Source organism: Epargyreus clarus, unplaced genomic scaffold, assembly GCF_041222505.1.
Source record: "Epargyreus clarus isolate Ecla_fem2 unplaced genomic scaffold, WU_Ecla_fem_2.2 ptg000023l, whole genome shotgun sequence".
NCBI classification, from domain to species: Eukaryota; Metazoa; Arthropoda; class Insecta; order Lepidoptera; family Hesperiidae; genus Epargyreus; species Epargyreus clarus.
In genome coordinates, this window is record NW_027332230.1 from 13315342 (window position 1) to 13387430 (window position 72089).

Below are 72089 nucleotides of genomic sequence, written 5' to 3' on the forward strand. Positions count from 1 at the left end.
ATAGAACAGGTGTGGACAACCTTTTTGAAGTTTCGGATCAAAAAGGTCAAATTAAGTCGCGGTCCGTAGTACATAAGAAAAAGGCGTAGCTTAGGGTTCAGATTCTCTCTATAAATAGGCCAACGAAAAAGGCCTTTGCCCGCCCTTAAAATGTGTCGTACCGGGTGATAGTACAATTTTGCCGCTCTGGAAATAGGTCGAAGAAATACATTCTCTTGTTCTTCTTCCCTTGTTCTCAAAGTCTTTTTGTCTTTCATATATAAAAATTTGCCGCCCCCTGAAACGTGCTGCTGACTGGATCCTAAGCCGAGACAGGATGTATCAGGGTCCGGGGTAGGCGGTTGTCTATATACAGTTAAGAAGTATCAAAGTACCTCTTCATAGTAGTAATAGTAGATCTGCTTTATTCAGGGTTTGACTGACGTGATAAGATCTGAAGACAGTAACTTTATTTATATCGTGCGTTTAAAGTCTAGAGGATTATGTCCGCTAGTATCTGAGGGTTGAACAAATGATTCAATGATTCATTCATTTCATCAATTAAATAGAAAATGGAAAGTAGTTACAAGTGCTATTGAATCGATTTATATCTACTTACTATCAGGCATTCAATTCGAAATGAACCCGGAAAAATCGATTTCTATAACGAAGTTTAATCAATCCGTCCGTCGGCTTCCACATAAAAACTTTGCATGTACAAATATTCAAATCAAGTGGGACATACTGAAGTGCGCTTTTGAATTTCATTCGGTTTTCAGTACGCCCCCGTTAGTTTTAGTTCGTAAGGGCGTGTGTACACCGCGTTCGCCACCTTTTATATCGGTCGATTGGTGAATCGCTGATCCACTTCATACGTTTTCATACCTCGATAGTATCGCTTAACAAGGAATAACCGAGCGACCTGAATGGTCCACAATTCAATACCGCATTTTTATTTACGATATTACGCTCGCAATGGCACTGCGTCGAATGCGTGCTCTTTTTTACGTTTCAATGGCGAGAGCATACTTGTGTGTTATTTGTAACATTTTTTATTATATTCACTTGCATCTGATATTCGGAAATATTTTAGCGTTGTCACCAATAGATTCGTTTAATTGTATTTTACAGTATTTTTATTTTCACGTTAGTAATTAAATAACACATTTATTAGTTATGCTAACATTATTGTAACTGGTAATACAAAAGAAACTTCTTAACAAAATGGGTAAAATATCTTAAGAAAATAATAGAATTTGCTTTTGTTCTGTGACGGCGTGTATGAAATGACAGTGACTATAAATTAAGCAACGAAATACATGTCATATAACTAAAGAATCACAATGGTTAACTTTCTTTAACGACCACATCAATTTTGTTGTCATAAACAAAATACACGCGACAATGGGACCATTTAAAAATAAAAACAATAAAATTTTAATAGAGATACATGCGACTGAAACAAACACCATTTTGCAGGTTGATTTATTCGTATACAACCTGAGATTCACCTCTATGCTTCGAATTGAGAAATAACTTATTTGTCAGGCGGTTTTATTTACACTGCCATTTTTCATTTGGCCTTTTCGAATGTATGCGCAAAGTTATGGCCGCGTTCCGAACAAATGGAATAGTGCGTTTTTGAAATATAACCAACTGACACTTATATTCAGGACTGTCAGGGCTGTCACTGTTTTCTATATTACTAACAGGTAGGTATTTGTTAAAAAAACTAGATTCTACTATCACATGACTTGAATGGATTGATTCTTTCTGAAGGTACGAGTAGTATGAAGTCGCGAAATATACTTCTTACGAATTTGTCTATCGGAGTAGTTTAAATTAGTGTTCTATTATTTTTAATTTTAAACTTAAATAATTGTATGTTATGTTATTGCTGAGTAAACAAATAAATACATAAAATCATTTGATAAGAGTGATTTCCCAGGGAATGCTACAGTGTTATCTCAGTAATAGAGACCTGAGGATTGATGGATTGGACATAGGCGAACCTCACCACGTATTGGGTCGTGTATTCGTATTCTAGTATCCTGGTGAGAGGCAATTCGTTACAATATCCACATGACAGTCCGTCAGCTGATACCAATCCCACATTGTCATTCTGCGCTGCTAGCAATAAATCGTACAGAAGGACATTTTGGCTAGAGCGCAGATGTATCGGATGTCAATAGGCGGCGTGCACGCATACGACAATACTGTAGGAATGGTGATGCGTCCCGAAAAAGATCGATTCTTGAATCGATTTGAATCGAAATGCAATAAATCGATGTATAAAAAAGTCGAAGCTCAAAGAATGGACGCCCCAAAAAAAATCTTCGATCTTGTCAGGTATAAAGCGAAGGCGAAGATAACGAAAGAAAAAGGTCATCATCAGGACCAAATAAGCACTGAAATACGAGTATGTATCCGTCAGCAAAAAAAGTCTATAACACATTCAACAAACTTTGAGAAGATCGACTTTCGTTTCTCTAGGATGAAAGAACGATCCACTGGATCGATCCATTGCTGGAGATCGATAAAAATAATAGATTTTCTTGCCCTAATGGATCGATTCTTCGATTAATCGATCCAGATCGCCGTCCCTACAATAGCGTTTATTACGTGCCAGATGTGGTCGCAACCTTACACCGTTACAATTCAGTAGCGACCGGCGCGAGTTTTATGGTGGGGGTTTCTTTGAATAATGGAGCAGACGGCGCGTGAAGAGACGGGACGGCGCGAGTGAGGGGCAGAAGCGGACGATTTGGGTATGAAAAATTCACATTGTTTATTACGGACTCCTTCCGTGGGCGTCGAGGTCGGCTCAAGTTCAGGGTAATGAAGTAGCTTGTTTTCGGGTGAATTGAATTTTCGACTGTTAATGAGGATGGTGTTGAAATGTTCCAATTATACGGATTGGATTTCTGGGTTTCAAATTAAATTTGAATTCACGTTTTAGGTGAAATGTCGAAGTATAGAATTATCAAATTGCTTTTTTTCTTTTTTCAAAAAGTTATCATCACTGAACCTGATCGCTGAAAAAATATAGGTACTGGTTAAGTTGTCATTGATATATATTATTATTAGGATACGGGTCTTTCTCCCCGTAATTCCGGGACCAGAATAGGGCTACGGTATCGTCTGCCTGTTATAAGAGGCGACTAAAAGGGGGCTTCCGGAGTTTCGGCTAGCGACCACAGGAAGGTCGTCGATATGAGTGGTCACATACCGTCGTGCGCAGTACATCTTGAATAATTGTCCATATCCCATAATTCAGTTTTTCCATCAATCAGGGAAGATTCTGATAATTGCTAAGTTATTAGATATTTATTAGTTGCACGTAATCTAATGTAATTGTGTTATTAATGTATACTGATTTTTAAATTGCCTCCTGCATATAAACTATTCAAGGTTCTAACTTAAACCACAACCGAACTATCTGTATACAATTGAATGCAAAATATCAGATTTTCAAATTTGTTCTTAAACTAACCATCAGCAGATGTGGTAGTACTTTAAATTTGTAATTTTAAATCAAGAACAGATAGACGGAAGGTTTTTTTTCATTTTCGAATGGGTTCGACTTGCTGACAAGGATTATTTACCTACTGACATATTTTTTTGTATCTTACAGAAGCTACTTCTGTTTTATAGAAAAGGCGTAAAGTTCCTGTGTTCTAGTATAAGATATAGATTTACTATTAAAATAAGGTGTCTTATTGTGCTTATACTATTTAATTAGCAAAAAAGTAAGCAGTCCACCTGATAGGCAGGGACCATTGCCGCCTATCGATGTCTTTAATTAAATCCAAATTAGATTCTAGTAGTAATTAGTAGGTACGAGTACTAAGAGGGTTCGACAACAGATGTTACTATTCCTGAGGACCAAGTTCGAATGCCTTCCTTAGCACTACCTTCAATCTAAAACACAGCAGCGCTTAACACTTAACATCCATGGGGAAATGACTTTCAAAAAGTGTAGTATTTAAACGAGTGACTGCAAATAAAAGTTTTGAATGACAAAAATAATGAATTTTGGTTATAGTATTACTAAGTTAGCGACTGGCTGCGAGTGACGAGAAATGAACAGAACAGCAACTTACAAACATTAATGTGAGTTACCTAAAATACGAAATGAGAAGCTTCATTATACATATTTGAGCGACCTAATATTTGTCTAAGTGTAAACATTATGTCCTGCGTTTTATTTAATATTTAGCAAATGTTTTTTTTTAATACTGAGCAGCATTTTATTTTAAATGAAGTGTTTCGAATGCAAAAACCCCTTTGAAAAATACTATAATAAGTAGAATATTGTATGCTCATGTCATTGATCATGAATAAAGGTAAGGTCTGAATTCGTACAGATTGGGCCCGGCCCACCCGCTCGCAGGGCGCTGCCGCGCCCTGCTCGCTTAGTTTTATATTGTCTTGTATGTTCCAACCTAACCTAACCAAGTCAATTAGAAAAACCTAATCTATCTTAATACTAAAGTTGCCTCTCTATATTTCCAGTGGCTCACTTAGTAATGTAGTCGCACAAGTTATTAAAACAGTATGTCATTATCTGTCGCTAAGTTTTTTTTTATTCGATCGTTTTATAATTTCCCTTTAAAAATGGCGATAATAATAGTTATTTTTGAAGAAGAACCATTTTTTTAAATCTTTTATAACAGTATTGTATTTTTTGTAGTTTTATATGTAGACAGAGACACCTAATTCACAAAGAGTTTGCACTTTACTCAGAGGTAATAAGTTTTTCGCTGTTCACAGTACATATACATACCTATTCATTGCATTTTCTCAGTACAAAGCATGTGACTGTCTTATACGTAATATTGTCTACTGTGACTTACTCCATGAGTGCGGACCACATACTCGTATTTAAAGGACATGCAATATTCATGGCCTGTTCTTGGTCTGAACACTGATCTCGTTACTGTCCATCTTTATAACGGTTACTGATTTGTTCGGAGATAAAACTGCCGTATTCAGCTTTCTGGATATGTGATATGCGTCTTTTATGCATTCCAAGATTTAACAGGAATCAATTACTGATTTGACATCAAATACGTAGTTTAAGGTTTAAGATAAATTAGTATTTTTGTAGAACTCATTTTAATTTGTGGTTTATATTATCTTACCTTTTTTTACACGGGGAATACCTCCATGGTTGCCGTTCAGTTGTGGGGGCAAGAAAGAGAATAAGTCGTAAATGTATATAGTCCTATCTGCTTAAACCTTACGATGTTTCTCTGAACGCCCTCGGTTGGGTCCATGGCGTTCCGTGTCGTCTCTGGCATCCGCACAGCAGCATTTGCCCTCATAAGAATCCAGCTGTTTTGAAGCTGAAGTTATTCCATCTTTGAGCTATGCACTGCGATACCTACGGTACGGATTACCTATTACAACCTAGGTACTGCAAAATTTAGAACAATACTAGCTGACCCGGCAAACGTTGTGTTGACATATAAATAAAAAAAATGTTAAGAGGTATGTAAAATAGATAGTAGCTGATTCTCAGACCTACTGAATATGCATATAAAATTTGGTGAAAATCGGAAAAGCCGTTTCGGAGTACAGTAACTAACATTGTGACACGAGAATTTTATATTTAAGAAGATTTAAACAATCAACTTACAAAAAAATCGAGTGCACTTTTTAGTTTTTAGCTGAACTACAATAACGTCTACAATAACTACTGAACGTCAATATTAATCTTGTTTTGAGTTTACTCGAAGGTTTACTCATTGAGTTTTACATTTTCCTTTCAAAGAAATGCTATTAGTGGTAAAAGCGAACGTTAGACCAGAGGCGGTTTTCTAATGGAGTATTTTTCCTGTAAAATAAGCATTATAGGTACACAGACTGGATACTATGCAGGCAAGAATTGTCAACATGCAAAGGGCCTAGTGGTAAGAATTGTGCCTCTCATTCTGTAAGTCCAAAGTTCGAATTTCAGGTATGCACTTATATTTCGAAGTTAATATGCATATTGGAAATTAATTATCACCTGCACTTGCATACTTGTTTGCAACATCTATTTTATAAAAAAGATTGCTGAATGAGATCTACGAACTGGCCTTGTGCATACTTTATCACTCCTCTAGTGCAATCTTAAAATGTGGCAAATCTTTCAACAGTATTACCGTCAATAAGTTCTATAGACATTGATAAATTCTATGCTATCTAAAGTCTGGAAGAGACCGCTCTTGGTGATAAAAACACCTATTGTTTTCTTACTTACTCCTGGTCCTTTTTACTCTGTTTTTCCGTGTTTCTGATATTTTGAGATCTTAACAGTAATTGTGAAATTTGAATGTGTACTTAATAGATTTGTGGTTCCACTCCGGCGGCATCACAACAGTGTTAAGCGCTGATGTGTTCTGGAGTTGATTTCAGATGTCCATGGGCGGCAGTAGCCACTTACCATCAGGTCGTCTGCATGCTCGTCTATTACTTCTATATCATATAAAAAAATGTGTTAACAATATTTTATGCAAAACATATGATGAGTTCTTTCCTTGTTTCTTTTCCATAAATAAAACATCATACAACGCATTAGTACTCGTACATTATTTGTACGTAGAATGTAGTATAATTCTAAAATAATTGCCTTTGTATAAAATATTTACATTTGGATTTAGAATTATGGTTAACTTCATTTCAGTTTAATTAGATAATTCTCTGCTATATTTTAGGTTATGTCAAACTTTGTCCTACATTTGCGCTGAAACACTAGGTATTACGAATACCGCTTTATCATTGCCGTCTCTAGAGTCAAGTTTATCTCAGTTACAGTGGCCACAATATTCCACAGGATCGAGTTAATTACGGCAACTTCAGAGAGAATCAGAAATGCAATTAGTTTGTGCGTGCGCTTTCTTGGGTAGCGGTTATGTGCATAAGTGTGGGATTTTGGAAATAATATTTTTATGATACTTACTATTAGCACGATATTTTGAAATGTGGCTTTTATGTTTCAATTTTTTGCTGAATTGCCTGAATCACACTGGTTGTACCACGATTCGCTCCTGTATCTAGCATGAAGCATTTATTCTTTTTGTTTCCAAAGTAGCGCGCATCTGTAATCGACTTCACAGCTAAGCATAGATGTCCATGGGAGGCAGTGACAATTTACCATCAGATTTTCTGCATGCTCGTTTGTTATATTTTTATTTGTACGTTTTATTTTAGTTGGAACAAATGCACGTTGTAATCTGAGAATTATATTAAGGTCGCATAAGACTGTTACTAGCGATATAACTTGAACGAAATAAATCTTTTAAAATATTATTATTGTGGACACTAGCATCTGAAAATCTATTAGGCAAAAATACAAATATATTAATAACTTTTTTTTTCATACTACATTCAATTATGTTTCCGCTTGCTTATGCAATAAGGACGCTATATCTCTTGCCTGTGTAGTAATGATATATTGTGATATAACTTGAATTTTTAAACATCGTACCCAAAATCTTCGTCGTAAACTACTTACGACTTATAAAAAGTTCTCAGAAACTGGTGGCTTGAATACATTTTCGTGAGATCTATAATCCTAAGCGCAATTTTGAAAGTCTTCTTACTTGTTACTTGTTTGTAGAAGTTCTTTTTCACTTTCCAGCTCGTAGAGTACCTTTTGTTGAAATGTATTGTTGAAATATGTATTGTTACAAACATAATATATTATAGTAAGATAGCTCAAACTTTTCGGTATTCGAACTCAGAATATAGTCGCATTAAAAATTTTATAAAATGACTAGCTTCAGTAGTTAGGCAAAACCTTAATTGAATACGTTTTGAACGTGAGTATCTTTTCGCTTTTATACATATAGATTGAATTACTTCAAAAATATCGATTATTATATCATTTGCTAATAAGTAGTACTAAGTGTGGGTTGTTTTCAGGTTTACGGTATTTATCTACAATGTTAGCCAAGTATAATTTAAAGTACATAATTACTCGTAGGTATATGTTCTAGTTATATGGGCGTGGCAAGGGAGACATACTTCTCCGAGTCTATCCTAGTCGATTGGTCTTTTCCTTGGATCTCATCTGTGGTTGATACATATGTACCATGTTAGTAGTGGGCACTAATAACTATCAGATTGCTACTTCTAAGGCCTAAATGTGAAAGAAAGTGGTTCAATCTTAGATAAACTTCAAGCGTAGGTACTTCTATCTTCATAAAAATAAGTACTTAGTTCGCTAAGCACTATTTTGAAATTTAAGGAACCTTAACACGTAGTCTAACTTGTTGACCGTAAAATAGAGCGTTTGCTGTGAAATTCTGTATACATTCGCTGTAAAATAGGTACGAAGCCGCTCTGCACTAGAATTAGTAAATTGCACATATGTAACATCGTCTCAGCTGACATTGTTTTCTATTTGAATGGACTTCCTAATTGGAATAACGTTTACTGTTATGGCAATGTCACTTTTGATAATCCTTACTAATATTATAAATCCGAAAGTAACTCTGTCTGTCTGTCTGTCTGTCTGGTTGTCTTTTCTTCACGCCTAAACCACTGAACCGATTTTAATGAAATTTTGTACAAAGATAGTCTGAGACCCGAGAACGGACATAGGATAGTTTTTATATCGGAAATCCCACGGGAACTAGGGATGGCGATCTAAGATCGATTAATCGGAGAATCTATCTTTTGGACCAAAAAGTCGATTATTTTAATCGATATCCTTACTAATCCTTACTAATATTATAAATGCGAAAGTAACTCTGTCTGTCTGTCTGTCTGTCTGTATGTCTCTTCTTCACGCCTAAACCACTGAACCGATTTTCATGAAATTCTGCACAAAGGTAGTCTGAGAACCTAGAATGGACATAGGATAGTTTTTATCCCAGAAATCCCACAGGAACTAGGGATAGCGATCTTAGATCTATTAATCAGAGAAGCGATCTTTTTGACCAAAAAAGTCGATTTCTTTAATCGGTCTCCGGCAATGGATTCTACCTACGTTTGTGGGTCTTTTGGCATACTCTAAATAACCATGAGTTTAATGAGTTCTTGCAATCGGAGACGGTTGCAACATTATATTTGTTTATATAGATTTATTGGGATTATAATATGGGTGGCGATTCTTACCGAAAAGATCGATGTTTGAATCGATTCGAATCGAAGTGCAATAAATCGATTCACAAAAAATCGAGGCCCTAAGAATCGTTCTATCTTCGATATTTTCGATTTGAATGGAATTTTGTACAAAGATAGTCTGAGACCCGAGAAAGGACATAGGATAGTTTTTATCTCGGAAATCCCACCAGAACGGACTCCAGTAATGGATCGATTCAGTGAATCGATCTTTCAACCCAGAAGATCGAAATTCGATTTTCGATTTTACCTACAGTTACTTTACTTATCCATTAGTTGATCATCTATCTATTTATATAAAAATGAATATTTGTCTATATAAATTTTATAGAATCGGAAACTATGCATTTGATCAAGTGATGATCTTTTGCAGAGTTGTTGTCCAAGAGCCCACGAAGGTTTGGGAGTTGGTAAGACTAAATTTCGACAGATGGCACCACTGTCATTCCAATGAAAGTACGAATTTTCTGTTTTATGTATGTCATATTATATCTTTAAAATGCGGGCGAAGCCGCGGGCACCACTAGTTGTGCATATTTTTAAACAAATAATGATTAAAGTGAAATTGACACAAGCAGGTATAACAAAGCATAAAATATCCCACATGTTTGAGTCTTATCTATGAGTTTTTTAAGTGGGAAATGCCCATATTTCAGTCATATGAAATTAGTATATAAAACAGCTCTGCTACACTACTGTTCTGAATAAAAGTGTTTTTAATGTAGCACTTAAGCTACTACGGTAACTACTTAAATTCACCTTATTTTTTTTTATATAATATAGGAGTAGCAGACGAGCATGCAGTCCACCTTTGAGTGGTGGTAAGACATCTGTAATCAACACCAGATAGGATTAGATATTCCTACCTGAGGTCGGCCACATATGCGCCGCTACCCCTGAGGACTAAGCTGAAACGCCTCGGAAAAGTATGTCTCCCTTACCATACCCTTCAAAACGGAACACAGCAGCGCCTAACACTGCTGTTATTAGGCAGAAATAAGTGTGGCGATGGTGCCGCCGGAGTCGAACCACAAAGGGTTCTACCACCTTCCATAATATTTCGATTAGTGTACTGTACCTGTAAGAGTTTTAAATCGCTTATTATAATTATGTACTCAAATTATTATTCACGTCTTTCTACTTTATAATATGATACGGTATCCATGTTTAAAATAACAATGTTTAATATTCGTGCAATGCGATAAATCTAATAAAATTAATTTGTATTTTGTGCATCAGCAACATTAATACCGTGAAAGCTGTTTAAGCTAATTAAAAGATTGTAAAATACGTTCATTACACTAACGCCTAAATGTTATAACAGTAATTAGCGAGGAAAGCCCATAATGGAATTTCAATAATCATGTTGCACAACTCAAATATTGCGAATATATCAGAAACATTTTAAGTTAAATATTTAAGTACGTCTGCCTTGACTGTTTATCTTTTTTTCGTATTATATAAACGTAGCAAACGAGTATGCAGTTCACCTAATGGTAAATGGCTACTGCCCATGGACATGAGTAATCAACCCCCAGATAAGATTAACCACAGATATGTTGCTACCTCTGAAGTTGGAATGCCTTGGAAAAGTACCCTAACCACACTTTCCTTACTAAAATACAGTAGCGTTAACATTGTTATTTGGCAGAAGTAGATGTCAGCCAGTTCTTAGAAGTAGCGATGTATCTATCTGTGAGCGAACTCAGGTAGGACTCCAACGTTATCTGTGGTTGATTACAGTTGATTCCATAAATAAACCATTTTCAATTAAAATTATTTCTATAATATCGTTCGGAGATGGATGGCAGAGAACGCTAAACAGGTAAGCTTACAAATGGCCGTTATAGGGCGCAGAATTAATCAGATCGATTTCTCTTCAGACGAAAGGACCGTTAGGGCTATTTTTTGCAACCCTAACGTAATCCTCCCGAATCAGATCGGGCTGAGCGCGTTGACCCAAATTGAGCCGATCGGTACTTTCACGCTACATGTGACGTTTTATATTTTGTATCGAACACTATGTTAAATGGAATATTAATAAAAGCAAAACCAGCGGCTCTAATCGATTGGATTTGGATAGTGACCGCTTTTAGGTTTTTTTCTGGATTATTTCTGTTGTCTGCCTGAAGTGGTTTTCGTTACATATAGTATAGTTGTGATTGGTCACTTATTACAGAAATAAGGTAATAAAAGAACCTACATTAAAGTCTGATACTTTGAGAAATCTGTAGAAATTGTAATGCAGCTTAAGGGCCTTTGATTGTATTTATGAGATAAAATAATACACAATTAGTCTAACGGCTTAAACAATTTTAAGATATACCTACGTTACGTAAAGATGATTATAGGAGTATTTTGGAACTAACTAGCCGACTAATTACACATGGATATAACTTATTATAAGCATGTTCAATACATAAAGCGAGAGTTCCTAGTTCAAAGCAAAACTACCCAAATAACCTTTCAAGTTTACGAACGAGTAAGACTTCATAGGTTTCGATCCATACTTGGCAGGCGGCCGGCAGAAATAGCAATTTTATTGTGTTGCGCTCAACCGCTCCTAACCTCTAACTACTTCCCTCTGTTATTTCCTGTGCTCCAATTTATCGGCCTACACAATCGTTTGTATCAATTTGCTGAAGCTGATAGCAAATCAATGAATTCTCTGTTGGGATATTATAATCGCTTGTTATTAGTCTCTAGAGGAAACTCAACTCCATTTAGCGTACCCTTTTCGTTTGGTTTCCAGGTAACATGTCATTTAGTATTCTATCCAGAACTAGACTAACTAATAGGGAACTAAAATAACAGAAACGTCGAAACTCATCGGACTGAAATTTATCTGCGATTAATAATTGATTTTGTGCTGAAAATGGTTTCAGTTAATTTATCGCTATTGGGCATAGATCTATCGCCGCAATTTGGAAATCTGGAGCAAACTTCATAACATTTTAACGTTGTGTAATGTTAGTATAAATTAATTATTTATGAAATGTTTTACGAAAAATAAAATATAATGTTACTGGCGTATAATCATGGTCCCACAACAAAATCGTGAGTAATATGGATTGTTTCGTACATACGACATACATACGTCTTTACACCTAGATTAAAGTGTAAAAAATGTATATATTATGAAACTCACTTATTATTTTATAATTAACATTTTCACTTGTTAAATTGAATGACGATCCATCAATCCTACTTAAAGCACTTGTTCATAAGGATGGCGCTCAGTATTTTATACTCACACAAAAAAGTGCGATAATAAATTGACATGAATGCAGGTATTCACTATGGAATTAATTATTTTTGAGAGCATTCAACCCCAATCATCATGAGCTCACATTTGTCACGACAAAGCCGGTCCATTTCGGCCGATGTATCTGAAACACTCAGCGACACACACGTTTTTCTGTCCACTCTTTGATATTATTTTAATGTAATTACAACTGTTGTTCTCGTTATTTTGTTGTGTGTAAAAAGTCATTGAATTGTGTGGTCCCAATTCATATACAGTTGTAATTTAAATTAGTTTAATTTAATTTGTCAGTTAACATTACTTCCTCGAATTTGATCCTTCTAAGAAACACTATTCCATAGTGGAAGAATACAGGATGTGTTTGTTTAATGAAGTCATCCGACTCACGGCTAAAGAAATTCGTTTTTTAAAAATGTAATAATGCATTTTAAGTTTTTTTTATCAAAATCGACCTCGTGACTCCTTTCAGAATTTTTCGCTGTTTCTTGTACTTTCGAAAGTGTCCATGAAATCCAAATTGAAAATTTTTCCCTGTATATAGAATGTTTTATGTTTGCGCCATCTTTCGCGAAAGCTAAGTTGGATCATTGAAACATACGAGAATATGAATCGAACTTTTCGCTCAGCTCAAACTTGGTTCGAACGAGTTGATTTCATCGCGACATAAAAACTTTGATTCCTCGATGCTAATGCGAGAAAGAAGTCGGAAATGTGTCTCCAAGGCGATGTTCTCGATTACGTACTAAGTGGAATCGATTCGGAAAGAGTGGCCAGTGTTGACTCAAACTCGTAAACGGTTCAGCGTTAAGTGGTTGACGACTCGTTTTAACTGCCACTAACCTCGGACTGGCCAACTTTACCGATAAGGTTCGTTTTTGCTTTATTTAAACAGATGGTGTTAAGCGTATGGAAGTTTTAGATTGCGGGTTTAGTTTTCTTTCAAGTTTTGACTGTGGGGTCGAATATTTTTGAGTTTACCGCTTACGTTAATGGAAATTGTAAGATACCAATATCTTTGAAATTCTCTCAACAAGCAACTCAATACTTCTATTTTGAACAAGCTGTTGCAGCCCAGCCATCAAATGACAGGTATATTTAGGTTTAAGCTTTCAATTTAGTCTTCAGTGATAACAAGATATTTACCCTCAACGATTAGCTTATTTTACGTCAATAACAAAAAAGGACTATATATTATTACTCAACTGTGTTATTATTACATAATAAGAAGTACATTTTATATATAGCTCATTATTTACAGATCAATAAAATTATGCTGAGTTCCTTACAATACCAGCTCCACTTTTTGTTATTATTTTCCTTCATTTCTTAGTTCATTGTGCATGCTTCTAGCATTGTTACATTATGAACTGAAACAAGAAGTGCTGCAGAATAATCCTGAATCAGTCCACAGGGATGCGAGGGGCTGTGAACTAGAATGCATTGCAAACAGATCCCGAGGGATGGAACAGCAATTGTGATAACTCAGACGGAAGACGTTATTGTGTAATATCCATAATGCAATGACGATTCAAGCAGATTGCCAGTCAGCGGCCGATTACCATTCAATCAATTATTGATAATAATGTGAATTAGAAGACTGATCTCAGGCTTATAAATGTCAAGTTACAATTCAGTATTCCGTAGTTGTAATTTGCTAAACAAATTGCCATTCAAGGGGCGATTAGCATTAGATCAGTTGATGATGTCATTTAATTGTCTTATATTTTTTTTTACGAAAGGTTACGTTTTGCATGCATCTCATGTTGAGATGCAGCCTAGAATGTAGCCTTCCTACCTTCCTGCCTTGACAAAACCTATTCACTCTCGTCTTGAACAATTTTAGATTGTAATTATCGGGAAGCAACGAAGGTCGTGTAAGTTCTCTGTGACGGTTCTTAAATATCAAAGACTAAATTTTACCCGCGCCATTTCTCGCCGCGAGAGGTATCTATCTGTCGGAGTTGGTACTTTTTCAGGATAAAATGTACCCATGATTTTGTAAACCCCTGACAACGTGTGCATAATAATCATTAAGGCGCAAAAGTGTAGAAAATAGGGGCATACGGGACCTCTTTATATATAATCTAAATTTATGATTATGCAGATGAAAAAAAATCGTGATCATATGTCTCACTTCGATGATCAAGATTTAACTAAGTGAGGAACAGTGAGGTTTTTGCGTATCAATAACTGTTAAATGGATATCAAAAGGGTTATTTATAAGTAAAATCACATTCATAGTGCCAAAGTTGAAACAGCGTCAGGCGTTCCCGAGAGGCATCAGCAATGAAGAGTTACCGCCGCTGGTGCTCGCACTTCCTTATAACGATATATCGTGCTGTCCCCAACTTTCAACGTTACGTTACACAAGAATTGTCAGGTCATGTTGTTTTATTTTACACTCAGGCCAAAAAATATAGACTTAGTATCTCGAAAATAATGTGGGAGTATACGAAAATTGTGAAGTTTGTAAAAATTACGATCACATAATTAGGTATAATACAATAATTGATACTGATTGCGTTAAGTACCTATAAAGAAACATCTCAAAAACGTTGTATTGCAAGTTACCAAAGTTTTATAAGAATAAGAATTTTAATAAGAATTTTAATTTGCCATAAATAATTTTAGAATCAGTAATAAAAATTTACAGATCTTAAACCAATACAATGTTCTGACTGGCGTTATATCGTTTTCAGTTTTATCAACAATTGGTAAAATTAGGTATATAACTTCACTTTACACATTAAATTGACGTCCAAGGTTTTTTTCTTGAAGCTTAGTTGCATGCTGAACGCTGATTATTCAGATCGCACAGTAAATTGATCATATTGTGCACTGATTGACCCAGACGAGTATGCCCAATAATGAGACCGTATCATTTGGTTGCTGTGCGGACTACACTAAATGGGACATATTGCGCGCTGATTGGCCGAGTGATGTAAGTAATGAGGTCATCACTCGTGAATATAGTTTCAACTAGGATTTATGCTACATTACTGCTTCATAGATCTCTTAATAGAAGTCAATTAATTAAATTTTATTTCTAAAGTGTATCAGTTCTTGCGTTTCAGGAGAAGGATGTGAATGCCCGGCTTATCTAAAGAGGAGTATACAGGAGTACAGCTATAATCAGCTTCTGGTAGAAACCCTGTTATATAAACTGTTGACCACAATAGACTTAAAAGCTTTAAAACACGTTATTGAGTCAGTATGACATGGAATGTGTATTTAATCAACTTTTAAGTGGGTAGAACTAAAAGTCCCATCACAGCTGTTATTTTTTTCAGTACCGTTTCGCGATCAGTCTTGGTCGAACGTCAGACGAGTTAACGCATACGTGATCTGTCTGATACTCGCTTCTTTTTCCATACATACTAGTCGTGTTACCGCGTATACCTTAGTGATGCGCCAAGAATTTATTTATCAAGAAGACAAGGTCGTGTTTTTTTAGTGAAACGTGAAAGTGTTGTGCACATGACTCCAGACACGATTCTCGTCTGCACACCAACGTGGAAGGCAGGGTTGGTGTTTTTTCTACTTATACCTTAAGGTAAGAATAGTATCATATAACCTACATTTTACATGTTGTACAGCCCACTAAAATGAAAATAAAAAGCTATGTTCGAACGGAATTCTAAATATAAAGATATAAATAAACTAACAAAAACATAATACAATTTCGTATACCAAAATAAAAGCAACTCTCTAGTAAGTACTAAAATAGTAACAAAACATCGCTTTGAGACCATGAGAGCGTGTTATATATTGGCCTTAATCACCATAGTTAGAAATTCGCCTTAAACAAAATTACTAGAAAGACATCCGATCCTGCACCGCCGCCGTGCCGTGGGAACGCTGACTCCGCACCACCGCTCCGTTTCCATCGTACAGTCCCGAACGTGGGAATTCACTCTGGGCGCTAACATTACCCCAGCAAGTCACTTAGGATAGTTAGTTTTAATTTAGGTTAGATTTAATCCAAAACATGTAATATTCTGTTTTGATTAAATACATTTATATAAGTAATTCGGTCTTTCTGTATCCTGGCTGCTGCATCCCGACGCATTATATAACTAGCGGAAAAATAACAACAATACGATACGTTGTTGCTTAAAGGCACAAATTCCTAGTATGAACGTAAATAAACTTAAGTTAACTACAAGTTGGGGAAGTTAAACGTACAAGGGAGGCCACTAGGGGATGGAATAAAAACGTGACTGGAAAATGACGTGTAGTGAATTGTAAATGAAGTAGTCGTTAAGCCTGAATTAGCATACATTTTTAATCGAGGGAATGTGGTGTTTTAAGTTTCCGCTCATCAGTTTTGTGGTGTCGTAAACTGTTGACATCATCTAAACTGGATGGAAGATTTATGGGGAATTTATACGGAACTAAAACTTTAATATATTATTCCAAAATGCAATGGACTTAGGTTTCCATTTTTTTGGTTTTATTTAGCGCTTCTTTATATTTTTTGTTAAGACTCTTCTTAACGTTTGGTGGTCATCGTATATTTTCATTACTTATTTTCGTAGTTATGTTTTTTTGCTTCAGAGATAGTTATATATTTGGAATCTGTAATCTACCACAAACTGGAGAAGAGTACTTGAGGCAGATGCGTTGCTGCAAACGAGTACGTTTGTAAATTATCACATTTATCAACTCAAACTATACTCCTTTATATTGCTCTTATTAATGTGGCTACTTCAGTCAAATAATGTTTACTTCTAACCGACTATGTTGGTACTGTTTATTATTATTCATCAATCGCTTTTTCTATTCTATCTATAAATATATCTATTTTAAAGAGAACATCTCAAAATTTTCTTCTAAGATGATTCTAAGTCTTAACGTATCATTTGTACAGTTTTTAATAAATTTCATCAAAAGTAATTTAGAAGGACCATAAGTTACTCGGATTCTCATTAAAAGTATGTCACGAATGATTTTTAAGTGAAATTTTCACTAGTTTCCAAACTCTTTAATAATTTAATAGCCCGAGGTTCAGTCCCGAATCACAGGATATTAAACTTCCGACCGAGTTTCATTATTGAACTACCGCTACAGCGTCTTCAGTATAAACTAAAACTTAAACTTCACTTGGACAGTTTATAATAGTTCTGCTCAAAGTGGATTAATGTAGGGCGTTTGTTATACTGTTTACTGTTTATTGAATATTGATGTATTGTTTATTGAATGTATACTGTTTACTGTTCGTTGACGACCCGCGTGGCGGAGCGGTCACCATGCCGGTCTGACGCGCGAAGGGTCCCGGGTTCGATCCCCGGCCAGACAGATATCAAGATGATGAATTTAGATTTCTGTTTCTGGGTCTGGGTGTTTGTGTATTTGTCTATGTGTGTGTTCATTGCACCCACGACACAGGGAATCCTAGTGTGGGACTGTGAGTGTAGAAAGCGTTATTTATTTATTTATTTTATTGAATCATTTCATTAATTATTGTTATATCATTTTAGTTTACTGTAATTTCATAGTCATAATTTCGTAAACTGAATTACTTGCTATGTACCAAATATTACACGCGATATTAGTGTCGTTTCTTTTCTATATTAAATATTTTTGTGTAATTTAAATAATAACAGTAACCGAAAGATAAAAAAAAATGTCATAAAGCCACCGCCGATATTTTTTGTAGCTTTTTTTTAAGTTCGATCCATGATCCGTATAACATCTTATCTAAAATTTTGACTCAAATGTGGTCGTCTATTGATTTGCCTAAATTTTCAGAAGGTTTTAACATTTTTTTCCACATTCCTTATTTTTTAATAAATCGATTATCACATTTTAACGTCTAAAATAAATAATTTCATTGCCCGTGTGTTACCAACTTAATATTTTTTAAAATTCAATAGTTATTTTAATAACCATCTTCTACTGAAGTTTGTAGAAACTTAATTAAGTTCTTAGGTTTGTTTTTCACCTTGCACAGTTCATTAATGAATTTTAATGGAGATTTCCAAATACGCCATTTATTTTTTTTCTTGCTTGTATTATATATTTAAAATAACATTGTGAGAATATTCTTTACTATAGTTAGTAACATTTTAATAAATACATACTTTGTTATTGTATGATCGTGTAATTGTAGGTAAATTATTCAGTTTAATGTAATTACAGACAATTATGGCAAAGATCATGTACAGTATTTTATTTTATATCTATGCCTCGGGTCCCAATTGTTTTAAATTTTTCTTATAGACAAACAATTGAATAATACTCCTCTTGTTCTTTTCTGCCATGTTTCCAACAAAATGACTGGTAAATCAGTACTCAAGAAACAATATTTATCATATTCATTCCTCATTTAAATGTCCATGTTTTTATGATACCTCAATGTTTATCTGAATAATAGTTTAGTTTACTGACTTACAACGTTTACCAAAGAAAGAAGGGACTGACTTTTTATATGTAAACAGTTTTAGGGGTCAAAAATAACATGAAAGAATGAAGGAGCCTAGACAAACAGAATGAATGTTGACGACCTAATTCTCTTAATCATGTGTGTTTAGGTCACGGTCAGCAGCAGAGGTGACATAGGATAGAACAAAAAGGTGTAAGGACATTAACTGAGTTATGTTCGGTTCAGTTTTTGTACCCGTAATCCTAGCAAACAAGTCACTCTTATAATTTATATGGAGGGTTGGTTTTTGGCAGAAGTTCCTAATTTAAGCTGGGTAGAGAGTATCTGTTTACTTGTATATTTGAGGTATACATTTATATTTTAGTACATTTCGAATTATGACTGGGAATGGCGTATACTCCAAGTTTCTTTATTTCTTATTTAGATGCTTATTTTGAAGCGATCTGAGAATATTGCATAATATTGTTTTTCTGACACAAAGTTTTGTTATTTAGGTCATCTTCTTCTTTAAAAAATATATTTTTTTTAATTTTAGCGGATTTCAGCAGAATATTCGTAAATAGTTTCTTTATTTTCCAAAACCTACCCACTGAGAGTGATTATGTTAAAAGATTTTTTTCTTATTGCCAATATAGTAAATTTCCTCATTTTCAATTTCTCAAAAATAATAAGCTAATTGTGAATACATTTTGGTAGATTATGCTGCATATCCTCAATTAACTAAATATTGTGATTATTTAGGAATAAAAATCATATGTTAATTAAACAGTAATCTACACAGAAGCCACGCGATCGCAGATCTCATATTACTGTTATTATGTAATCGAATAAGGTTGAACACGACATAGCGTGTGCCTATAACTCTGTATTAAAACGTTAAAGTCTGTTTGAAACAATGTTGGAACACAATTATTGCGTTTCTGACATAAGCACGGTTGTTAGCCGAGTCCGTAGTATTTTCAAAAGGGATTAAACTTTCTGCAATGAAATATGCCCGGTAAACGGTTCGCGTGTTACCATTGCTCAGTATTATTTAGCGGCTTGAAACTGTTACGTTATTAACTCAGCCAATTGCTTGTGGGAATAAACGTTTTTAATTTGGGAGCAATGACATTTTAAATGTAGAACATTTTTTGTTTGAATTGCGGCGGCACCTCTGACACCTCTTTCTGCCTTATAACCTCGTAAGGATGTTTCTTTTTGTGTTGAAGGCGTAGTAATGAAAGTACTCGTACATGGATATGATACATTCTAAGTTTTAGGGGCATCAACGCATCTGTGATCTATTATATATTATTACAACTTGGAGTTGGGTACAGATAGGAAAAATGAGCACTTATCATTTGAATATGTGATATCACCCACTTAACGTTACTTATTTTTATATTTTGTACCGAATCGTGAAGATAAAACTCCTTAAACTAATATAATTTATAATCAAAAGCAAAAGTTTAATGTATAACTTGCAATATTGCAAGTGTGTGAGAAGAGCAAGATTAGCGTGTCGTTAGTACATTACGTTTTGCGTGTTATAAAATCTGTGCAAATCCTTACTAATATTATAAATCCGAAAGTAACTCTGTCTGTCTGTCTGGTTGTCTCTTCTTCACGCCCAAACCACTGAACAGATTTTAATGAAATTTTGTACAAAGATAGTCTGAGATCCTAGAAAAGACATAGGATAGTTTTTATCCCGGAAATCCCGCGGGAACTAGGGATGGCGATCTAAGATCGATTAATCGGAGAATCGCTCTTTTGGACCCAAAACATCGATTATTTTAATCGATATTAGTAAGGATTGAATCGTAAACTTTGCATTTGATCAAGTGATGATCTTTAGCAAATTTGAAGGTATAGGAATAGGAATTTTCAGTTCTATATTTGTTAGTATAATATATTATTTTCTTTTAAACGCGGGTGAAGCCGCGGGTAAAAACTAGTATGTAATATATACAATATTCAGTTACGTAATTTAAGTTGAAATCAATTTAACCATTTAAAATTTGATGAATATTAAAAAATATGTATGTAATTATAATTTATTGTCTAGTTAATATTATATGGTTTTAACAAATTATACACACTTAATAAGGCATCTTTTAAGTTTTTCAGACATAGATTTAATTTACACTAAGATTATTTTGTGTGGAGCTTGATGATGAGTGTCCCCAATAGCCCTAGAACACTAGATACCAAATCTAAATATTACTGAATATGTACCAAATAAAATAGCATATAAAATATGACATTTAAGAATTAAGTTTTACAAAAACCTTCAAACCTTCAAACCAGGAAACAACAGCGTTACACTGCCGCTATAAGGCAGAATGAATGTAAAAAAAGAGAAGAAATAAATGTAGTACAAAGAAAGGATAACTTCAAGCTGTTTCACCTGTATAAAACATTTAATAAGTTTACAAATACCCGATTTCTATGAAATATCACAATACAGTAATAACACTAAAGTAATAGCCTACTGCAACTTCTTATCCTCGCTGTCTTCGTCGTAATTCTTGGGGGTTTCGCCGGGCCTCAATAAGCGTCCCACGATGTCGTACTTCTCTGAAAAATAAAGAAAAATCTCGATTACATTGTATAATTTTATTCCTTTTTTTATAATATAGGAGTAGCAGACGAGCATGCAGTCTACATGATGGTAAGTGGCTACTGCCGCCCATGGACATCTGTAATCAACCCCAGATAGGATTAGATATTCCAACCGGAGGTCGGCCACAGATCTGCCGCTACCCCTGAGAACTAAGCTGGAACGCCTCGGAAAAGTCTGTCTCCCTTATCACACCCTTCAAAACGGAACACAGCAGCGCCTAACACTACTGTTATGAAGCAGAAATAGGTGTGACGGTGGTGCCGCCGGAGTCGAACTACAAAGGGTTCTACCACCTCAATATTCTATTCTATTCTTCTATCTATTCTATCTATTCTTCGAGGACGGTGCCAATTGCTCGTAGAAACGCTCGTTATTTATATAATATCGTGTTTACAAAATATATCGACGTAAGGTCAAGCGGAGAAGGGAGATGTTACCAAAATAACCACTGAAACTCGGAATACAAAACATATAAATAAGGATATATAGGATATATCTGTTCCACTATTCTCTGGTGAATACTGGGCCTACATTTTTTAAACTTTTCCATGTCTAAATATCTCCTTCACAATGAAAACATTAATTTTATTCATTTGTCCTTTAGATTATAGACCGATTCAAACTTGAAGCGGAAGCGTTCGTAACGGAAAGTTTCTGTATAGTTGAGCATTTAAGCTAGATGTGCCTCCGTTAATATGGGTAGTAAATATCTCTTTATCCTACATGACAGATGGGTCAACCTCACCCATTTCCTACAGAGTTGAATACACTTTAAACCCTAGATTCCAAGATCTTATGCCAAGAGCCAAATCAGTAGTAACTTTATTTACTGCATCATGATATGATTATGTATAGCAACTGTTTAGTTGGGATACATAGTGGTCGACTTATCAATGTTTATTAAATAATTAGTTTAAGTTATATTACTTAAATAATTTATTTCTACAGAAATTACATTACGTGTCAAAATCAGATTTTTTATCCAATACTTATATAATACAGGCCCGATCTGTATCTGTCCAGTTATGTACGGTCGATATAAAATCGTCAATACTAATAATAATAATATATTTATAGAAGAATTTTCTTAAAAGGAACATATCATATACTTTTTGTCTGTCATGACACGTTTCTGTATGTCACGCTTTATGAACTCGTATGTAGTAAAAAATACGTTGTGTCCATCCGGGCTAACAGTTTTTGAGGGCGTATTGTGAAATGCTATCATTTTTGCCTTCATATTTTAAACATTATGTGTTATTAGAATACCTTTGAACTGATCCTCCCACTCTTTGGCCGATGCGACTTCGTCGGGTGTCAGGTCACTAACGTCGTCCCAATCTTTATCCCCTGCCGCCACTTCGCCGGTAGCCAGGCCCCTGGTAGCGTCTTTGCCTGCGAAAGCTGAATATGGACCGCCTGAAAAGAATTTAATTGTTTTATTAGTTCGTTTGTTGCGATGATTTATAATTAGACTGATCGTCCCTTGGCTTTTTGGTGAGACATATTTGCTTAGGCTACCTTGGGCTGCTATAGTCCGCGTAAAACTGCTAGTCCGCTCTGAATATAGAAATGAATCGCATCGTCATAGTGAATTGTATGATTACACCTGCTCGCAATAACTTCAGAGCGGACTAGCAGTTTGACGCGGACTATACCAGTTTCTTATGACGATGTCGTTTGTATGTTCAATTTGTTGTTTGAGCGACTGACTAGCACTATACGTTTAATGTGTTCAAAAGATCTATCAACGATGTATCGTCTACGCATCGTTGTATAGATGAATAAGTTAGTAAATAGCTGCGAAAACTACCATACCTAGACTGCAGTCATTGAAAACACATTGGACGTTGTACCGTATAATATACAAGGTTGACTAAAACATTATATTAATGGCGTCTGCAATGTCAGTTTAAAAGATATTATAAATATTGTTTTTTGTTAGTTACATGTTTTGTACTACTACCTGTTTCTTATTTTTATTTCTACGTTGTGTCTCTATAAATTTATAGATATTCAAAACACAAAATTAATAGAAAACAGTTCGTGAATAATTTAAACAAAGACTACCTTCGAAACGTTATACCCTAAAACATGTATACGGTCATAGGAAAGAAAAACATAAATCAATAGAACCTTATTCTGTACATAGGCAATTTTAAGTGAATTGATGTTAACAGTTGATAATGCTGCAAAATTTAGTAACGGTCTTTAGTAATTAATCAATCGTAACTATATTTTTTCCACCAATATGATTTTAGTCTGATATTATCGTGGAATTTATAGGGTGTGTTGAATTATTTATTGCCGCTTTTCGACTCATTTGTATCTGTTACTGAAATCCAAACATTTCTATGATCAGTACCCGTTACATAATAAAACATAAAATACAGTTATATACTTTAAGATAAACACAGAAACAGCGACGTAAAGAACAATTCGGTGCGGTTATGGAATGAGATGTCGCTGTCTCGAGCAATATTTACACAGGTGTTCGTCTGCTGTTTAGACTGACGCTCAACTGCACTGCTTTGCACAACGTTAATTATTTTGACTACATTCCCAACTGGAAACTTAATTACGGGTATATTTTTCGGTAGAGGTAGATAACTTCTTTTAAGTTATTATAAGAAATTAGCAATTTGATGAAGTTTTGGTGTTGGTAAAGGTTATTACTTGAAATTCATTATTATATTATTAGATATATTTTTTTTAAATGTGATAGGTTTGAAATGTACGTTAAAATTGATTCATACATATTTCGGTATGTACTAAAAACACATAATTGTGACTCTAGTCAGATAAGTCTTCGAATTGATACAATTATGTTGTTTACATTTTTTATTACCGATATTTTCAACCTAGTTGCTCGAAGTTGGTCGGACAGTACGTTGGCAAGGATCGTGGAAATAGCAAAACAAAAAATCCATAAACCTAATCGTGACGAACCGTTACATAATAATAAAACGTAACACACAGTCATATACCTTAGATAAATATAAGATAAACACAGAAACAGCGACGTAAAGAACAATTCGGTGCGGTTATGGAATGAGATGTCGCTGTCTCGAGCAATATTTACACAGGTGTTCGTTTGCTGTTTAGACTGACGCTCAACTGCACTGCTTTGCACAACGTTAATTATTTTGACTACATTCCCAACTGGAAACTTAATTATAGTATAGTATCATCTATGAAGTTGTATAAGAAATTAGTAGTTTGAGGAAGTATAGTGTTGTTAAAATTAATTAGTTGCAGAGTATAACTAAATGTAAAACTTTTTAAAATGTTCAAACATCGACATTTGACAATTTTATATTTCACATTTTCAAATTTGGATATTTGGTAAAACTTACACAGATTGATGACCATGAGTGATATTTTTTTTAAACCATTTAAAACAATATGCTTGTTTTAAATGGTTTTTATAAATTATGTAAAAAGTTATGTAAAGATGGCTGACTCTATCATAGGTTACGGGTATCGGCTACTCCATAAATCAAATCACGGAGACTGGGTACCTATTGGTAAAAACATAACCCTTCCTTGGCAGTCGGGTAATAAAAATATAAAGGAAGAATATATTTTTTAATTTTTTGTACGCATTTCTATATAGATGCCCTGCACCTAGCGAAGAAGTCGCCGCCGTTAAGGTTTGACGACTCTATGGTTCCAGGTTAAGTATCCGGGCTAGCAATAATGAATTTAATTTCTATTTGGTTTCTAGGTGTCGTATATTTATCTTGGTGTGTGTTCATCACACATGCACACACGTGTTACACACACTGTTTGGCTACGAGTGTAGAGAACGTCACTGACTCACACGTGGATAGTACTGTTATGGTTTAGTTTTCCGTGCATCGCTGAAAATACTCAATATACGAGGAATTCATATAATGTGCGATTTAGCAAGGGATGCGCTTATGTTATACTTGATATAGTTAAACTTGTTTTACCCTAAAACATAGTAAGTGCATAAAAAGTAAGTCTGTTTAAACTTAAAATGTTGCACGAATGCCATTGACTTGTATTGACAGTAATCATCGATGATTAATATCAATTGGTAGCAATAAAATATCATTGATTGAAAGATATTGCCACCATTGGCAAACACTTCGGACTGATAAAAAAATACAACACAATTTAATGCAGTCGCTTACTGGCAGACATTATGTTTCAAACATATTGTTTGATGACCGAACTAATGTAAATACATAATACTCCTTTAACAGTGTCACTGCTGAGTAAATGTTTCTTCTTAGAAAAAAATTTGCATGCACTTCAAGAGCGATTTATTCTTTTAAAGAAAAGCCAATTATTTTCTTTTACTTAACTTTACTTTACAAAGTAACTATGAATTAATGTTACACTTTCTATAAGACTTCAAATTACTTAAGATATCTGTGACACCCGCCATTAGCGATTTAGGTTAGGTTAAGTTAGGAATCCGCGTCAATGGCCTATTATTCTATGAATCTTATATTGTATATAAATTAATCTGCAAAAGTAGAATTTCTCCGCAACTCTCAGGATTTACAGATCTACATTTTCACTTCGCGCTTGCGTAATTGTAGTCATTTCCCCTTCGCCCACCATATCCGTTGCAAGTTCGTTAAGAAGCGGCACAAAATGCACTTCTTTCTGCATTTCTCCTTTTATCTCCGTGAAGTCGGTGTTTTCGCGTAATTCATTAAAATCTTTATTTCTGTCCGGTGAAGTTATCCAAAACTTTGTTGGTCTTTCTCATTTTTCATTTTATTGTTTTTATGTGGGTCTTTAGGTCTTTAGGTGGTAATTTGATATTTTATAAATCCCCTTATTATTTTTCTATATTTTTAAGTAGATTTGGATCATATGATTGGGTTTAGTAAACGACACTATCTATTTTTGGAAGGGTAGTAATATTTATAAACTTATGACCTCTGTGGTAAACCACCACCACTCTACTTGTCTGATATACGAAGGGTTCCAGTATCAACTTTTAGTCATATATCTTAAGGTAATTTAAAATTTATTTTGTGCGTCTGGGTGTTTATACACTTGTATCAATGACACATAGATAAAGAAATAAGTAAAGCGAAGCCTATTGCGGGTCTATATATTTTTTCGTTACTTTTTTTCTACACCTATGAGTAGGTATCAAGGAATTGTCCCTGTAGTCCCGGGACTAGAATAGAGCTACGGTATCCCCTGCTTGTCGAAAGAGGCGACTAAAAGGGGGCTTCCGGGGTTGCGGGCGGCAAGATTGGGAGGTCGAGCCGTCCAGCAAGCAACTCCGGGAAGGACGGCGGTATGTGTGGTCGCATACCGTCGTAAACACCAGACGGTTTGGTGAGTCCTGAAGCTCACCTAGGAGGAGCCCGAAAAGCAACGCGTTCAGAGGACTCCGGTTGAGTTTAGTGCGGTAAGAATCCCACATAACCCTGTGTTGCTGTCACGGCACAGGGTACCTTTTGAAGGTTTCCCCCTCGTAAACCAAAAAAAGGAATTAGTAAATTTAAGAAGATACTTATAAAATTGAATAAAAATGAATAATTTTAAGCACCAACTTAACTACCTACTTATTATCTCCATGTAATCAACCAGGCGTAACATGCCTTAATTAATTATTCATGATTACATTACGTGTGAATCATTTGGGTTATGTTCATGAACTAGATTTTGTTTAAAAACAATGTTAGTCGCACGAAAGAGCTACTTTACCATTTTAGTAATATCAAACGTCATTTCCAAATTTAAAAGATATTTCGTATTTCATCATAATGCGTAGTACACTTTTCTGCGTCGCTAAAATATACTCAGTACGTACATGACAATTATTTGTATTGAAAAAACTTAAGAAAAATTGAAGAAAGATTTAATATATGCAAAATCATGCTACGATTCCTATTTGAGACTTATCAAGCGTAGTTAGAACCGAGTGTACTAGATTTTTTCTGCAAAAGCATGATATCGCTTTTTTTCAAATAGTACAAATTTATTTAGTTTGTTAATGCTGATAGGCATTAAATTACGTTTTTGCTGTAAGCATGATATGAGTTTCTTAATGATTATATTAATTGACATGACAAATAGTGAGAGCACCTACTGTAAATTTATTGATGAGAATTTCATCATCGTCGACGTATTACTATTCTACTGCTGGGTACCGGTACTGGGTACAGGTTCCTCTTAGAATGAGAAGGATAAGGTGACAAACAAGCTTTACTAGTATTTCCACCTGTACCCTTACCATGAGTTTTTATGTTTTGACAAATATTACTGTTTACGTATTTGCCCATACAATTTCCAATCAGCGCCCCTAGCGGATTGTATCAGAATTATAGTGTCAGTAACGTAACATTGAATGTTCAAAATGACAAAATGGCGCTTTATGTTTTGTCTCTCTTTTTTTACGAACATGTGAGGCAAACAGAAAGACTTGAGCACTTACTTATTGTTACATTTACTCAGTCTACGGAATCAAACGGAACAGAATATTGGGAGTAAACGTAACGTAAAATTGTGGGATATTTTGAAAACTTATGTTAAGGGTACTGATGTTATTTTCGCCGCTAATAGATATATAAATTATATAATATGGAATAGAGATTACATTAAATTGGTTATTTGTATTTTAAAATATTTGCATATATGTCGCTATTCGAGATATTGTATGTCTATTTTACTCACACCTTTTAAAAACAATGCCACACTACTGCTATTAGGCAGAAACAGGCGTGACCACAAAGAGTTCTACCATTCAGATGCAAAAAAATTATTTTTCTATGTGCACAGTATGTGTATTTTGTAAATCGTAAACCTTGTTGAGAAGATTTGTATTGTTAACTCTTGTTTTTGTTAGTGGAATAAATATGCACAAGGTGACTAATTTACCTCTAAAATGTATGAGTACCTGCTAATGATATATTATTATCATTGCACGTTACGATACGTTGTTTTGTTTCATTGTTTGGTTTTTATTTTTGTGTCAGAAATGCAAACAAGTTTGCAGTTTACTTTATACATATGAAGGGGTTACTGCCGCGTTAATTATCTCTAAAAGCAATAAAAGTTCTACTAGTATCGAAAAACTTAGAACACAATTATAGAAATAGATCTGTACTGTAACCTTAAACGAGAAAAAGTATAAAGATAGCAGTGCACATATTTTTATATAAAAACTGCATGTCCCTTGTGTTATATCTGCAATTATGCTATTATGTTTATATCTGCAAAACTAGAAAAGTAGTAAATGGCTTAAACTTTTACACGACAACATTTTGGCCGCTTACTTTCAATGTCCGTTTAAAATAACTCATACCGCGAATAAGGCTATATTACATCATATATTGCATGAAGGACATTATGAATACTTGTTTATAGTTGTCTTTGATGAATTGCCGTTTTCTTGAAATTAGTTGCATTCTAAAATGGTCGATTTAAGTATGACTTTTTATTAAAGATTGGTAGCGTGACTTGATGGAATATGATCATTGGTCACCATTGTTAATCGAAATAAAATACATATCTTATTGGCTACCAACGGTAAAATTTATAATAAGGACGCTCATCAATCCTGCACGCGTGTTCATTAGGCACGAGTGTCACTTGTATTCTATCGTTATATACGCACAAGCACACGCATCTCAAGAATACTTCAGCGAGTTAATTAACGTGTGCGCGTGGGACACGCATGCGGGCGTGACAAAGAAGTGCGACAGGAAACGCAAGCAAAAGAAAAGCATTCAAAAGAAGCTTGTATCGTGTCTTTGTCGAGAAAGGGGAATTATTATCCATTTAAGTAATATTGAACAAGTTTGGGAATTGAATATGTAACCGGTAGGCCCTAATTCTCACTATGTGGTTACCGTGTTTCAGGGGGTATGTTGTGCTGCCGGCCCTTGTTATTATCGTTAATTATCAGTTGTTAAAATTTGTCGTAAACACCTGTTAGTCATTCGTAACCTCAATCAATACTCATTGAGCAGTATGATGAAAGTGCGCCGGGGCCGGACGGAATCCCATGGCAGGCTTGGGTCTTAGCGCTGACAGTGCTGGAGGGGAGGCTGCGAAGACTGTTCACCGCCTGCTTCCAGTACGGAAGTTTTCCGTCAGAGTGGAGGCGGGCGAGGTTAGTACTATTGCACAAACGGGACAAGCCTCGAGACTCTCCATCAGCGTACAGACCCATTTGCCTGTTGGACGAGGCGGGCAAGCTATTCGAGCGGATCATCTCCGCCCGGATTAGCCAGCATCTTGTATGCCACGGCCCGGACCTGTCCGAAAACCAGTTCGGCTTCCGGCAGCAGCGCTCGACTGTCGACGCGATCCTCCGAGTCCGCACGCTCTCAGAGCAGGCCATCTCCCAGGGTAGAGTAGTCTTGGCGGTTAGCCTTGATATAGTCAACGCTTTTAACTCTCTACCCTGGAGTGCGATTATGGACGGGCTGTCTGTCCATCAGGTGCCTTCCTATTTGCGGAATGTCCTGAAGGCGTATCTGTCGGACAGACGCGTCAGCTTCCCAGGCCGCTATGGGAGCGTTCGCGGGAGGAGCGTCGTGCGCGGGGTACCGCAGGGTTCGGTACTGGGGCCATTGCTGTGGAATATCGCTTACGACGCGGTGCTGAGAACGGTGCTCCCGGATGGAGTGAGCATCGTCTGCTATGCCGACGACACCCTCGTCCTCACCGAAGGGGAGTGTTTCAGCAGGACGGCTCGGCTAGCAGAGCTCGGGGTGGCACGCGTCGTAGAGAACATCCACAGGTTGGGCCTCCAGATAGCGTCCCATAAAACCGAGGCGATGTGGTTCCACGGCCGCAGGCCGAGTATCGTACCAGCTGAGACCTCAGTGCGTGTCGGTGATACGGACGTCCGGATAGGCAGGTACATGAAGTACCTTGGCCTAACACTGGACGGCCGCTGGCGCTTCAACGAGCACTTTGACCGTCTCGTCCCCCGGATTCATAAGGTAGCGGGTGCTATGCACAGACTGCTGCCAAATCTCGGGGGACCAAGGGAAGAAGTCCGCCGCCTCTACGCGGGTGTGATACGCTCGATCGCCCTCTACGGGGCGCCGGTATGGTCGGACAGGTTGTCTGGCTGCCGGCGTCTTGCGCGGAAACTTAACTCCGCGCAACGTACGATCGCGATCAGAGTCGCCCGGGGATATCGTACCATATCGTACGAGGCGGCGACAGTCCTGGGGCGGTTTCCGCCCCTAGACATTCTGGCGGATATGGATGCTCGGGTCTTTAATAAGATCCGCTTCCTCCGTCAGAGGACTGAACCCTTCACGGAAGAAACGGTCGAAGTGCTTCGGAGGAGAGCCAGGTGGCGCGCTCTGAGGTGCTGGCGAGATCGGCTATTGGAACCGCGTAACATACGCCAACGGGTGGTCGATGCTATCGTACCGAACTTTCGGGCTTGGCTCATTGCCAAAGGTCGTGTCACCTTCAGGTTGACCCAGATACTCACCGGACATGGCTGTTTCGGTGAGTATCTGAACAGGATACAGAGGGAGGAGACTGCCCAGTGCCATCATTGCGGGCACCACGAGGATTCCGCACAGCACACGCTGCAGTACTGCCCAGCGTGGGAGTCTCAGCGGCGGATCCTCGTGTCAAAAGTGGGACCGGACCTGTCTCCAGCCGCCATTGTTGGAGCGATGGTTCAGCGCAGCGAAGCCTGGGAAGGCATGATCACCTTCTGCGACATAGTCATGTCCGCGAAGGAAGACGCCGAGCGAGCTAGGGAGCGCGCTGAACCCGCTCGGAGGAGGAGTCGCCGCGGGCGTAGATAACGTCCACCGGCGCGGTGTCCCTGTAGTTCCGGGACCAGAATAGGGCTACGGTATCCCCTGCCTGTCGTAAGAGGCGACTAAAAGGGGCTTCCGGGGTTGCGGGCGGCAAGAGTGGGAGCTCGAACTGCCCGGCTAGTGACCCCGGGAAGGACGGCGGTATGTGTGGCCGCATACCGTCGTGCCCACCAGACGGTGTGGCGAGCGTCAAGCTCACCTGAGCAGAGCCCGATGGGGCAACGCGCTAAGAGGACTCCGGTTGCGTTCCTTTGGAGATCCCGGAGTTCTCTACGCAGCGCCGAGGACGGCCACCGGGGGGGTTTTAGTGCGGTAAGAATCCCACATAACCCCGTGCCGCTCCCACGGCATAGGGTACCTTTTGAAGGTTTCCCCCTCGTAACCAAAAAAAAAAAAAAAAAAAAAAAAGTATGATGAAAAGTATTGCAGTTATTAATGTGACCGGCGCTACTCTTATTTAATTCATGAGGAATTAAGTGCAATACCATTTATTAAGGCGATATGACTTACATAAAACTGTCCGTTAAACAATTAGTTGTTTACTTATAAAGTGAAATCAAAAACGTCATAAATCGAAATGACCTAAGCGACGACCATGACAGTGCACCTTTAGTGCCATCGTGCGAGCGTATCGTACGATACGTGTGCCGGTAATTGATTCCGATAGCCTTGAACTAGTACGCGAGTAGGCATGCGACGTAAATAGTGTCCCTGCGGTTTATACCATCCTGGTATCGCGTTACTGTTTTTGATACACCGCGATGACATGTGACGTTCTAATTTAGTCGCTTTTTAGACAAAACATAATAATGATGATACTATTTAACAATCACGAAATATCAACATGGTGTAGCCACTAATGAAAAGTTTTTTTTAATTGAAATAGCAGACGAGATGCAGACCACGTCATGGTAAATGGTCATTGCCAATTATAGACATCAATGGTAAATAGGATCTTAGTGAACTGGGTTCGGCCCCTGATGCTTTATTATATTAAAGAGTATGTTTGAACTCGTTATATATCTTCCTTAATATACCCTTCAAACTAGAACACGGTAGCACTTAACACTGTTATTTATAAGGTAGAAACAGGCAATGATAACATAACTTGAGCTACAAAGTGTTGTACCAATTATAAAAGTAATGATGACATTAATTTTAAATATGTTGAAACAAATACTTTGTTAAAAGATAATTTTATTTACTGACGATTTGTCCAAAGGTCAACAAAGATAACTATTAATGAATGTTTTAACATACTTAGGTACTACACTTTTACAGTATAAATGCTTTCGGACGAGGGTTACCGCGCTTGAATAATTAAGAGTTCTGTCTCCTTCTAGATTCTTCTCTATACTATTTTTTTTATATATTATAGGAGTAGCAGACGAGCATGCAGTCCACCTGATGGTAAGTGGCTACTGCCGCCCATGGACATCTATAATCACCCCCAGATAGGATTAGATATTCCTACCTGAGGTCAGCCACAGATGCGCTACTACCCCTGAGGACTAAGCTGGAACGCCTCGGAAAAGTCTGTCTCCCTTACCACACCCTTCAAACCGGAACACAGCAGCGCCTAATACTGCTGTTATTAGGTAGAAATAGGTGTGGCGGTGGTGCCGCCGGAGTCGAACCACAAAGGGTTCTACCACCTTTGAATTTCGAATTCAAATAAAACGACTTCTTTTGCGAGAAACATATACGACATTGGTACTGAAAACTGCATAATATATGCAGTGTCAAATAGCATACACACACACACGCTACACGCTTTCTACACTCACAGCCCCACACTAGGATTCCCTGTATCGTGGGTGCCATGGACACACACAGAGAAAAATACACAAACACCCAGACCCAGAAACAGAAACCTAAATTCATCATTTAGATTTCTGTGTGGCCGGAGATCGAACCCGGGACCCTCTGCGCGTCAGACCGGTATGGTGACCGCTCCGCCACGCGGGTCGCGGGTATGTAGTGTATGTTTTTTTACGTGACTGCGGAGAGAACCACTGTTTTCTGAGAGTTTTGTAAGTACGTATGTCTCATTATTTGGCTCACTGATAAGTCAGCCAGCATCAACAACCATACACTTAAAAGAAAAAATAACGCTTTCTACACTCACAGCCCCATACACTTGGATTCCCTGTATCGTGGATGCCATGGACGCAGACAGAGATAAATACACAAATACCCAGACCCAGAAACAGAAACCTTAATTTATCATTTAGATTTCTGTCTGGCCGGGGATCGAATCCGGGACCCTCTACGCGTCAGACCGGTGACTGCTCCGCTATGCGGGTCGTCTAACTGCTTCAAAGGAGAAGTGGAAATAGCAGTGGTATACCTCTGTATTTGAATTTAACGGTTTGTTTCCATTTAACGGTTTGTTTCCATATATGTATGTATGCACGTACAGTAGTTATCTCATTTGTATTACGCAGGTATAGATCATTATTATTCAATACAGCTCCACTGTAATATATAACAATTTCAATTTGACTGATTACTTTATGAATGCCCATTTTGATTAGCGCTCGTCCCGCGGGGGACGATTGTTTCTGATTGTACGAACAATATGACATGAATTGAATTATAACTCGGTAAAAACGTATCTACAGATATTTTCTATGATTTCATTGCTAAAATGTACGTATTTAGCATTGATTTTTTGTGCGCTTGAAACCTGTTTGTTTAAATAAAGTGTTTTTTGTACGATTATGTTAATTGCGATTAAACATAATGTAAGGCCTTGTACAATGTCCATACATTATTTAGTAGTACATAGTACGTACACATTTTTGGTGAGGTTACACACGATAGCGTACTTGATAAGTACGCTATCGTGTACTTGATACAAAATTTAAAATAAATAAAATGTGCATTCCTGCCCGCCTGCGTGCCTGCTTCAAAATAACATTTACGGTATTAAAATATATAAAAAATTTAGTTTAATAATGTATGTCTTTCTGATAATTTATATAGTTTGAAATTAAAAACTACCGAATCGAGTTGATCGTAAATATCCTTAGAAATATAGAGTTAGAAATAACAAGAAGGCTCAGGAAGGTTATTTTTTGTGTCCAAAATATCTAAACCTTTTAAACGTATCAAAATAGTATTGCTAGACCATGAATTTCCTATAGAATACAATTTATAGTGATAATTACGTAAAGGTGTATTTTCTTATCTTTCATACCTTCAGGTGCAAAGATAAAACACTCGAGTTACAGGTAACATTATCTAAACCGCAATGTTATACAGAATCGCTACGGAACCGACAGACGCAAAACTTCAATATTCATATTTATCAATTTGATATCATTATCAAGTAGAACTAGGTTACACACCGGGTCCGTAGAACCGTTTGCCTCTCGTCACGTCGAAGATGATCCCGTTAACAGCTAACAAAACCCTTCCCTCGGCGTTCGTTCCGTCATACTGTCGCAACTCAGCCACCGTCATGTCCTTCCGAAGTTTCGGGATCTCCGGCGTAGGCGGCGGCACTTCCACAGTCTCGAAATGCGACTTGATTATTTTATACACGAGGTACACAATAATTGACATAAGAACTATGTTCACCGGGCTCGTTAGATCGTCCCAAAACGTGGGCTCTGTGTCGGCCATTTTAAATACGTGCTATAGATGCGATTGACTTGAACAGACTGAACGATGTTATCAAGATCGCATAACGTAAGGTCAACATGTATTATTATTGACGGTGGTAGGGCTGGCACTGAATTATTATAATACAGACACTTCTGTCGTGACATACGCTGTCAGTTTATGATAATAAAAATGATAATAATTTTAATCATGAGTTCGTTGTCATATTTTTGTCAGAGTAGGGAAACTTGGTGGTATTCCTATCGGACGAAGTATTTAAAAAAGCTAACAGCGCGCGCGCACGCTAACTTGAACTAACTGTGCAGATAGAGCATTTACCTTGGTTTGGAGGTGCTTTTAGGCTATTGAAATAATGTTAATTTCTTTTAGCAAAACAAAGGGAATAAGCACTTACGACGCCTTGTTCACACGCTTGGAGTTAGCGGCAAGTGTCAACAATGTTTAATGTGCATAAGATTTCTTCAGTTTCGTATTTAGCTATTATAAACGTCTTATATTGCTATATTAAAGACATTGTTGGACGTCATTCATTTAACTCTAGATATAACTTTCGATTTAAGAACAAAAAATGTACCTTTTTATTTATTTTTGACTGATAACATCTCGCTTCGTCATATTAACCTTCTGCGACTGAGGCGACTTTTTTGGTAATACTTGATTGAGGCGTAGTTTAACAGATGTCAAAATAAAATACGCCTATTTTTAATATATATAACTAAAGCCAGAAAATGATATCAAAATACATAAATAATCAAAATACATACATACATTAAATGATATCAAAAGACATAAATAGACATACGGCGGTTAGCGGTGTCTGACAGACACAGAAGGTCTCAGCCACAGAAGGTTAAGAACTGTTTAATCGGTTATATAAAAAAAAACTTAATTTTTCATTCCTCTTTTATTTTATTTTGCAAGCCCTATCCGGCACCGACACAGTTTGAATATTGCGTCCGTCTGTTTTGTATACAACTCGGCTCAAGTTTAGAGTAGAGTCGACGGTAAACGAGGTACGCGGTATTGAGCAATGCACGAGTAAGGTCAAAATGGCAATTTGTGCTAACCCGGCCAGCGCCTAAAGTGTGTAGGTGAAGCACATTTATGATAAAATACGAATTTAATATATTTGAAAGTCATTCCGCTATCATCATTAAAGTGATAAAATTTTGTGAAACGTTAATTTGATGAAAAATATTTTTTTGTGTAAGTTTTTGGAACTGTAGTGGATACTAAGTAAGTATATTGAAATAAAATAACCTAGTACCTACAAGTACAAGTAAATCAGTTAAAACAATATAAAAGTATCGAATTTTTGCGTATAAAAATCAGGCATCTATTGAAAATTACGTCATTAATTAGTGAAAAAAACTCAAAACGAAGCCTCGTTTCGAGTTGACACTTTCCACGCTTAAGTTTCCACACTTATTGCCTATGTAATGTATGGGATTTGCACCCAAATATAAAGATGAAGGTTATATTCATAACCAGAGAAGAAATTGGTCATTCATATGGCTGCCTGGACCGGGGTCGAATCCAGATCTTTATGCATTTTAGACTGGTTCGGTGAAGGAAACACTATTAAGGTCGCCACGGGTAGTTTATATATTTACTCATCAAGTAAACACCTTATTAAGATAAGATAGTCCCTGCAATGAGCCTTATCACAATACAGTGATAAGATAATTATAACAAATATGGTAAACAGTGTTTATTTTTATTACTAGTGACATTGATTTTTAGACATTGTCTCCATAAATCACATAGCTCATCGAAATGGTCAGTATGGTGTTGATTGAAGATGATATGAATTATAGGTACGTACTTACTACCTGAGATTGGCCACAGATGCGTTACTACGATTTTTACTGAGTTATAATTGCAAATTGTAGGTAATAGATTTGACGACTCGCTTGGCGGATCGCTCACGATACCAGTCTGATGCACAGAGGGCTCCGGGTTTGTTCTCCGGTCAGATAGTTCTGAATGATGAATTTAGATATCGGCTCCGGGTCTGGGTGTTTGTGGAGTTGTCTTTGTGTGTGTCCGTGGCACCCACGACACAGGGAATTATAGTATGGGGCTGTGAGTTTAGAAATCGTCTAAAAAGTAAATAAATTTCATAGCCTAGTCGGTATGTAATTTCAGCTAATGACGTTAGGGTACTAGGGCTAAAATCCAGGCACGCACGCCTCATTATACGATGTTATAAACATTAAAAATGAATTTTAGGTGCTTTAATGGAGAAAGAGAATATCATGAGCAAATCTACATGTCTGAGAGTTCGTTATAAAAAGTTATTTAATGAAATCATGCTCAGCATGGTGGAATTTGGTTTAAACAACATTCTCAGAAAGATTATTACCCAGAAGTGGTACTAATTTCTTAATAATGATAATATTCAATATAATAGATTAGGTAACTAATAAACCATTTAAAACTTAACGTTTAAACTTAATATTTGAGTAGCACTCGAAGCTTTTGTTTATCTGAAGGTCCATCTTGAAATTCGTCGTAAAAGCCCTCGATTACAGGGCACCGAGCCAATTGAAGGGTTTTCCTCTGAAATTTTACACGAGGACCGTTTTATTTATGGGAGAAAATAGCCGGCCTGTAAATTGTTTTTTAATAGGCACTTTTATCATTTCTTCCGTTTAGGCAAATTTGCCGGTTATTATTTTTGCTATGCTGTTCTTATAAGGGTAAATTGTTCCTCGTTTGCATTATATTTTTGGAGTTTTTGCCTAAAATAAATGATGCTAGTTTTGCAAAAAAAAAACATTTTTGGAATCTAGTCAGTTATACATATTTTTGGAATACGTGAATGTAAAACACGCATTTAAGATATACTTACCTATACAATACGCACATATGCATTAAAAATGCGAAACACTTACTTAAACACGAAACACTAAACTGACACAAAAAGTAAAATAACTGAGATAAGTCATAAAGAATGAAAAGTATGTTTTTTGCATAGTGATGCTATCTCATTTCCCTTGAAAACAAGAATAACATCATTATATCTTGTCTGATGGTTCAAACACATAGGGTACCGTTAAATTTGGTCTTCATCGGCCTCAAAATGGAGTTCAATAGCATCTTAATATATTCCTTTGCCGTCTGTTCCTGAACGCTGAATTAAATTTAAATATCATGAATACCAATTGTTTCACAACAGGGAATATTCTGTAGATAACAGCATGATGTATTTATAATATATTTTTATACCAGAACTATCATATCGATAGAAGAATATTCTTTAGTCCAGGAACCACATTTTGTGCAGAACTACTAAATATATAGACGTATTCTCTTTTGATATTTTAATTACTCGGGAAAATGTTAGGAAAACACAGACTAAACCTGACGCTATTCCTGAGTAAGAGATTTTTTATCAAGTGAATTTAATCGTTATACTTAATAGTACAGTTTATAATAAGTGGATAATTATTAATATACAAATATTAGTAGTGGTTCTTTCGTGGCTGGACTTGGTGACACCACCGCAGTACCTATTTCTGCCTAACAACAGCAGAGGTGAAGCAGACACTTAACATTCAAACTTGGTCCTCATTATCATGACTAACAAAAGTTTATAAAAAATAATTAAAATAAATTTAAAACAAAATACCGGCGCTTAATAATAGCCTACTTGAAGAGTTTAATGACACCTGAAAATATGTTTAAATCCGTCAAGTTTCGGCTGTAGAAAGTGTCAAAGATACATACATATACCTATTCGATAAACATAAACTCCACAGTCTGATCAATCTTGGATGTAAAATATCTCAATTGAAAGCTCCTTAGTAATACGACATATTTTGTATTATTCGTACGTAACATTTCAATGGATAACAAGTATGAAAAAGATAACAAAATTTACTGTTTCTGTTAGCGTACCTATCCGACAGACGTATCTGTTGATCGTGATTGTCCAACATCGGATCCTTTTCAATCCAGTCGAACATAGGACGAGTAACAACAAAAAATGCTACAATGTGGATGACAATTAAAATGGTAACAGCTAACAGATAAAGTATTTGTTTCGTGTTTAATTAACCATTCTGTTTTATTTATTCACAATAATATGACGTCAAAAACAATGCGAATCCAATTTGTTTTGTTATCAAACGAGCCCATTTTACTAGGCCTATTGTATCAATTGAATTGCCTATAAACCATGTAAGCTTTAATGTTTTGTATGACGATTCTTTGGGAAATACGTAATAAAACGTATTGAGTGATAAATTGACCGGATTTAATAGACGTTGGACAAATCATTTCGGGTTATGATCACGTATACGGACAAGGCGTTTTTTTTGTAACATTATTATATTCATAGTGGTTTTAAAATTTAACGTAATTTTGGTATTTATATCATAGCTTTATTCGCTATAGTTCGTATGAATATTAAGATTCTTCGCTTTATTATGTAGACATATGTGTATGTATGTAGGTTTTTTTTTAAGACACAGAATGAAGTTTTTTAAGTCAACGTCTACTTAAAGTTATGGGCGTCAAGGGTTCTTCCTTTTTAAACATTATCGAAATGCTAAAACAAATAATAGATTTATTTTAAGTAGTTATCCTTAAATTCTACGAGGCACTGACGTCTTTTCTGGTGTAGAAAGTAAATATTTTATAGGTGATAGCGACTAAAAGCTGGCATCCAAAGCATCTTAACGTACATGTTGCCCTGGTCGTATTAAACGGCTTCTATAATTCTTTGTATAGTAAGTCATAGAAACGCGTCCACTTATCCATAGGGAATGTGTCGCACGCATTGGTCCGTCGTATGCCGACGCAATTTCTCAGAGACGTAACTATACTCGCCCGTGACGTCATAATATATGGGCGGTTTGACGCGAAATTGTGGACATGTACAGAACAATGGACGTGTAATGCCTATTATTTAACTTTTATGATTATCAGGTGCGCCACTATCACTCTAAACACTGAGGACTAAGCTGGAATGCCTCGGAAAAGTATATTTCCCTTACCACATCCTTCAAACCAGAACACAGCAGCGCCAAACACTGCTGCTATTAGGCATAAATAGGTATGACGGTGGTGCCGCTGGAGTAAAACAGAAAGTTCTAAAGTTCTAACACCTTTAAAGATAATTCTTTTTATCAGTTCCCCATACATATTTTTTAAACAACACTATAATTTGACGTTAGAAACTCGAGTTTGAGTACGGAGACTCAGTAGCTAATTTACAGAGTAATAGGATTATAATTTATGTATAACACAATTACACAATTAAATGATGTCTGAGTCGACGTTATTGTACACAAAGTGACAAATACTCTAGTTGATGACTAATTACGCATCTTGATGGCATAATTATCCTAATGATTCCGGTGATACATTTGCATGGCTTAATTAATTTTGGGCACACGTACGGCTATGGTGTTATGGTTTGAATTCGTTTTAATTTAAAGGGAAACATGGTTAGTAAGCAAGGTAGATATCGCTTGTCCGTGTAGGTCGGGACCAGAATAGGGCTACGGTATCCCCTGCCTGTCGTAAGAAGCGACTAAAAGGGGGCTTCCTGTTGCGGACGGCAAGAGCAGGAGCTCGAACCGCCCGGCCAGCAACCCCGGGATGGACGGTGGTATGTGTGGTCGCATACCGTCGTGAACACCACATGGTGTGGTGAGTTTCAGGTTCACCTGGGCGGAGCCCGACAGGGCAACGCGCCAAGTGGACTCCGGTTGCGTTCCGTTGTAGATCCCGAGGTCCTCTATGCAGCGCCGAGGAGGGTTTAAGTGCGGTAATAATCCCACATAACCCTGTGTAGCTCCCATGGCTCCGAGTACTTTGAAGGTTTCCCCCTCGTTAAAAAAAAAGGGTAGATGAGCTACATAAACATATATTTAAATGAACTAAGTGAAGTAATTAGGTAGAGTGACGTAAAATTTAAAAGTAGGAGTTTTAGAGGAGAATTAAAGAAGACAGAACAAGATATATTTAATTTACAAGCTTTTATTTACAAAACCTTTTGTTTAATATCGCACACCGTAAAGATACCACATGATCAGATTGGACTTATAATATAAGTGTCATCCTTAAAATTAAATAAGAACTATGAATCTGCGAATCAAAGTTCTTAATTTTTATTTAAACTTAAGGTATTCAAACTTTTCTACAGCCATCTAAAACCAAATTCCACAATAAAAAAAATCTGTTTCAATAATGACCTCTTTCTTTTCGTTTGTTTAAGTTTGTATCGACAAGTGTTAACACAGTAGCAGTAATTACAATGAAGTCTACTGGAACAGCTGTAAAAGCCGTTTATTGAAATGTTTAGGAAGCACAGTTTACATTTAATCCGGTACCACAATAGCTACCAATACTTGTCCACTGTTTGAACACGACTTGCCGAGTTAGACTAAGTTTCAATCCTTAATGTTTTAATGCACTCCCTCTAGCTCGCCGGGTAAATATGGCACTGTCTCCATTTAACAAGTTAAAATTCGTTTAAGTCTATAGATATCGAGCATGTAACATACCTGTCTCGATAGACAAAATAATACTACTCAATATAATGTGTACCAATGCGTTTATATCTCCTCATACGCGATACATGGTATACGAAAATAATATTTTGCAACGACACGTGTCTGACACGCTTGATGTCTGTAAATATAAACAAACATTTAGAAAATAAGATGATGCTATTAAATATCAGCTTTAGTTTTTAATTCGTTTTTAAGATTTCACATAGCGTAGTTAGCACGAATACTAAAGTTATATATTTTTTCTACCTCGATGTAATTAATTTTGTACATTTTAATTATTACTATCTGAAAAATATTGTAATCCTAATTGATTATACAGTGAAATAATAATTAAAATATAAAAAAATATAATTCTAAACAAGGAATCAATTTCATTAACTTTGAATAATTATATTCCATAGTTTTTCACGTGATAAGAAGTGTTTCAATTTAATTAATCAATGCGCTTAGAAGTTACACGATAAATGAATTGCTGAAACAATAGTAAATTTTATAATTTAAATCAAATATCGCTTCATTTGGAATACTGATTATATATTATGATTATCGTGGAAAAGCCTTAAAGTAGTAGAGCTACTGTGTTATATACTGTATGTGTGAAAGATTAAGATTTAAGAGTTTAATCTTAGTCCATAGGATTTCATAGGAGAATCTCCGATTGACTTGAGATGACACTATTTTAAAATTTCGTGCACATGTTCACAGGCATTAGGATCATAGAGATATACTGTTTTTGAAGAAACAAAAAAAATACCATACAGATTCGTTATAAAAATGAATAGAAAATACGCTGGTCAATGGAAACGCGTCCTACAAGGAATACGTCGTCGGAGTAATCATGCAAGTTGGGAACTGTTTGCATTCGAGATAGCGTCGTGTTATGACTACGTCCTGCCTGATGCACTGTGTTACGAAACAGTTACAGTTTCTCTGTTTCTTGAGTATTTTGAAGAATGCTTCACAAAGCATGAAATTGCTTGACATTTCGCTTCTTATGTGTTCTATAATTAAACATTCGAGAGAGCGTCGTGTTATGACTACGTCCTGCCTGATGCACGGTGTTACGAAACAGTTACAGTTTCTGTGTTTCTTGAGCATTTTGAAAAATGCTTCACAAAGCATGAAATTGCTTGACATTTCGCTTCTTATGTGTTCTATAAATAAACATTCGAAATAGCGTCGTGTTATGACTACGTCCTGCCTGATGCACTGTGTTACGAAACAGTTACAGTTCTGTGTTTCTTGAGTATTTTGAAGAATGTTTCACAAAGCATGAAATTGCTTGACATTTCACTTCTTATGTCCTCTATAATTAAACATTCGAGATAGCGTCGTGTTATGACTACGTCCTGCCTGATGCACTGTGTTACGAAACAGTTACAGTTTCTCTGTTTCTTGAGCATTTTGAAGAATGCTTTACGAAACATGAAATTGCTTGACATTTTGCTTCTTACGTCTGCTGCAATTAAATGTAGATAATAGTTATGAAAATAGCAAATGGAATTAAATTAAAAGAAAATGGAAACTAGAGTAGTAAATAAATCCTATCTAAAGTAATGGGTTCAAGATAAGGTTTTACTATTGAGATAGTATTTTGTATTAAAAGTATTGTCGTTACTATTTACTATCTCTATCACAAAAATCCCTAAATAATGAAATAAAGTCGTCATTAAATTAAATTAGGGATTGATATTCACAGTAGGCCATCACTATAATGGTACGAATGGTTGTATTACAGAAACTTCGTGTATTACGGTAGAATAACTCAAGTCAACCGTCAAGAATAACTACCTATTTTGCGGAAATTCACTTTTCTACTATAAGGCAGAGATAATATATTTTTTTCCCTTTCAGCGTTAAATATATTAATTACAATGGAATTTAAAATCCCTTCACATCAAAGGATGTTTTCTACCGAGGAAACCCGCAAACTAGCTTACGAAGTAAATTACATCCGCAAAGGTGAAAAGTTTATGTCAGCCAGTTTCAAAGTTCTTTTTTAGACGGCGCGAAGTAAGTCCGGGTTTCTTTAAGAAACTGTACTGTTTGAGCGGAACAAGAAACCACTTAACTACATATATTAAAACCTGAAGGAAGCCGGGAGTTGCGAAGAAACACTCAATAGAGGTAATTAACTGTATTAAGAGAGGAAGGAAAATGAATTTCACTCTGACGTGCATTGACTTGCCGACTTCCCGCACGACTCAACGCCGGGCGATGAACGATTTTCTATTGAGTAACTAAGCTTTTGTTCAAAGCATAATGGTTACGATATTTCTTTATGATCATTTTTTAAAGATTGAAGCAGCAACCGGCCACGCGCCTGATGGTAAGTGACCACTTGTGATGGAATCGACCACTGCCGCTTCTGAATATTTGTACCCAACACCATATAGATCAGGTGTTCTACTGGAAGTCGATCGCATCCACATACCCCACTGAAATAAAAGTAGGGGTGGAAATAAAGTGTAGCTGTGGTAGATCTTCACTCAAACCATACTGGTTCAACAACCTTCCTGGATGGAAAAGAGTTTCTTGCAACAACTGATGAAGTGTGAACGTTCACCTTATCTTTACTCCACAGTAGACAGAAAAAACATCGGAAAGGATTTTAACCGAGCAACAAAATACCTCAAAGTTTATTGTTATAAAGTAGCTTTTTACTATTCAAATATAAAATCGTTAATCAGTTTTAGTATTCCTAATGTTTCATTAATTACAAACATTTCAACTATAAACAAATCGCTATTCGAATCTCGATAGTGGTGAAACACTTGCTTTATATCCTCAAATGAGGACAGAAGTCTGCCATAAGAGGAATATTAATTAAAAGAAATGTGATTCTCGTATAAAATAAGAATGAGTACAATTTAGGACACATTTCTGTTCGGATTATTATCTGTGTATAATTAGCAGCGAAAGTAAACTTAAGAAACTTTTGCAACAGATTAATATCCACGGTGCAATAGTTACTAAGTACTAGTAGTAGGTATTAATCGTAAATTACTAGACTTATTAATGCGTATGTCAAAAATGAAGGTGGTAGAACCTTTGTGGTTTGACTTCGGCGGCACCACCGCCACACCTATTTCTGCCTAATAACAGCAGTGTTAGGCGCTGCTGTGTTCCGTTTTGAAGGGTGTGGTAAGGGAGACATACTTTTCCGAGGCGTTCCAGCTTAGTCCTCAGGGGTAGCGGCGCATCTGTGGCCGACCTCAGGTAGGAATATCTAATCCTATCTGGGGTTATTACAGATGTCCATGGGCGGCAGTAGCCACTTACCATCAGGTGGACTGCATGCTCGTCTGCTACTTCTATATTATAAAAAAAATCATATGTTACAAATGAGCAGCAACAATTTGTTCTTAAATAAGAACAAAAAGTCACAGTTACTCATAAATGGGCGACGACTCATCATAAGAAAATGTATAGCCATCATCAACATCAAAAATTTCAACGACGTAAAACTGATGAAGAAAGCACATTTATAGAATACCTTTTATAGCAGATTCCTAGAATATCTTACCACCGATATAATATTTTAAGTTAAAGTAGAATATCGCGGAGAAAAGAAAGGACTCCGAATAATTTAGCAAGTGCGCTTGGAGAATACTCAATTACCCACCACTTTTTGTCTTGTTGTAAATTTTGTCTCCGCTCTATTTTCTACACGAAAGATACGGCCATACGAATTTAAGTAGGGAAGTGAAAATTATTCCGGCTATTCAATTGTTAAATGGAAAATGGATGGTGGAATCTATTGTTGTTGCGGCGATACTACTGTCACTTGTTATCAACTCGTTAGTGTCCTATACTAGGCTTCTCTCAGGGTAGAGTTTAGGCCAGCGACCTGGCCAAGTGCAGTACCCTTACCATGAGTTTTACGTTTTGACAAATATGACTGTTTTGGTATTTGTTTACGTATTTGCCCATACAATTTCCAATCAGCGCCCCTAGAGGATTGTATCAGAACTATAGTGTCGGTAACCTATCATTAAATGTATAAATTGACAAAATGGCGCTTTATGTTTTATCTCTCTTTTTTGCGAACATGTGAGGCAGACAGAAGGACTTGAGCACTTACTTATTGTTACGTTTACTTAGTCTACAGAAGCAAACGGAACAGAATATTGGATTGAGTAAATGTAACGTAAAATTGTTGGATGTTTTGAAAACTCATAGTAAGGGTACAGTTTGGTCGACACATCTGAGGTCCTTTTTTTTGGAGAAGTCTCGGGTGTGTAGGTTTTCTCCCGGTGTTTTGCTTAACAGTTTGAAAGCAATTGATAATTAAATTTTCTTTGAAAAGATATAGGTGTCTGGGATTTTAACCTTAGTTCTTCGAAATGAGAGGTGAGAGTTGTAAATACTAGGCTATACTACCGTACAGTACATCATTGTTATTATATTACTGCTATTGTGCTCTTGTAATGTATTTTTGTTTGTAATAGGATTGTTAAGTGTTCAGAATTATAGGATAGTGTAGTAAATAAATAAAGCACATATACTTACCAGAGTCGTTTTAATGTTCTCCTTACGAGTAATTACAGAAATATTAAAAAAATGAATAAAACCGACTTCCACACTTCAGACGAATCTAACGGCACCTGACATGTGAAAACCGTCAAGTCTTGGGCTGTAGATGCCCTACATCGAGGAATGAGACATATATACATTATGTACCTACATACGAACAAAAAAGATTATCTTCCGAAGTCTGGTAAAAAGGGGTGCAAATGTATAAAGTTTTTTCTTCAGGTATTAATATAGAAGATAACGGAAATCGACAGGTGGGACTAAAAGGAAACTGAGTACTCAGTCCACTGACTTCCTAACAAGTGGAATCTGCTTGTCGAATTCAAAATCATCTTGGAAACTCGTTATTCCGTTAGAGCGATCCACATTCAGATTCTCTGTAGATCCCGAAGACATCCTTTGTTTGCGCAATGCAAATGTGACTGGTTAAAGTGAAAATAAAAAGGAGTGGAGCCAAAAAACCTCTTCCTTTCATTTATCTCTTTGATAACGCGAGTGGACGACTTGCAGCTGCGTTCTATTACTGACTGGTCTAACCAAAGGAAAATGTGAGATGTAACGCTGCCAAGATTACAGGTAGCGGCCAGAATAATAAGTAACGTACTGGATAAAGTCGATTCCCGGTGGGACTGTTTGTTTACAGTGTTTGTGTGGACGTGAAAAATCCTACGTTACTAAAAGGAACGTTATGAACAAGCGTGTTTTAAATTTTTGTCTGTCTGTATGTTTTTTCGGGTTTATCTTCGAAACGACTGAATCTGACAAGAAATTTATTGGTTAGTACAAACATACTCAGAATATTGCTTACTATTTAGCCTACTAAAACTACCTTCGTTTATGGTCACTAACCAGTTACTGAATGCATAATAAATAGGTGCATGTAAAGAAGTCTCGTCGAAAATTAGTTCCGAATAAATTAATATCTGTTTCAAACTTTGATTTAGACTGTGTGTTATCGCTTCACTCGTCAAACTATTGTGGTCGAACAGCTTCCTCTCTTAAGTCTAGATGCGGAGATTTATTTTGTTGTAAATAAACAAAAAATCTGAATGAAACTAATTATTAGAATTGTCCTTTTATCGCTTCATTCGCGAAACTATAGCGGTCGAACAGCTCCCTCTCTTAAGTCTAGATGCGGAGATTTGCATGCACTCTTAATAATGCATTTCCCTTTGTTAGCGGTAAGGAAGCCAGTGGAGGCGATGTCGTGTCGGCACGTGGGAAATTCAGAGATTTTCATTTACAAATTCTTGGAAATCCTTTGAAGATATAATTGTATTTAAGTAATGGATCGTACTTCCTCCTTTGTTGGCTTTAGCCTTTTGGCGTATAATTATTTCTTTAAGCTTTTCATAAAATTCCGCCTACTTCCTGAACCCAATCAATAGAGGGCCGTCTACCTGAAGTCCATTATAGAAACATTGCTATGCCTAAACACAAATATGGTCGGTTCATGTAAGTCAGAAACTGCTTCACTCAAGAAAGAGATAAGGTAATTATAACAATAAAATTAAGAATTATTAAATTCACATTTCTACATTTTTACAAAATTTTACAAAGTTTTACAAAATAGTATTACCAGCATTTAAATAAACATATTTGGGTGTTAATATATCCGCTAATTGGGTGGAAATGTTTGTATCAATGCGCTAACTACTTATGTGACCCTTTCATATATTTAATTTACCCAGGGTATTTAAAACGTATGCACAAAACTGTATGCGTATTATATGCACTGGTAAATGGGAAACACATTTTAACCTGGCGCTTTATATTTTAATGGGAACCCGAGCGTAGTGACATCGACTTTAATTAAAAAACTGATGCACTCTCAAGCGCAAATTACTATGTGAGATTTTTGGGTCAACTAAAAATTATTCCACGATAAGAGAGAATTTGCTAAATTGAAGTAGGACGATAAAATGAGCAAATTACTCTCGCACACTGAGAAATCTTGTTAAGGCCTTTTCACAGTCAAGTTAAGCGATTTTAGGCTGGATACCCATTTGCTACTATCGCTTGGGCGATAGTTGAGTAGGGGCCTTAATTTTTCGCACGAATATTATGGCAAATCTTGGGGAGGCCAATGCCAGCAGTGGGACGCTAAAAGCTGATGTGATGATGATTTCTATTTTCTCGCTTAAGTGTGCGTAAAGACGAGCGTGACAGGTTGGGTTATATTTAAAAATCTGTTAAAAGTCGATTTTTTATTCGTCTATATAGTGTCTGCAATATGCATATGCATAGGCTACTAAATAGTGGCCTAACAGTTTGACAGCAGTGGTGTTTACAGTTGTATTATAAAGCACGACTTAAAAAAATGCTTCAAGCGATAGTAGCCAATGGGCAGTCAGCCTTAGTGATGCGCTACCTACGTAAATGTGAAGCGAGCGAGCCGAGTGTGTGCGATGTGGTCTCCACGTATACGTAATGATAGCACTTGCCTTTCACGGGCACGCTAACCTACTATATTAAATGGACGCACTTTTTTTTTCTTTCTCTTTTCTTTCGTTTTTTGCGGCATCTCCTATTCCTTGGCTCTTCAGACCGATTTAAAGACAGCTGTTATATCTTTTTAGATCGGAAATAGTCGCATAATATATGAAAGACAAAGACCCTTTATTAATTACCTGGGTTAACATTAAATTATTGTAAAGTCTAAACGCTCATAAGAAAAGTAAAGAAAATAAACTGTCCTCTCTTCGCTTTGTTATGCAATGCGTTGTCGTTTAATTGCGTAACACGCATCGAATTCTTCGACAACATCGAACTTCGCAAGTCGCATGTGTGTCAGCGCCCTAAATACAGAAATTTCATAAATGAAAAGTAAATTTTAATTGCATGATGTTACCACTGCGTTTATAGAGCAAACGGATTATCTTTGGTGGCGGTTGACGTAAATCAATGTATTTTAATTAGGCATGTAAATTACATGCAAATTATATTTATTCTACTTATTTCTTTATGAACAAATACGGATTTTTGTAGAATATCTGAATATAATCCGACATATGAAAGAAAAAAACCAGTTTGTTTTTGTTTGAAAGTGTCAAGGAATTTCTAATATGGATATATTCTCCAGGAAACTATCCAAGCATTTTAAATACACTGGAAACATATTGAAGGTGTTTATGCAGTAAGTTGTACAATATTTTGATAATGAGCGTAAGCGTTACACGTAAGCGTATTCACGGAATTGTAACTGAATAACAACGAAACAGCGATAGCAACAAAAACTTTCCCGAAATTGTAAAACATTAAACTCTAAAGTTAAGAGACTTCCTAACGTTTTTGCCTTTAGAAATAGTGATAAAGACTTTGTGGTTCAAAATATGTAGGGTCCCTACGTTGAAACTAAAAATAGTACACCGTGAATGTAGGTTGAAGCGCGCGGAATTTCGTTGCTAATATAGGTACGAGTCGCGAAATATTTTCGTCAATGAGAATTCCGAAATCCGCAAATTGTAAACGCGAATGGAGCCGTGGAATGAAACATCACGGTCACGATAAAAACCTTCGCGAAACTGTGAAACATTTAACTTTCAAGTTTCGAGCGGAGTTTCCAGTTTTTTTGCACTTTTCAGTTTTTACTCCGCTCCCATTGACTGTAATGCAGCCGGGACTTAAACTTCTGTAGTCCAACTTCCGAAGTTGCGAAGTATTAACGATGTATGGTAGTTATGAGCATCTTTCAACTTGTGTTTCGGAATAAAAACGCGATCCTTGCATTTAATTGTCTTCTTTTCTTTAGGACTTTTATTTTACTGCTTTCTTTAGTGAAGTAACGCTACATTTGATATAGCTATATGTAATATTAGCATTTTTTTATAATATAAGAGTAGCAGACGAGCATGCAGTCCTCCTGATGGTAAGTGGCTACTGCCGCCCATGGACATCTGTAATCAACCCCAGAGAGGATTAGATATGCCTACCTGAGGTCGGCCACAGATGCGCCGCTACCCCTGAGAACTAAGCTGGAACGCCTCGGAAAAGTCTGTTTCTCTTACCACACCCTTTAAACCGGAACACAGCAGCGCCTAACACTGCTGTTATTAGGTAGAAATAGGTGTGGCGGTGGTGCCGCCGGGGTCGAACCACAAAGGGTTCTATCACCTTAAAAAAATACTGTAATATGAAATTAATATTGGCTATCATTCACTTGCAACTATTCGCTTGGTACGTGCCGCAAACTATAAGCCACTATAAACGCACAACTCGTAGTACTCGTGGATGATCAGTCAAATCTCATGTTATTTTTTCGCGATATTACGCCATTGCTTGATTATCCCGATTTAGAAGATATAACCTTCTTGAATATACCTTTATCTTAAATATACCTGTGATTTAAGACTTCGTTAAGATCCCTTAGAAAGTCAAGAACTTATAAGTTGCGTCTCAAATAGAGTATCTAAAAGAGTCCTCGAGAAAATTCAAGAAAATAATCTTAAGCACTATCAATGAATTATTAAGAATTAAGATTGGTATTACGCTTTTGAGGGGATCTCATATTATATTTCATATTTTATTTGTTATATTGTGTAATCAAGTTGATTTTGGTTTTTACCCGACTGCCAAGGAAGGGTTATGTTTTTCGCGCGTATCTTGTATGTTTGTCTTTCTTCATTTGATCCGATCTAACAAACGGCTGGATGAATTTCAACAGTTAAAGTGTCATTATATTTGTCTCAACGACCCGAGTGTCCTTAGATAGGTGTTAGTAAAAAAAAATCAAAATGGCGGATTTTTGGCGCGAAATAGTAAGACATTTAAAAACAAAAAGTTAACCGAACCTATCGAGTAGGGTATCAAATGAAAGGAAATTAAACGGAGATTATAAAAACATATTTATATATATATAAAACAGTAAGGTGACTGACTGACTGACTAACTAAATGACTTTTTCATTTTTCAAAAATCAACGTACAGCCTAAACCTTACAGTTCTGAAATTTTGCACACAGGTTCTCTATATAGCTTGAATAAGTACTAAGAAAGGTCTTTTGGAAATTCTACCCTTAAGAGGGTAAAATAGGGGAAAACAGTTTTTTTGAAATCCTTTAATTTTGAAGCAACTACTATAAAAAATTGTATTTGGCTTTCTGGATAGGAACAAGGACGCACTTATTTATCCCCCTCTGAAAAATCAACCCCGTAGAGGGTAAAATAAGGGTTAAAAGTTCATTTGAAAAATCGTCAATTTTGAAGCAAACACTATGACATGTTGTATCAGGCTTTTTGGATAAAAATAATGAAATGCCACCTCTAACGAGGTAAAATAATGACCGAAACTTTGATTTACTGAAGTTATATATTTTATAGACCGTAAATGGTGATTTTTTTCGCAAAATAGTAACACGTTTTAAAAAAAGTTAACCAAACCTATCGAGTAGGGTGTCAAAATAACGGAAATTAAGAGGAGATTACATATACATTATATAATATATCTTATATATAAAATTCTCGTGTTAGTTACCGTACTCCTCCGAAACGGCTTCACCGATTTTCACCAAATTTTATATACATATTCAGTAGGTCTGAGAATCGGCCACTATCTTTTTTTTTACACCTAAGTGATAAGGATTGTTCAATTGTTCATCCTTAACATTTTTTTTATTTATATGGCAACACAACGTTTGCCGGGTCAGCTAGTACATATATACTCGTATATACACATCGAGATGACTGTCTGACTAAATGAGAGAGTTGCTGTGCCAGAGATCGACGCAAAGGGAAACCGCTGAACTTAAGCGTGCTGGAATTTTACACATAGGTTCTTTATATAGCGTAAATGAACACTACGAGGATAAAATATGATAATATTGTTTGAACATCTTTTGTTTTTGAAGCAGACACCTACTATGAAACTTTGTATTTGGCTTTCTGGATAAAAATAATGAAATGCCTATTTCACTGCTTTTGGAAATTCTACTTCAGCCTTTTTGGTGCAGTCGGGTTTTTGATTTTTTAAATTAATTACTTGTTGAGTTTGTAAAATCTTGAAAACATAAGCAACATCAGATATAGGGAGTGGTATCCTGATGTTTCCTGTTATATAATTATTCCAAAAATTATAATACCCAATATCCAAACTTCTAAAAAATGTAGTCAAGCTGTCTGGGCTGAACGGCGTGTCAAAGAATGAGATATGTGTACATACGATCGAAAAACATTACCTTCCACTGTTGGATAAAAATCAAAAGTATGTGTTTAAAAGTAATCCGAAACTAGACCCTTATAAGGCTATCATACCGATATTTAACGTAACTCCTTCATTCTTAATATACCTGAAAACATTTCAGGCATCCAAGTGCCGCCCATAATACGGGATATATGGCCAGTGTTGTCGTGGAAAAATGTCCACACCACCGCAGAGTTCATCTCGATTTACTCCCGAAGGTGACAGTGCTATGCAGAGCACGCGGCATGGACATGCTGGCATGTGGAACTGCTTTAGTTTCACTGGACAACGTAAGATAAAACTAAAAGCTCTTTCTTAATATCAGCCTGTTACACATTGATGTACTATAAGTATCAAACTTGATTTGGCTTTAATTTAAAAGAGTATCTTATATTCTACACGATAAAATTGTACCATAAAACAGTCTAATTCCTGTTATAGTTAAATCAAAACACAGTTTAAAAGTTCGGTTTATTATCTAAAACTATGCTTCAAATATATTATACGGCGTCCTTTGTTATTATAGTAGACGATAAATTGACCATAAATTGTTCTGCACCTTTATTCAGTTGCATTTAAGCTCAATTAAAATAATGATATAGTTTTTAACCACACGTAACTAGAGAAGTACATTCTTTGAGAATAAATAATAATCATGTAAACTATAAAAGATCTCAGGAAACGCGTAATCTTCATCCAAATAGTGTAAAATTATTTGTCTCTATATTTTAAGAATGGTCACAGCAATGTAGGGTTAGTCCCAACGATTTCACTCGCGTAGGTGACAGGGTTATGCCGGGCACGCGACCCGCACGTCTCGGTATGTGTTACGTCGGGTCAGATAGACCCTGTGGAATATTTTTTCTTATAGTAGTTTGAAATAGTTGTTAGTTAAAGGGTTTCTCTGTTTTAATATTCCCCCATTCTTAATACAAATATTAAAAGAAATATAAGAATACGCTGAAAAGATAAATGCCACGTATTTGTACGGAGTCATAAGTAAGATTAGCTTTTTTTTGCTTGATAATATTTTTATTTCCTTATACATAATTAAGAATTGCGATTTTTCCTTATCAAGTAAAACCGGCAAAGGATAAGAAAACACTATATATTGTAAAATGCAATAATGTTCTTAAAATTAAATTTGTTTACTGATTATTTCATTTATTAAGGAAAATGTGTTTGTAAATCATATTATGTTTTCGGAATTAATCATGAAGTACTAATTATTAAGGATTTCTGAATATCACAATTCTCGGTATAAATTTAAGGTACATTTTTTTGGTACATTCATATTTATGTATTTATTTTAGTAAAATTAATGAATAGTTATTTGATATGTGTGTTAATTTATTAGTAAAATCCCACTCTTATATTTTTTCACTAATGAACTATAACATCAACAACAAAGCAAATTTAGACTCCTTCCAACAATTTTATTCGTTTAGGTGACAGGATAATGTCGGGCATGCGACCCGGCCGTCTCGGTATGCGCGACTAGGTTGCTTCACTCTTATTGCGGGGTCCGATAGACCCATCTGAATATTTCTTTACTGGTCCGAAATGTAGATGTTTCGGGTTATATGTTTCCTTATTAGGACGATAATGTTATTTTGTTTTGGTGTTAGTTATATTGTATGAAGCATCGAGGCTGATCAATACATGTATAGTTAGTTAGACTTTTATATTTAAAAAAATACATCTTATCATTATATAGAATAAGACTTTAGATCCTCTTCAGTTAGAAAATACCTATGCAGTTTTCACGATACAAATATGATAGCAAGTAAATCAATCATCTATTAACAACTAGAATCATAGAAGACTAATCATTGATGGGATCTAGCGTAAATGTCATATCCAAAACAAAGTTGAAATTCCTTTTAAGATACAACATTTACTAACCTTGCTCTTGAATCGACAAATATGTCTTTGTAACTGCGGCTCTAAATATAGATTCTTCGAAAATAGAATCAAGAAAAGGAAAATCTTTTTTTAGATAATTTATTCTACCGTCAAGTCTAACTTATCCAGCGATTCTGTCTCAATAGGTGACTGATATTCGAGGCACGCGATTTGAACCTCATGGCATGTGAGGTTGCATGCTTCACCGTAACCTCATGTTCGTCTCCGATGGATCGATTATTGGTCTTCATTAGATTGACATCATAATTTAACATTAAAATTATTAACGAATAATTAACTTTTATTAATTTAGTATAAAGTAACTTTCGCATTGTGGAACACTGAAAAAGTATTTTAAAATTAATTATCCCTTGAAACTTTGAAAAGTTCTAACTTGAACTGTTTAAAACACGCAACCTGACTATTTTGGCATGTGAGTTGTAATAATTCTTACGTCTTTATGGAGAAGGTAAAATGTAACAAAAAGAACCAGTGTTATAAATGTATAAGTATTAATAGTACTATATTAGATATCTAAATTGGAAATCTTGTATTGGGGTTCGCGCTTTAATCCAATGCATATGATTTTTAAAGTGTATAAAATAGTTCGAATAATTGTAAAATTCTGGTAAAAAGTACCTTAAGGGATTGAATACGTCCTTTAAAAAATCTAAAATAATTAAGTATTTCTACAATAATGTGCAAATGAAAAATATGTCAAATAGCCACCACAATGTAAAATAAAAGGAGTATGAATCAAAAAATCAAATAAAAATAATATAGAAATTCTAAGTACAATCTCTTTGTAACATAGGTAATTATGTTCTGCACAGCACTAAAATATTTTCTTTTCATAATAAAAAGCCTGCAACATTCACGAACCGCTTACTTCTTTATAATCTACGTTATAAATAAATAGAATAGTGAGTTTTCTCAGAGCATTAATACATTCTCTTGTTTGGACAGAGAGCTCCGTACATTCTCGGACTCTTTGTAGTAGCGTGTTGGTAGTACAAGTGATTTACGGATGCACAATTCTCTTTAAAAGGGACAGTGAAAAATGTACTGCATTGTATTGAATTTGCCGCGGACTTCCATTCGAAACGTATTCCTTTTAAAGAATTAGATTCGGATTAAATGGATGGATGACTGCAGTGTACAGTGGAGATGGAGATAAACTTTTAAAAGCTTGACGAATTAGTTTTCTGTTTTAGTGGATTGAATTCTTTGAAGTGAATGAAATTTATGTATATCAAAATAAATGTTGATATATCGTTAAAAATATACATCGTTTGACCGATTACTAAGACGTACGAGTACTATCGGCGTTAAGTGTTACAGTGGAAAATGTTTTGCTATCGACTTTTTTGTAACTAGTCTCGAGATAGTTTCATTAAATTAACGTCTATACCACGTTTGTTTCATGTTTTATACCGTCATTACATTCGAGCCTAAGCACACAGACACACACACATACATACAAAACGCACACGCGTAAACACACACACACACACACGCGCGTAAAAGTTTTACTAAATTTATTGCGTTCTACTATCAAATGATATAAAGTAGATATTTTCACTTATTCATTCGCTCCATTTACGATGTTTACTGGATACTATTGTTATTTATTACTTTACGACTATTGTTTATTTAATAGTTCTAACATTGAGTACAATAGTTTATCGCACAACAGTAATATTTGAATGGGTTTCGGAGCATAAAATGATACGATTATTATTAATGAGGTATGAGTTGGTGCGTAGTTGAAATTTGAAACATCTATCTTGTAATAAGTATAGAATATAATGGAGGTTTTAATTATTTTATTTCTTCAGATTGAAAAAGGTGATGTAGTGGATGATTTTGCAGTTCATTTGACGATTAGCCATTGCCTCGATGGATATCCGCATCCAATTCGGTATTGAAGTCTGGTTGTAATTTAGGCAAATTACACATGTGTTGGCTCATATATTATCTAACCAGCGTTCAGACCTTTCCACCGAATTGCCGTCGAAACATAGTCAGTCAGTGGTAATTTAACTTTTCGTTATTTCATTACCTTTTATTTTAAGACAAATAGTTGAGGTATGCCTCCGCAGTCAAACCGAAAAAGATTCTAGCACCTTTATTTTCGTGGATGACAAATAGCTACCCGATATTTGCGCATTTTTTTCCAGTATATTCTACAACGAAATACCATTCGGCGGTTTCCAAATTTTCTCAACCGCAATAAAAGTGCATATAACAACTTTTTCTACTCGCAGTTGGCGGTTTCAGGCATTTTTGGAGCAACTTTTTGACGAGTGACGACTATAGTCGACTATGCCGAATATTTTAGAACCGCGCATGCAAATAAAAATGTTCAATGATACGTGCTTCTCTTAAATCAAACGAATTGGAGTAGGCCCGGACTTTCTATAGTGCTTTCGCTGTATACATCTTCGTCATGTATATTTTTTTAGAGACGGAAAAAAAATGGCTCATTCTATAGGGTTTGAGCAGTGTATCTTGATTCAAACGTCGTTATTAATTTTAATAACATCACATATGTAAATTTATGGTGGTGACAAACGGTAGTTAGAGACAGTGTTACCATAATTATGTTAAACATAAAAAAAAAGCAGTTGGGTTGCCTCTAAAGGGTTACAAACGTAGAAATGGAGATGTTTTTTTGTTTTAAGGTGGCGACAAGTCGCAAAAGCGTAATATTGCAGCGCTTTTGTATTCCAACAAAAGATGGTGCCACTGGTATTTCTAAATCACACTATCAAAGTTTTTCAAACATCTTCTATATAAACAAAGTCCAAACTGAGACTATCGGAGCACGGTCACTTTGAGGAATATATATTAAAAACAGACTGCAACGAAGACACTTGGTATTGCAATACGATCTCTCGTGAGCTCTCATTATTCCCGCCGAATGCTTAGAGTCACGTTCATTGACACTCAAGCCGTGAGCGCTCACTTAATGGCGTCGTTCCAGGAAGCAAATTGTCATTTGAAATATTAATAAATGCCTTCGTTCCACTGTTTTGACTACTAGAGGCGGCGGCACCACCATTACACCTATTTCTGCCTAATAACAGCAGTATTAATCGCTGCTGTGTTCTGGTTTGAAGCGTGTGGTAAGGGAAACATACTTTTGCCCAGCGTTTCAGCTTAATCAGAGGTAGTAGCGTATTTGTGGCCGACCTTAGATAGGAATATACTTAAAATCTTATCTGGAGTTGATTACAGATGTCCGTGGGCGGCCACGACACGATCATTGTACTTGTCTGACACGATCAATAGTAGTTGTATCCTTTTAGGCTGTCCCTGTTCCCTAACACATACTTAACTATAATGGCATCCAATAAAAATAGCATTGAGTTGAATTTACAAAATCTTACAAGTACTATTTAAGTGATCTAGTATCTCAACTCTAGTACTCAAGTAAGAAAAGAATATGTAATATCTAAATAAAACATCCTCCCATTTATTAACTAATTAATATCATATAATTAGACATCTACCTTCCCTAACAACACATACAATTATGTATTTAAAAGTCGTGACGCGATAAGGCTTTGTGGCACAATGTCAGCTGTCATGACACCCTGTCACATATCACAAACTTTAACCAAAGTCTTGTGTATAACCCGGTCCTATTAAGTAGCTCGCAAAGTTACTCAGAAACATTCATACAAGCTAAAGTGTAACGTATTGCCTTCCATAAGGAACCAAGTATAAGTTTTTTGTATGTAAATTTTAGCAGCGCCGACTACCCTGTAATTTGCCCGAAGAAATTATAAGCGTCAACTGACACGAACCCAATGCTTGTTTTGAAAATTAGTCTTTCGTACGTATCCTTAATTTATATATTGGGTAAGAATTTAATATAATTGTAACATTGTGAAGTATTAAGGTAAATTATCACTCGAAGTTTGTTTCCGTTGTTGGGTCTGTTTTGTAAATCTTTACGTTTCGCTAATTTAATTGAGTCTTCCGGAGAGATTTAATTGAAATGATTTACCAAGATATTAATTAAAATAAACGAATATAAAAATCGATTTCAACGCATTCATACTCTCTCTCTCCCTCCTTAATACTGAACTGTATTAAGGAGGGAGGAAGGTAATAACTAGTTGAGGAAAGTAATAATTATCTACTAAGTAATTTTGTTTGCCATCATCCGCTCTCGATTAGAATGTTTCTTGGTACTATTTTTTCTTGGTTCCGTCGAACAGCTTTTTAAGGGTAAAAATGGTTGTGGTAGAACCTTGTCTATTTATGACGGCAACGTTAAAGTCAAGCAATAAACCACACTTCTCATTTGTAAATTTTATTTAGAAGTATGAATAATTACGGAACAAATATAAAAGCGTCGTAACGAAGAAGCATAATAAATATTATGCTGATGCTATGACGTATGTGTTATGTTACGATTACTCTAACTGTATGACAAACAGTTTCCACGTAAGCATATATGCAAGATGTTACTCAAGCATCTCTATTTTACATTTGTCATGCATGCACAGGTCATAAATGAATCAGCCCAGGGGCAATCAATCTCGCCTGATGTCCGCAACTCAATTTACAGCAAGATATTGCTCCACCGACTCGGAACTAGATAACCATTGGAGCGGCATGTGTCTAATATTTATGTACATACATACAAGTAATTTAACTGGCATCTTGTATGATAGCTTGCTTGATAGAGACTCCTGTGTACGTTATTCAATAGTTGAAATGTCTCTTCTTGTACCTTGTTTTGATATGAAGGATTTACTTTAATACTATGAACAAGGTAGAGCAAAGAACTTCTTAAACCCAAATGCTATGGTCATATTCCTTAAGACATCGAAGGAGCGACAAATCTTTAAATGTTTGCGGGATTTTTATCCGTAATACAGCAGTAGTATTTGCTGCTGTTTTCTGATTTGAAGAGTATGGTAAGGCAAAGACACCAATATGAAAACTTTTAAAATTGTCTTTATAAATAGCAATCAATTTACCACCGGTTTCAGGTACTCTTATCCGGTAAAACTCTTAGCGGGTATATAATGATACCATTTACAATTATATCCGCTTAGGTACGGGGAATGGAAATCAAAATTGTCGGAGTTCTTGCCAATTTAACATATGATGAGACTGAGTCACTTATTACTAATTAGTAACTTTGAGACGCACATACACTCACCCACACAAAAATACACACACGCAAACAAACAAACACACACACACACTTACAACATACACAAAACACACGTACACCACATTTGCGTTGAACTTTGTCATAGATTTAAGATGCATGTAATTCCTTGCAATTCCTTTAATTATATTTGTGATTCTGTATATTCCTTAATTTTATTTCTGTACTCCGAGGTGGGCGTAAATAGTGGCGACATAGTTTATACTATTGCCGCTGTTTACGACAATATCATTTGTAGAACTGTTTTTGCTTCGAAATAGATCTTTAAAATCCTATTTGGAGTTGATTACAAGTGTATTGGCAGCATTGACTTACCAGGCGGACTGGTTGTTTACTCCTTCAATTTCATAAAAAAGTTTCGTTAGACACATTTCGGTCATTAAATGTTCCAAATCTTTTCTACTGCGGGTTTCTCCCTCACGTACTCGAACCGTTCGTTTTTATCTGTACCTACCAGTTATATCCAAAACGATTCCCGGATTTTGCAAGCGATATGAAATACTTTTACGTGAACGTCCCCAAAATGCTGTCTGCAACAATATTATTTGCATACAGACATTGGAAGGCATATCAAGTTTTATGTGTAAGATTTGCTTAAAAGCTATCTCTAAATCGCTTAAAAAATCATGCGCTTTTTCCATCGTTGCATGTTCTCAACAAACCTTTTATGAACCATGTTAATTGCAACTTATTATGTCGTCACTAAGTATGCCGGTTGTTAAAATTCCTTACTTTATTAGTATAATGTTAATTTTATGATTAACGTGTTGCAAGAGTGGACAATATATCATTTAATCTAACTTATGCATTTAATATATTTAATAAAAGTGGTAGAAACTTCAGTAGTTCGACTTTACCGACACTACAGCCATACCTATTACTGCCTGTAAAACCATAACAGTCGTGTTAAGCGCTGCTGTGCTATATTTTGATGGGAGTGGTAAGGGAGACATATTTTTCCGAGGCATTCCAGCTTTCTCTTCAGGAGTAGCGGTGCATCTGTGGCTGATCTTAGGTAAACGTCTAATGTTATTTGTGGTTTATTACAGATTTCCATGTCAGCAGTAGTTATTTACCATCAGGTAGACTGCATGCTCGTCTGCTATATATACAGTCTATATGCAGTAGTGTGTACGGTGTGGCGACGCGTCGCCATGCGCAAAAATCGTAATATTTTATTTTATCATTATGACATATTTAGTTGCTATCACAATATGTTCTTTTCTGCATATTACTTTTACAAAATAATGTCGATGTTTCACATCTGCCAGGCGTCCCGTGACGGCTCACATTGTTTTTAGTATTTATAAACTTCACTGATTCTTTTGTGTTGTTTACTTCTAGATAACGCTCAAAATAAATGATTTGAAACTTACTCTTGCCTTATCTATATTTCATCTTAATTGTGACCGTGTTCTCTATATTTTACGGTTAATATGACCCAGACAGATGTTCGCCTACATTAGCTAGCGGTTGAACTACAGCACCATATACGCTACGATTAATGAGGCCAGACAAATTAACTAACGTCCTAACTGGGTGTTACTCATGATAAAGTTTAGAATAGCTACTATCTTATAAACCGTGACACTATTAAATTTCTGGAGAAAAGTACTAAAAATTAGAACGTTACAAATGAGTAAAAATCACATTTAAAATTAAAGAATCTAAACTGTGACTATGAAGTTCGTATGTTAACCACGAGTATTTTATAGTTATACGTCCTAAAATTATGTACTATATTTTTTATAAAATCAAAGTACATATCTACATATTTTTTATAATAGCAAACACGTGCACACATTGTCCATCTGATGGTAAGCTACTGCCTCCCATTGACTTCTGTATTCAATATCCCCCGATAAGATAGATAGACGGGAGGATAAGTACATATGTCTCCCTTAAAATGCCCTTAAGCTAGAACACAGCAGCGGTGAAAACTGCTATTATTAGTCAGAATAGGTTATGGTAGTGGTGCCGGTAATGGCGAACCATCAAGGGTTCACCTTCAGACTCTTTGGTGTCCTGTCTAATTATTAATTAAAATAATTTCACGATAAAATAAGAAGACAAGTTATACGATCTAGCCAGACTTTACTAATATCGTTGTCGAAAGCGCATGCCGTAAAATTAATGACCCCAGACGAATGATTCGGCGATCTATTTGAGAAATGGAAAATCGATGGATTTGCTAGTGCAGAGTGCAAAGTTACATTATAAATTTAACTTTAACAACTTGTGTCCGAAAGTAAAGAGCAGTTACATAAAATTGTACGGTTAATGATGTCTAACATAGCCAGTGATTTTATATGAGAAATCTTATTACTTAAGATATTCTAATTTAATTCATGAAATGTACATACATAGACTTAAACCCTACTTCGGGTAGAATACAGATGTTCATGGCGAAAATGATCATTTACATCAGATGAATTGTATTTTTACTTCATATTGCTAAAGTTAGAAAAGAAATGTACATTATACATAATTTTATGATTATTACGATTTAAATTAAATGATCTTTTTATTTGTTATAATTATTTGTAGCAACTGTCTGGCAATAAAATATTAAAATGTAGTCACTGTTGTCCAATTTTATTTTTGAAATATATGCAAGTAGGTAAACAGTTTTAACTAATGTTTTAGTAGCACGGAACCTTGCTAACCATTCAATAATCCAGACAGAACGTTTTCATCGTCTGGCCCGAGACCGCAGTAACACATGTCGTACAATTAATACCGGCCGCCAGACATATTAACCGTCCTACTAGCTCGAAAGCACTAAAGCTTTTAAAATCCTACGTGAGCACTTATCGTATATTTAATATTAGCTTTAATGTTTTATTATTTGTTAGAAGGAGAATATTTATGTATGACGCGACTATCCTAGTACTGAGCAGTGATAGCCTAATGGTTAAGAAACTCGGCCGCTCGATCGAGAGGTCCGAGGTTCAAATCCCAGGCACGCACCTCTGATTTTTCAAAGTTATGTGCGTATTAGAATTTAATTATCACTTGCTAAACGGTGAAGGAAAACCTCGTGAGGAAACCTGCATACCTGAAATTTATATAAAAAAAAGTGTGTGTGTGTCAGCTACGACGCACGATTGGAGTTTACTCCTTACGAACGATAATTATGATATACAGAGTGAATTTTTAAAACGGGCCTTCAGGGCCAAATCCGAAACTATAAGGATTAGCGAAAAATGCTGAAAGGAGTTACGAGGCCGATTTTGATAAAAACTAAAACTGCATCATTACTTTTTTAAAATAACTTTTTCCCTAGCCGGGAATCGAACGAGTTCATTTTGAGAAAAAATACACCCTCTATATTATTCCACTATCTGATAGTGTTGCTTATAAGGATCAAAATCTGGGAAGTAATGATAAATGACAAACTAAAGGAAAAGCCTCAATTTTTAGAAAATACATATTTTTTGATATTAATTTGGCAGTTAAGTTCCCGCCATTCATCAATTTAAACATTTCGCGTATTAACAATTTTTTGGCTCAATGTTTCAAATCATTCGAAATGGACGTTTTGTTCTTCAAGAATTTATATTTTTATGTCCGACTTAGTTAAGGTTACTTTTAGGACCATTATAATAGATTTAACTTGCTATGGACGGAGTTTCGTTTAATACAGATGTAAAATTGACAATTTGCGAGAATGTCTTTTTCGAGTCAAATCCGAGTGATAACTAAACAAAGAGATATAGAAAATTATATTTACTGTTGAAACGTAGTTATAAACAACAAACAATAACAATTTACTATTTAATCACTTATCTATTTTTATTAAAAAATAAATCCTAAAAACGGCGGTAATTTACTTGCCAAACTATTACTTTCTCATACTAAGCCATATGTCAGGGTTATAACATCGAATAATTAGTTGATTAACCAACAAATTCTTCAATGGTATGACTTACGTATGTTTCTAAAGAATTACACATAAATCATTTGTTATGTATAATCCTTAAGGATTAGTATGGCAATGTATGGAAAAATATGTATTTTCTTCAAAATTTTCCTTTTCCTTTAATTTGTCACATAACATTACTTCCCAGAATTTGATCCTTATAAGCGACACTATCAGATGGTAGAATAATATAGAGGGTGTAATTTTTTTAAAAATAAACTCGTTCGATTCCCGGCTAGGGTAAAAGATATTTTAAAAAACTAATGATGCGGTTTTAGTTTTTATCAAAATCGGCCTCGTAACTCCTTTCAGCATTTTTCGCTAATCCTTATAGTTTCGGATTTGGCCCTGAAGGCCCGTTTTAAAAATTCACCCTGTATATCGAATAGAAAATAGTTAATGACATTTTAATGTTTTATATATTGCTAATTATTTTTATTGTAATAATTACTTTAATATGGGATTTGAACTTACTGTATTTTAAATTAATAAAAGCACTCTTGATTCATATTTTGGTTAAAAACGCTACTTCCTTTTTGAGAGGATATGATGATTGTAATAAAAAGGAGGGATTGTCCGCCCAGCGACATGTATACATGTCCGAAACGAAATGTACCGTAACCGTCCACGGACATGTATACATGTCCGAGTTTAGCACCTTCGTATTTGGCTTATTTTAAATTATCTTTGTTTTATTTGTGGCTAAAAATACTTTTAATATGTAGTTTGTGAACCTATTTTACCGATACAACGCATTCCTTCACGTCACTAGTACAAAAAAATAAAATTATGACATTTCTATTCAGTGACTTCACTGGTGTTGCGCGTAAAGTGTGGATATATATGTTTGTCTCTTTCTACGTAACGCCTCAACTTTTCGTGTTACACTTGATTTTACTCCTCATAAAATTTCCGTACCGGGCCTTATAACTCAAATCGTTTCTTAAGGAGTAAACTCCAAAAATATATACACAAATAACAAAAATATATTACAACTATAATTATTAATTTCAAACCATTTAGAGGCAATAAAATACAGTATTTCCAAACAAAATTGTATCTTGTAAATTACATGTATCTCCATATAAAATTGCGTCAAAATCAGTACACTGATTCAATCATGAAAGCATAATAAAAATACTTCATTATAATATTAACATGGTTTAAAAAATAATACTTACCATCATCGTAGGCATTAACAGTGAGAGCTGGCGCAGCACAAGGTTGCTGCAAGGATGAGAATATAGCACTCCATGTTGCTTAGTAACCAATAGACGCGAAACTAAACATACTTAACAACGAAACGGGATATATATAGAGGGAGACGCGGGACTTCACCAGGACTTCACAGCGATTGTATGTGCGTAGGGTTGCTACCATATCAGTAATTCAGATTTATTATGTATGGTCATAGATTAGTGTTGATATCACACCGCCTTGTAAATGTTTCATTCGTAAATGCTCTAAAAACTCTAAGCTCTAATTTTTTTAATATTTTTCCAAACACGAAAATAGACAGTAACAATTTCAATTCTCAAAACTGATTACATTTTTTTGTTAGGAGTGAGTAATCTTTACTAATATATGTGTATGGTATTAATACTCCTGCTAATAGGAGGAGCGCGGATACGTTGCCACTCTAGTGCACTAAAACGGTCGTCTTATATGTAAGGTAAGGTAAGCTTGAAGGTACTTACAACAGACAATCTAAGTTTACTACATCCGTCTCCGTTAGTAACATTACTAACATCATTATAGGTGGTAGTGGAAGGTGGTAGAACACTTTGTGGTTCGACTCCGGCGGCACCACCGTCACACCTATTTCTACCTAATAACAGCAGTGTTAGGCGCTGCTGTGTTCCGGTTTGAAGGGTGTGGTAAGGGAGACAGACTTTTCCGAGGCGTTCCAACTTAGTCCTCAGGAGTAGCAGCGCATCTGTGGCCGACCTATAGTAGGAATATCTAATCCTATCTGGGGTTGGTTACAGATGTCCATGGGCGGCAGTAGCCACTTACCATCAGGTGGACTGCATGCACGTCTGCTACTCCTATATTGCAAAAAAAAAGTCAGTTACCATCCACACCGTTCCAATGTAACGCAGAACTACTTCACGCTGGAAATAAGTGAGTAATTTCCCGATCGAACCATAGCCATATTGACTCTACACCAACTTTTAATGTGTATAGATGTTATTATATTTATTTTTTCGAGCTGTAGACTTGATGGATCTTAACATATTTGGAATGCCATTCACCATCAAACCATAGCACAGCAGCATATAACACTGCTGTTATCAATTAAATAGATAGATGTAGCGATGTTGCCTCCGGAGTTATACGAATACCCTAAGTATGAGATTTTACGTTTTTACAAAAATGTATGTTTATGTATTTGTTTACATATTTCCCATACATATCCAATCAGTTTTGATACAGTCCGCTAGGGGCGCTGATTGGAAATGTATGGGCAAATACGTAAACAAATACAAAAACAGTCATTTTTGTAAATACATAAAAACACATACTAAGGGCACAGGTAGAGTTAGCTACCTTTGGCAAGTCTGTTTAATAAAACTATCAATACCAATATCAAAAAAAGTGTGTGTGTGTCCAGCTACGACGCACGATTGGAGTTTACTCCTTACGAATGATAATTATGATATATATATCGAATAGAAAAAAGGGTAGGTAAATGAACGCATCTGCTAAAATGATAAGAGAAACAAACATATATCTGTAATTATTCGGATTATTTATATTACTTCAATAATGCGTATTACATAAAGTATGTTACAAAATAATATAAAATAGCGCCATCTAGTGGCAAGTTTTATAAATTGTAAGTTTGCAAGTTTATCAATCTATGTATTTTGGTTCCAAATATTATAATGGTAACTTAATATAATTGTTTATATTAAAGTAAATTTTAATATAATATAATTATTTATATTTAAAACAATGTTAAACGTTTTATAACTTAAAACTTAATAATTATAATTTCTTTGCCATCTATAAAATATCCTTGTTGCAATTTACGGATGAAATTTATATGAGACTCAATAAACATGTTATTATATGTAATTTGGATTGTTTCTGAATGTTTTATAATTCTAGAATTCATTTAAAACGTATTGCTAATTTTATATAACTTATTTTGAACATAATTCATTAGCAATAATTCTGTAATAAATATTAAATAATACTGTTTTGATTTTGCCCGTTTATCGTTGATAGATGGTGCTGATCAATAATGCATCCATTTTTATAAGTTAAATTAATATATCAGTAACTTACAAAAGCCTCTTTATGTTAAAAACTTATTTTGCTAATATTATATCTTATTCAATTGCTTACTGATTTTATATGTTACTCTTCTTTAAAAACGTTCATAAAAGATTGTTAATCATATTATGGCGCTAATGTTCATATTTTTCACAGTGTTTATAAATGATCAAACCTATAACTTAATTTATGCAAAAATGTAAACAAATTAGTTAATGACGTTTTAATGTTTTATATATTGCTAATTATTTTTATTGTAATAATTACTTTCATATGGGATTTGAACTTACTGTATTTTAAATTAATAAAAGCACTCTTGATTCATATTTTGGTTTCCGTTACGCCTCAACTTTTCGTGTTACACTTGATTTTACTCCTCATAAAATTTCCGTACCGGGCCTTATAACTCAAATCGTTTCTTAAGGAGTAAACTCCAAAAAAAAAATCTTAAAGGTATGTGAAGTCTACCAATACGCACTTGGCCAGCGCGGTGGACTATGGCCTAATCCTTCTCATTATGAGAGGAGACTCGTGCCCAGCAGTGGGACAGTAATGGGTTGCTGATGATCCTAGTACTCAGTTTTGTTACGCATGTCCATGGGCGGTAGTGATAGTAGTAGTTTATGATAGTAGTAGTAGTAGTTACCATAAAGTAATATGTAAAATAATTTAAAACTTCCCTACAATATTAGACAAAATTACAGTAGTTTAGTGTAATTATCTTGTGAGGGTATGTATTAAGACGTATATATATATGTATACTAATACTAGTAATATGTATACTGATAATATTATGTAAAAATATTTAGATAATCTGCATATACCGGTGTTCTCATCGAAAACATGTTTGAACTATAGATGAGTAAAGATTACTTACTCCTAACACGAAAATGTAACTAGTTTTGATAATTGAAATTATCACTGTCATCTATTTTTTTGTTTGAAAAAAAATTATAAAATTTAGTTTTTAGAGCATTTGTAAATGAAACGATATTTCTTTGCACTTTTTTTTCTTCGATTTCGTGTTTTGCACCACTTAACTGCACATGTCGGCATTGTTCCGCGTAAATTACATCATGGTAGATGGAAATCCCACAATTACAAGGCGGTGAGATATCTATATTTGTCTATCGTTTGAACTTTGAAATTTGTATGTTTCTGCTTCACAATTTCAGTACGTAATGTAGAGTAAAGCCTGGGTAGGGTGTTAGTCTAAATTCAAATAATAAACGGGAATCCATATAAGGGGACGGTAAGGTAAACATGGCTAGACAGTTATAATACCCTACCACCAGACATAGGGCTAACTCGCCCCTCCGACACCCTCTTATGATTTTTCCTTACAAACACGTGATAAACAGGTATCTTTGCATTCATCTTTTTCTCCCTTTATCGTCATATGTACCCCTTCATTAAAATTACAGTTGTGTATATGGAAATCATAACTGAAACGTAGTGTGAGATGATTGTTGTACATTTGTATAAACATGTATTATAGTGAAAAGGTAGCGGAGGTACCATTACAAATGGTACAGTCTTTACAAACAGTAGACGATTTTTCGAAATAAAACTTTTACCCTGACTAACTAATGCATAACGTACAGCTCAATTTAATCAAGTCAGTCAATTCTACATAAGAGTTATCTATAGATGAATATGAGGAATCAGTATGGGCTGAAAGATTGTATGAAGATAATTGTTTGCTGTTACCCTATACAATGGGATATGGTCGCTCTAATAAATCTGTATGATATTTATGATATAATGCTTAAATTTATTAAAAAAAACAAAAAGAAAAAAAAAATACAAAAAACAACTAAACAAAAAAGATAAAAAAATAAACAAAAAATCTAATCAACGTATCATTTTTTTCTCTTTATGAATTAAATTTTTAAGATGTATTTATTATTCTTATGTTACATTTAATACACGTGCACCAGTAATAATGTGCAGATTAACTCAGCATTACCCAGGTAATCTGCATATCTGCTCGCTCTCCACGCCTAATTATATAAAGCGGGAAATAATTTAGAAAGCTAAAATTCTGTGTGCAGATTTTGGCTCTTTAAAATTATTCAGGAGCATAAAGCGTTACAGTTGGATGTAGTTCACATAGGTATGTTATGGATATGATATTTTGGATCTGGATATCGATTTATAACGGTTTCGGATACGGTTACAGATATGGATTTTTTAGGATTTAACAATAGTTTCAGAATTTCTGTTATGGATATTATATTTTTAAGGAATCGTAAAAATGAAGAAATAGATTATGTTTTGATTTTATTTTTAACGCAATCGGATAGCGTCGGCATAATGAGGTATGGCATATAATGATGGGCACATCATTGCTTTTTTAAAATTCGCTATTTGAACTCCGCCTTTAATAGAAATTATTTGTGGTTCGACTCCGGCGGCACCACCGCCACACCTATTTCTACCTAATAACAGCAGTGTTAGGCGCTGCTGGGTTCCGTTTAGAAGGGTGTGGTAAGGGAGACAGAGTTTTCAGAGGCGTTCCAGCTTAGGCCTCAGGGGTAGCGGCGCATCTGTAGCCTAACTCACGTAGGAATATCTAATCCTATTTGGATTACGAAACTCCGACGGATTACAGATGTCCATGGGCACCAGTAGCCACTTACCATCAGGTGGACTGCATGCTCGTCTGCTTCTCGTACTGCTATATTATAAAAAATAAAAATAAAAAAGGAACATTTTATTGGGTTCGAGTATAGTTTCGGATATATTTTCGTTTCTGATATCTGATACTTTCGGTCACGGTTACAGAGCATTACATCCCTATTTACAAATATAAAAGCGTTAGTTAGCAACTAAACGTATAACGAAATTAGCTGAATTCAAAGCACGGACGGAAGCGCTGCAGAAAATTCAATTAGAGTGATTAGTTTCACCTTGCAACTGTATTTAGTACAAAAACTTTATTCCGCTCATTTGTACGAATTTCGACCTTTTTAGGGTTTCGAGCCCCAAGGGTAAAACGGAACCCTATTACTAAGACTTCGCCGTGTATCCGTCTGTCCATCTGTCAGAGGGCTCTATCTTTGGAACCGGAATAGATATTGGCCGCTATAGCAACAAATACTAAAAATAAAAAAAAGGTTTAATATAAAAAGGGGACCCCATACAACAAACTGGTATTTCGATATTTTTCGAACTAACTGTTGAACCGTTATGGGTAGACAGTTCAAATTTATACAATGTATGTACTTCCATGGCTGCTATAATATATAGACATAAAAAAAAATTGGTGGTACGGAACGCTCCGGGTTCGACTTGCACTTGGCCAATTTTTACATTAGATCTTCATGCTAGATTGACGGGTATGCCAATCACGTTCCTGGTTACCGTTTCCGGGATTTATATGGGATGGTGTTTGGAAATAAATTAAGTAGGGTAGCTCTGTATTAAAGAGTTTACGATGCAGCATTTATCTCGTGGAATTGAGATATATTTTTATGGTTTGTAAGTTTCCACGTCGCTACGCGCGTGCATTACCGCGATTCCATGTGTACCCGTTATAGATAGATGGTATAAAACTGCTAGTCCGCTTTGAATATAGAAATGAATCGCGTCGCCATAGCAGATTGTAAGACTACACCTGCTCGCAACAACTTCACAGCGGACTAGCAGTTTGGCCCGGACTATACCATTGGTCGTATCATATTAAATATTAACTATGTTATTTTCTAAAACGTGGTTTTTATTTATGTGAATGTGGAACAAAAGTCGGTTCATCCATTTTCAAGAGGCAGACAGGTACAAATACATTTACATTACATTTTTATAGCATTGTTTTCTAATTTATGATAACAAGTTTGTAATGTAAATGAGGTTATAAACCCTTTTATCGCTATCTACACATAGAGAGAAATACTGACACACGCACAAAAATACTGAAATTTGTAGGTACACTTTCTTAGGTTCATTGAGAGATCAATGACCTTTAGGTTATATCCCTGAATGAAAATCCATGTGTAAACCAATTAATTTAATTTGTATTTTAAGACAAACAGTACACAAACATTTGTTTACACTGAGAAGGTGCAACGTACTCTTAAACCATCCTAAACTTGACAGGAACGTAAAATTAAGAATCTACTTACTCCGTGGTCATAAAGTGGCGTTTATCCTTGTGATTAAGCAAACTTACTTTACTTGGGGATCCTGTGGACCTAATATTAAGCGGTCAACGCTTTTCTGTATAATGTACCTACAACTTTTAATCACCATTATCTTTTAATCATTAACATAATTAGAAATAAATCTTAAATTAAAATTCGTAAGCCCCTAAAGTACATGCATTAAAATGCTAATGAGCAAATATTGTATGAATAAAGTATCTTCTTAATATACGAAAAGATAACATAATATTAAAATTACTGCACAAAATTTCATTTATAAAAAAATGTTTTTATTTCGTATTTAATATCTGTTTTCTATATCCCATATAGTGCCACAGATAAATAGAAAGAGTTCGGGATAAAATATATAACACCTTTTGAATTGGGGGTTAAAGCGACTTAGTATACACTTTTGTTTTTCTTGAATAAATTGTTGCTTATGAAATAAAAGTTCAAATATTTGTGTAAGTATTTACCAATTGAAATTAGAAACAATGTTTAAAACAACGGAAACAGAATTAAATCTGCAAAAAGGTAAAATGAATTCATGACGTCATAAACTGCATTTTCCGGGCATATTAGCAGCGCGGACCATTGCTTCAAAATGGCGCTCGGCAGTAACGCGGTTAATACTTACCTTTTGTGGTTGTATTATCAAACCACATTTTACCAGTATGTACGACGAACCAATTTTGATTTAAATATGAAATGATAATTAAATCTTCAAAGGACCGTTTACCGTCAAATTTTTTGTGCATTATTGTTTAAAATAGCGGTCTGCTATCAGAACGTGCACTTTTCTTACAATTTTGTAGTTATAGATAATATTAATTACCAAGGTATAATCATGATTTTTTATTTATTTCATAGTTATAATTACAATTATTCTGTAAAAAAAAAACATTTTATTAATGTCTCTTTGCTTACTATATATTTTTTTATTATTAATATATTTATTATTTATTTATTTTTTATTATTATTTTTAATATATTTATAAAGACAAGACTTTGTTGTTCAACAACGGTTTATGGATTCTACTCGATTTTACGGTGTCGTTGACACCTACCTAAAACTGGCTTCAAAAAGAGACTTTTTTATTTATTGTAGTCGATAAATCGATCGCTGACACTTTTATTGAAAAAAATAAATACATTTTTTGTCAGTATAGAATAAATACTATAAGAAATTTACCTATGCAAGAGGAGTCTCCATGCGCCGTTGCTTCTGGAAATATAATAAGGTATAAAGCAGTGATATGAGCTACTTCGTACTAAAGAGAACGATTTAAAAATAATCCTTGTTTACTCGTGTGCGGTCGAGTAGCAGTGAAATGCGTGTGACCCGCAAAATACACCCATAGCACACTACGTTAATATAATGAATAAATTTTGGGTTTTTATAGCCGACGACGTCAACGGAAGTTATTCTATGAATTCATTTGGCAGCCGTTTTGGTAGAGCCACGGGAATGTTTACGAAATAAGACATGTGACCGCTGATAAATATCGATACCTATGTTAAATAAGTAACTTTTCTATTATGAATTGAATTTTTGTAGACACGATTAAAGTTTATTACCTACCTATTACCTACCTTCCTTACCTACCTATATACTCATTTATAAAA

At 35.4% G+C, this 72089-nt stretch overlaps 1 protein-coding gene across 1 annotated transcript; it reads right to left on the reverse strand.

Annotated features, from left to right (window-relative positions):
- Positions 1-21129: 21129 nt before the first annotated feature.
- On the reverse strand, positions 21130-34826 carry LOC140751988 (membrane-associated progesterone receptor component 1). Its single transcript, XM_073086152.1, has 3 exons — positions 34502-34826; positions 22621-22770; positions 21130-21305 (listed from the first exon to the last, which is right to left on the reverse strand). Exons 1-3 carry the CDS (start codon positions 34776-34778, stop codon positions 21217-21219), a joined length of 516 nt encoding a protein of 171 aa, XP_072942253.1. The 5' UTR covers positions 34779-34826; the 3' UTR covers positions 21130-21216.
- Positions 34827-72089: the final 37263 nt, after the last annotated feature.

What these genes read in the sequence shown, in the direction of transcription:
- LOC140751988 (XM_073086152.1), bottom strand. Translation starts at nt 34,778, where the DNA reads ATGGCCGACACAGAGCCCACGTTTTGGGACGATCTAACGAGCCCGGTG. An exon ending in CAAACGGTTCTACGGACCCG is followed by an intron (nt 22,771 to 34,501) that starts GTGTGTAACCTA and finishes AATTCTTTTCAG; the next exon opens with GCGGTCCATATTCAGCTTTC. An exon ending in GTGGGAGGATCAGTTCAAAG is followed by an intron (nt 21,306 to 22,620) that starts GTATTCTAATAA and finishes TTTATTTTTCAG; the next exon opens with AGAAGTACGACATCGTGGGA.